At 38.6% G+C, this 72,089-nt stretch overlaps 3 protein-coding genes across 3 annotated transcripts in view; 1 reads left to right on the forward strand and 2 right to left on the reverse strand.

The window, feature by feature from the left end:
• Window positions 1-9,050: 9,050 nt before the first annotated feature.
• LOC124256918 (2,3-bisphosphoglycerate-dependent phosphoglycerate mutase-like) lies at window positions 9,051-23,575 on the reverse strand. Its single transcript, XM_046690890.1, has 6 exons — window positions 23,344-23,575; window positions 16,046-16,255; window positions 15,140-15,223; window positions 13,183-13,281; window positions 11,752-11,860; window positions 9,051-9,628 (listed from the first exon to the last, which is right to left on the reverse strand). Exons 1-6 carry the CDS (start codon window positions 23,497-23,499, stop codon window positions 9,507-9,509), a joined length of 780 nt encoding a protein of 259 aa, XP_046546846.1. The 5' UTR covers window positions 23,500-23,575; the 3' UTR covers window positions 9,051-9,506.
• Window positions 23,576-26,594: 3,019 nt separating this feature from the next.
• Window positions 26,595-52,113, forward strand: LOC124256908 (protrudin-like). Its single transcript, XM_046690878.1, is given in 13 exon segments — window positions 26,595-26,760; window positions 32,350-32,499; window positions 33,028-33,098; window positions 34,107-34,278; window positions 36,258-36,353; window positions 37,558-37,657; window positions 37,660-37,672; window positions 38,653-38,774; window positions 39,552-39,617; window positions 46,995-47,124; window positions 47,351-47,400; window positions 48,297-48,378; window positions 49,204-52,113. Coding segments are annotated over 13 exon segments (1,161 nt in total). The 5' UTR covers window positions 26,595-26,737; the 3' UTR covers window positions 49,290-52,113.
• Window positions 52,114-66,888: 14,775 nt separating this feature from the next.
• LOC124256921 overlaps window positions 66,889-72,089 on the reverse strand; it is a 7,131-nt gene continuing 1,930 nt past the window's right edge. The window contains exon 2 of the mRNA XM_046690893.1: window positions 66,889-67,080. The gene's annotated coding sequence lies outside the window, so the exon portion shown is untranslated. The remainder of the gene's footprint in view (window positions 67,081-72,089) is intronic.

A 72,089-nucleotide genomic window follows, 5' to 3' on the forward strand; every position in this document is an offset into this window, starting at 1 on the left:
TATCAATATATACCTTTTTTTCAAATCCTTGACGTTTTATTCAACCATACAGACTGACTATTTTCTTGAAAAATATCTTGTAACTATTAGGTCAAAAGATTTACGGAGATGTTTGACAAAACTTTGTTCTAATCTACATGATTTAATGTTAATTCGTATAGATACTCCCCAAACTAGTAAACTGCGTTTTGTACCTCCTGTGTGACTGACCTAGAAGATGAATTCCATATTACATCAGTATGTCCTCTTTACAATGGGTATCGTGTTAGATATTTACTTGAATGCTGTCGTAATTACCCTCATGTCCAAATGTTTATTGAATTGATGAGAACAAGTGATAAGAATAGACTCTTACGACTTTGTACCTTTCTTAAAAAAGTGTTTGTACTTGGATCAAAACAAAACTCTCTGTGAACATATAGTCATATCTATTGAAGTAATAAGATATATCTTCTCAGTGTGGCGCATATGCATGTTTTTGTCTAATTGTTGTACACATGTTGTACTGTTGGACTTATGGCCATCTATACGAGATGATGATGATGATAACGCAAATGCTTTGATACACATTGGGATTGTTTGGTAGCTTAGTGTATAAAGCGGCCGCTCGTCACACCGAAAACCGGGTCGATTCCCCACAAAGGTACAATGGATGAAGCCTATTTCTGGTGTCTTGGTCTTGATGTTGCGGGAATATTTCTAAAAGCGGCGTTTGATCAGGGTTTCAGCAGTCAAGGCCTTTGAAAAGCATTGAAATGCTTTTAAATTAGACATGTAAGTAGACATTCTCAGATTCAGTGACAAACGTGATTTCGTTAGTGACAAACATAATGTAATCAGTGACAAACGTGATATCATAAGTGACAAACATGTCATCAGTGACAAACGTGATATCATCAGTGACAAACGTGATATCATCAGTGACAAACGTGATGTCATCAGTGACAAACGTGATATCATCAGTGACAAACGTGATATCATCAGTGACAAACGTGATATCATCAGTGACAAACGTGATATCATCAGTGACAAACGTGATATCATCAGTGACAAACGTGATATCACCAGTGACAAAAATGATGCCATCAGTGACAAACATGGCACTGGCAGTTCAGACTGTTTTATACTCATTCTATGATATCGTCTAAAGGATGTAGAGGCTTAGCTAAAAGGTGTGCTAATTATATTTTTATTGTAATTACTTTCATATTTCACATGATCCATTACGACATCAGAGGCCAATAATACAAGACTAAAAAGAATAGTTTTGTAAACTTGACATTTGAAGCGTTTAATTATTGACAATCATGACAATGTGTACGCATTACATAAATTGCACTTAGTGTTCCAGTACTACGTCACTGAGTTCGAAAAGTTTAAAGTCTCGTGATTTTTTTTCCCTGCTTTTATTTCCACTATGTAATCAAGTAATTGAATTCTCGTACTTCATTGGAGTAGAGCTTTGTACAGTATGCTCATTAAAACCAATTTGTAAAGGACCGCTTGTTGATTGCAAAGTCTGTGGATCCTAATCAACCAAATTGTCAGTTATTGATTACCAGCAAAATGGTAAACGCAAAATCAATCAATCACGCAATCACCCGGATCTTCTCAAGTATTGTTAAATAACATGCCCCTGCCATTAAATTATGTTTCGTCATCAGGAAGAGCTGGTAATGAATGTTTTGTCAATATTGTTTTTGATTACCATGTCAACAACATGTTTACGTTTATGATGTCGGAAACATGCACTCATTGTCCTCAATGCTCATCCGTCTGATTCCTGTTACTGTTAATTATTGGGGCAGTAGGTAGCCTCTTTGTTAAAGTGTTAGCTCGTCACGCTGAAGATCTGGGTTCTATTCCCCACGTGGGTGAAGCCCATTTCTGGTGTCCATCGCCCTGATGTGCCATTCTGTGCTGGCATACAGGGGTAACGCTTCATGTATAGTTATATATCTTTCAGTGTTAAGGTGACACTTTTGCCTCATTGTGAGAATTATATTTAATCATGTTTCTTTGTTTTTTCATAAATTGTCCTAACCTTTTCTTTGAGTTTCAATACACTGTTGCAGGTGAATGTTGGTGATTATTTGTAAATTTGCCGGTAACAGTAACATGGCTCTGTGTATCGTTTTGATAAGGCACCATTCACAGTTCTGAGTTGTGTTCCTTGGCTTAGACAGGATCCGCAGATCGTGAGTTGGGATCCTTATTTCGTCACAAATTCTTATTTGTTAGGTAACATTGCGTTGTTGGAAGGCTTAACCAAATTGATAAACGCCTGCCTATTTAGTCCATACGCCTAAATATATCTTAAATATAAAAATATATTTCTTGCGTTATTGTTTTCGGTTGTTTGTGAAACATATTCCTTGGTTCCAGAAAATGTGGAAAATACCATTGCTTACTCGAACACGAGTACAATCTGTTTGCTGAACAAGCTCAATGACATGAACAAGTCCTTCAGCTCCATTTACAGAAACAGGTATTCTCACAGATAAATTCAGTATCAAACTAAATTCAAAGTCTTCAACAAAGTACTATATGCCCAAACTCTTGTCTTTTTCATAGCGATTTCTAAACCTTTGTTTCATATTGAAAAGCGGTATTGATTTTCCATATAGATATTACAGGTTTCTGAGCAAAGTGTCTTCATTGCCCTTGGGTAAAGTATAGAAATGTATAGAAGATTGCTCAAACAAGCTATTTTACTTAGATAATTAGTTCACACACAGAAATAATTTTACAATAATTTGACTGAAAATTCATTGTAATGCTGTTCTTGCATTTGCTGCAATTCATTTGGAAACAGTCAAGGGGTCCAAATTAAAAATTACACAAATCAACGTTCATTCAAAAAGTGCAGAAAGAGTCAAATAATGAGACAGGAATCAGGGAACAGGTCATCAATAGTGAGTGTGACCACCTGGGCGTCCATACACGCCAACATACCTCTCCTCATTGACGTTGCCAGTCGGCGGATGACGTCAGCAGGAATCAAGTCCAAGAGAGTCTGTTCAAGTTCCTCTCGGTTCGCTGGAGGTGGTATCTCATCTGACGATCAGGATGGTCCCAGAGATATTCAATGGGTTTCATGTCTGGAGAACGCGCTGACCCAGGCAATACGATGACGTTAACGCTGTGCAGGTAGCCTCGAACAATTCTGGCGGTGTGAGGCCTTGCGTTGTCGTACTGCAAAATAACCCTTGTTTGGTGTAATCAAATAAAGGGCACCACAAAAGGTCTCAGCACTTCATCCCTGCATCGATGGGCATTCAGATTTCCTCGGATCCACGTCAGCCGTCGTTTCTGACCCGACTGAACCCACTTTCATCTGAAAAGAGCACTCTCTCCCAGTCACGTCGCTGTTCCCGACGTACAGTTCGGTGTAGACGGGTCAAGGACATTCCACGGAAGGGGCGGTAGGCTCGTATACCAGACATATCAAGTCGTCGTGTCCTATTGCTGTTGCCTCCGTTGACGTCGCCGTCAAGGATCTGTTCCGGGGGTGCATCTGCCGGATGTAGCGATCTTCGGCCGGTGTCGTGAAACTTGGTCTTACCGGTATTGGGCGTTCTTGGGTCTGGCTGTTTGCAGGTAGCGGTTTATCAATTTGCTGATGGTGGCCTGGCAGCAGTTGAAGGTTCAACTAACTTTGTGAAGTCCCTATATTGGCACTATCGATCACCCTTTCTCGTTGTGCTTGTGTAAGTCTTGGCATATCCGTGGTGGTCGTTTGGTTATCGCATGCTTGCTCTCTCCAGCATCGGTAATTATGCCACAACTATGCACGTGCATTTGGACCAATGCCCCACAATTACGGTATTTGCTCGGCATTAAGGCAGAGGTGATTGCTCTCAGCCAAAACGTTGCTCGGCATTAAGGTAGAGGTGATTTCTCAGCCAAGCATCATCGGCTTGCCATTAAGATGTTGGTTATTCTGGGCATTAAGGTTTTAGATATTTCTGAGCCAGGTATTTGCATTGTCTTTGAGGTATATGTGATTTCTCAGCCAAACTGTTGCTCGATAATTAAGGTAAAAGAGAATTCTGAGTACATCTCTGATTTGCAACACATCACGGGCTGTCCTCAAGCAAAGCTGACAATGGTAGGATAAGACTGACTGACTGACTGAGTTTAGTTTTACGCCGCTTTTAGCAATACTCCAGCAATATCACGGCGGGGGACACCAGAAATGGGCTTAACACATTGTGCCCATGTGGGGAATCGAACCCGGGTCTTCTGCGTGACGAGCCAACACTTTAACCACAAGGCTACCCCACCGCCCCGGTAGGATAAGAGGTTGCATTTGTGTTATTACACACACTTCTCGCTACCATGTTGTTGTCAAATGCAACTGAAAAGGCCTCTTCTCTGACCTATAGCTTGTTAGAAAGCAGTTATTGCTATTAACAGTACATGGCGTAAAGGTATCTTTCACGAACATCATCAGCTGGAGACCCTTTACACACACAAGGACTTCTCCCAGGAAGCACTGCCATTTCGAACAAACATAAAGAACGTCTTTTGCCTTGCCCGTATTGACAGAAGGGGTACGTTCGCAGTGAGGAACCCGCGCACTCTCCTGATCTGCGCCAATATATCAGGAGGTACCAAACTGCTGTTTTGTTTAAATGCCATCGAGACTTTTAAAACATATGCGATCCTCGCTTTCAGCAGCTTAATGTTTGGAGAAGACAGGGGTAATATTGGATTCGAACCCGTAATCATAGGTTGCGTTTTGTTTCATTGTCTATAATGCTTGTAAATCCTTTTCTTTGTTTCATCCCTTGAATCTGCCCCCGACCCTCAAACGTTGTCCATTGGTTAGAAATTGACTTGTTTCTTAATTTCGCAGTGTATTTTGTACGCTAAGCTGCTTGGATCAAAAAGGTAATTTAGTACGTAAGAATTAAGTTCAATTTTATAGATGTGTAGTAAGCTAAGAGACCGGTCATTTATTGCAGGAATGTGTGCGACAAAGGTTTTCTGGTGCGCTAATGTACTGAAAATAATGACCCCACTCTAATGCCTATTGTCCTATTTTCAGATGATCCTCGGGGTAAATCATCCCGACTCCACCTGAAACGTTATAAATATTATGCAATCTGCCAATGTTGATGTGATCAAGAATGTTAGTTTATTTGTATAGCATGTACAAATTAGAATTAAGAGCAGACCATTTTTATAAATTCATGTGTACAATTGATGTGATGTGTGACCATGCATTTCTCTGTATTATGGGCCAGAGGCCTTTTCCTGAATAAAACTGTCTGTCTGTCAGTCGATAATAAACCCGACTGCCATATTGCGTGGGTACTCCGTGATCTAGTTATAAAGTGTCTCACTGGAAAGCGGGAGGTCGAGAGTTCACACACATCTCAAAACCTATTTATGTTATCCTTCAGCTTCTTTATTGACCTGCAACCATGCCCCAGTGCGTGATCAGATCTACCAAATATTTGTATCTTTATATCTGCCAGACATCACACTCGTAAAGTTCCAAGAGGAACATCGAGTCAACGATATCGAGTTACTGTATATTCTTCTGTCTAAATCGTACAATGAGACGCATTGTTATTGAACTTCAAACGTACAATGTGCATTAGTCCTCCATGTTATTGAACGTTTTATGTTGATGACATAATTGATCGCGGAATATTTTCTTACTAAGCAAATGTGTATTCTACCCAACTGCCCGGAGTGTATACACATACACGTGATCTGAACGTCAGTACATGTCGATATGTAATATTTACTTTATGAATAATACATTGTCGATCGACAATGCTGTTTGAGAGTCCATAAGTCCAATGTAACCTTTGGATAAATGTATGTACTTCCTTGTTAGTGTGAGTGAGTGAGTTTAGTCTTACGCCGCATTCAGCAATATTCCAGCTATATCGCGGCGGTCAGTAAATAATCAAGTCTGGACCAGACAATCCAGCCATCAACAGCATGAACACCGATCTAAGCACTTGGGATACGATGATATGATTCAACCAAGTCAGCGAGCCTGCCTTGTTTTTGTGACTCCTGTATGGATTGTTTGACTCCTGTATGTATTGTTTGTGTGACTCCTGTATGTATTGTTTGTGTGACACCTGTATGGATTGTTTGTGTGACTCCTGTATGGATTGTTTGTGTAACCCCTGTATGCATTGTTTGTGTCACCCCGGTTTGCATTCTTTGTGTGACTCCTGTATGGATTGTTTCACTACTGTATGTATTGTTTGTGTGACTCCTGTATGTATTGTTTGTTGTCTGTGATTGTTTGTGTGACCCTGTATGGATGCATGTTTGTTTGTGACCCCTGTATGGATTGTTTGTGTGACCCCTGTTGTTTCAGTGACTCCTGTTTGTGTCCTGTATGTATTGACTTGTTGTGTATTGTTGTGTGACTCTGCTGTATTGTATTGTTTGTGTGACCCCTGTATTGTATTGTTTGTGTGACTCCTGCAAGCATTGTTTGTGTGACTCCTGCATGTATTGTTTGTGTGACTCCTGCATGTATTGTTTGTGTGACTCCTGCATGTGTTTGTTTGTGTGACTCCTGTATGTATTGTTTGTGTGACTCCTGTATGTATTGTTTGTGTGACTCCTGTATGTATTGTTTGTGTGACTCCTGTATTTATTGTTTGTGTGACTCCTGTATGTATTGTTTGTGACTCCTGTATGTATTGTTTGTGTGACTCCTGTATGTATTGTTTGTGTGACTCCTGCATGTATTGTTTGTGTGACTCCTGTATGTATTGTTTGTGTGACTCCTGTATGTATTGTTTGTGTGACTCCTGTATGTATTGTTTGTGTGACTCCTGTATGTATTGTTTGTGTGACTCCTGTATGTATTGTTTGTGTGACTCCTGTATGTATTGTTTGTGTGACTCCTGTATGTATTGTTTGTGTGACTCCTGCATGTATTGTTTGTGTGACTCCTGTATGTATTGTTTGTGTGACTGACTCCTGCATGTATTGTTTGTGTGACTCCTGCATGTACTCCTGTGTTTGTGTGACTCCTGTATTGTTTGTTTGTGTGTGTGGTTTGTGTGACTCCTGTATGTATTGTTTGTGTGACTCCTGCATGTATTGTTTGTGTGACTCCTGTATGTATTGTTTGTGTGACTCCTGCATGTATTGTTTGTGTGACTCCTGCATGTATTGTTTGTGTGACTCCTGTATGTATTGTTTGTGTGACTCCTGCATGTATTGTTTGTGTGACTCCTGCATGTATTGTTTGTGTGACTCCTGCATGTATTGTTTGTGTGACTCCTGCATTGTTTTTTGTGTGACTCCTGCATGTATTGTTTTTTGGACTCCTGCATGTTTGTTTGTGTGACTCCTGTATGTATTGTTTGTGTGACTCCTGCATGTATTGTTTGTGTGACTCCTGTATGTATTGTTTGTGTGACTCCTGCATGTATTGTTTGTGTGACTCCTGTATGTATTGTCTGCGTGCATGGTGTGCTCTATAGCAACATTGTAAGACACAGCCAAATAGGTGGTCCCAGCCTGATTGATGCACGTTTCTAATGCACTGTTCTGTTTGTATCCTTCAGGAATTACTCATTACAATATATGTCACAGCAAAGTAAGTTGGACAGTCGAAGCGACTTTGTGGATTGGTTGGTCAGACTTGGTGACTTAGTTGCTTACATATCATCATACTCCAGTGACTCACATCCTTCAGCCTTACTCTGATAGTGTGGGTTCAAATCCCAGATCATCTCAACCACGGCAAGGTACTACAGTCTGTACTTTACAGAGAAAGTGTAATCCTACATATATAATGTTATATTTGACCACTTTCTAAATGCCATTGTGTATTCATAGTTTCAGCCATGGGAGCCATGAAAATTTTCACTCGGCACAGGGGTACACAAAGATAATGATCTAGAATACCATCAGAAGCTGTGGGGGCTGGGTTGGTTAGATTTCTTACTTTTAGTGCTGGCAATTAGGTGCCTCACTCTGAGAGTGAAATGGGACTCCCCAAAAGTACTAGGATCTGTACTTCACTCATCCTCGATAATCTCCAGAGTATATGTTACGATCAATCTCCACTATACCCTGGATGCATCCACGGCTTGGCCCGATAGTTTTATTACCTCCCTTGGCTGGCTCTGCATTCTCACAGTAGCCAATCAGCTAAGCCGTCGTTACAACCGAGCTTGCCAGTGTCAAGAAAGATAGCGGTCGCAGTCACAAAGGTTTGTTGGCAGTGCCACTCAGATTTTGGGGGAAATAATACTGACAAATTGACAGATCTGAAACTTTAAAAAAAAATACATGAAAGAACTCCTTCTACCTCTTTCAGAGTACCTCTACATCAATTGGGTTGCCAAGTTTAAACGGTTAGATAATTTAAGAAGCGAAAGTGAGTTGTGATTGGTACACTCAACTTCCCAGCGTAGACACCTGATCGGATAAAAAGCCAGCCAAGGGAGGTAATAAAATCATCGGTCCAAGCCATGGATGCATCCAGGGTATAGTGGAAATTGATTGTAATGTATACCCTGGAGATTATTGAGGATGGTACTTCACTAAGAAAGTATAATATCATACATGACATATGTTGCATGAATATTTCGGTTGACAATTTGGTTTTCCACTTATAACATCCACTTTGTAGGGTCCAAGAATCAACAGCCTATTAACAGGTGTACAATCAGTTTACAGTTTACTTTTAACAATACATTTTGAAAAAACAGAAAACAAATCATCAGTAACTCCTAAAAGTTTATTTTATGGTTATCTCAACGATGCAGGCAAGTTAATACACAACACAAATGGGATTGCTGCAGGATTATATAAACACAATATATATCAATGGTCTACAAACAACCCCATCCTGAAACATGGAAACATTAGCACTATGGTGTAGAGTTGGCTACTAAATTATACATTAGTAACAGAACAAATAAGGGACTAAAACGATTGGTATTTAAAGCAGTTGTATTAGACTCTTGCTATGCATGACTGAGTTATCTCCCTTTGTATGAAACTCATGAGACGCATACAAACTTAACGCATCTTGCCTTTTGTATGTAAGTTAAATATACGCAGAAGAATAGGCGATTTACTTAACACATTTGGTGACTTGAAGAAATCAGTATTTAAAACTAAGCATGGAAAAGGCCTTGTCATTCATGGGTTAAGTTAAGTAACTTGGGGTCATTAGAGTCAAATACTATTGGAGTAAAGCTCAAGTTTTGCTTTGAAAACTGCATATGCACAGATTCGTGACTGGAAGAATCACACATATATGTGGAGAGGCTGGGCAAACAATACAAACAGGTTTAATAATCGTCAACAAGAGACCAGGAGAACACATTTAAGTAAGCAGAGATAATGCCAACAAACTGTTTCTGTGAGAATAAATAAAAGTCAGAAACTTCACTGATGCAATGAGCATATTCTCTTCAAAGTCTTTAAGTTACACCACCTCATTAAAAGGGTTTTGTCAACAGCAAAGATGTGGCATCATGCAAGGTTCCCATCTCCCTCTACTGCTTTTTCCCTTGATTGGCAACTTTCTCCATGGCAGCCTTCACCTTTTCCTGATCAGCCAGGTATTCACTGCTTACAGGTCTGAGATCTTCATCCAGTCTGTACACTAACGGAATACCTGCAAGGACAGAATGAGTGAGATCGAGAATGGTTTTACGCCACTTTTAGCAATATTCAAGAGATATCACGGCAGGGAAGACCAGAAATGGGCTTCACACATTGTACCCATGTGGACAATCGAACCCGGGTCTTCGGCGGAACAAGTGACCGTTCTTGTTTTTGGTGAAAGTTTGGGCTTTTGATTACAGACACATCTAAATATTATCACAACAGTTTATATTCCTTAAAAGGACTCTATATCGAAAACATGTGTTGTATCACACAGTACGTGTGTTAAATATATACGAAAGAAATCGAAATTTTGATTTTGAAGGAGTGAGTGAGTTTGGTTTAGGCAGCTTTTAGCGATATTCCAGCAATATCATGGCGGGGGACACCAGAAATGGGCTTCACACATTGTACCCATGTGGGGAATCGAACGCGGGTCTTCGGCATGATGAGTGAACACTTAAACCTCCAGGCTACCCCACCGCCCCTCTTGATTTTGAAATATTGAAGCAAAAATGTCAATCTAAGGTGCTGTGTCTGGCCTTAGGGCCAATGATAAAATGAGCTGATTTGGGTTTAACAATGCGTTTAGCATTGTTGCACTTACACAGCGAGATGCATGTATATATGAAAAGTTTGAAATTACTCAAAGTCTTCAATCAGATCCCAGGGCATGCAATCCTGAAACTTGCAAACCCTGTTAAAATGTTGCCTCTCCAAAAGTCTTCATTTAACATGGAGCCAAAGTGGTACGAAGTGTTTTCCGTCATATACACATATTTCAATTTCAGAGCAAGTCATACCTCAGAAAAATTTAATTCCTGACCCCAATTTTTAAACTCATCTTAGATCATAACCATTAAAAGCATTATGTTAAACTTGAGTTCCCTAACAAAAAGCTGAAAAGCAAGGAACAAGAGATATAACTCTATAAAAATGAACTTTAGATACCAATTTTCAAACTCCTTATAGATCATGACCACTATAGTCTGTTTGCAGTGAAAACGTACCGATGAATTTCACTTTAAACAAAAAAAGTAAATCAAATAAAGTGAAATTAAGATTGCGTATCCTCATAATTTTACCTTGCCAATTAAACATTTTAATTTCAGTTTTTTATTAAACTTAGGATAAAAGTTGTCTAACAGACGATCATAGATTTAAATCGCTATTATTGGTTTGTATTACAAGGGAGTAAACGCAGTTATTGAAACAGTGATACAAATGCACGTGCAGTACGTGATGAGCGTTAACTTAGACCAACCCTACTTGTTCTCGGTGTTTCATTTAATGTGCATACCCCCTTGTAATACAAACCAATAATAGCGATTTGAAACTATGATCGAATACCAATGTTTGAATACACTCAGTGCAGGAGAGTGATCAGAACACCATCTCAAACAAATGAAATTTGAACATACTTATAATTAAATCTGATCACACTCGATCCAAGTTTAATATTTGAATTTAAATATACATGTAAAAGATTTCAGGGGTCCTTTTCCTCTGCATAGATTGTTCCAAGTAGTGTTGGGAATTGGTTATAATCTCACAATTGATGATTGGTTCATTACAACCGATCAATCATTGAAAATAATTGGTTAACGTCATTTATCAAATTCTCCTGGTTATGTTTGTTAATGCACAAAAAATATAGAAAAAAATATGTACCTCTTTCAGGGTTTTGTCTTTGCAAATTGCATAAAATGCATTACAAATTTCACATCTTAAAGGATGACTAGTCTTTAAGATAAATTCAATCATGACAAGGAACGAGCTTGTAGTGCTTATGAAATGTAACAGACAAAACCAACCTTGTGAAAAATGTTGTTAATGCAAACAAGTGTTCCAAAATTGTTTGTGTTCGATTATGAGAAAACGTGATAGATTGCTTGGTCGTTTAGTCATTGCGACCAATCTTCGATTATTTCAACTAATCGAACCACCACTAGTTCCAAGAGCATGCAAACTTCGGGAAACAGTAGCTCACAATTTATATCTCGCACTACTTACATATTATGCCAAGATGGTGCTTCTGTGTAACTTGAATCTGCTATACAGCCTTGTTTGGGATATATTTCCTGTACATTGTTACAATAATATCAGACTTGTTTCATGGATCATGTAACTTACCGGTGGGAATGTTCAGACCGACGATGTCTGAATCCGAAACATTGTCTAGGTATTTCACGAGGCCACGCAGACTGTTCCCGTGAGCTGAGATAATAAGTCTTCGTCCAGCCTGGAACAACATAACAATGTTGATATGCTAGATAAGTTTATTTTACAGCTGTTGAAATAAAATATTTTATCATACAATGGATAGCGCTCTGGGCAGGATAAAGCCAACAGATATTTTCGGTATATGTTTGGGTCGTGTACACACATGCAAATCAGAGAGGTCATATGCAAATTTTAGGGACTACTTTCACAGTGTAAACAAACATGGCGTCACGCCCATCTATTGGCGATCATGTCCGGATTGATGGCACTTTGTTTGGGGGTCCAGTGCTGGGTGGCAACAAAACTGTAAACATTATCCCAGCAAAAACTTCACCAGCACCGAAACTTAGGCATCATGTGATCACTGACTCAGACAGCAGGCACAAAAATCTCGAATAAACTGAATGTTTGACACTTTGTCAGTCGACAAGTGAGCGTGCAGAATGTCACACAAACATAAACGTGTATCTGTTGTTAAAAAGGTTAATTGAAGGTTTCTGAAGTTCCACACGATCAGTAGAAAAATCTTACCAAGCTTGTGACGTAACATATTACTACACACGTATTTTTTACGTCATAGATATCTGTGCACATTCCATGAAGTTTAGTTTTATTATTTGTGGCAATTGAAATCACACTTTTTTTAAATAAGAAATTAAGAATGCCATTGTATGATAAACACGAGTGTGATAACCTATATTTAAATAGAGCTTTATTCAAAACTTCAGTCTCGTACAAGGAAGCACCTGATATATATATATATTCCAATGAATTGAGTTTTTTGGTTGGAAGTATTGTTTACATGATGAGCGTGAAGTCCTTATGTTACATGGCATACCAACTTGCATAAGAAGTTGTGATGAAAACAGAAAAATTTGATTGTACTGATATTTTTAGAATCATGTCATTTAAATCATCCTCGAGACAAAACTAAGGTGGCGAACGGTTCCAGGACCCACTTGCACAAAGCGATCTTAGCACTATGACAGTCTTAAGAATGTTACAGGAGTTAAGATCACCTTAACGCTTAGTGCAAGTGGTCCCAGGATATTTAGCATCATAGAATGGACATACAAAACTGGACAATCAAGGAGTGAGTGAGTGAGTAGAGTTCTACGCCGCACTCAGCAATATTCAAGCTATATGCCCCGACAATCCAGTGGTCAACAGCATGAGCATCGATCTACACAATTGGGATATGATGACATGCTTCAACCAAGTCAGCAAGCCTGATCACCCAATACTGTTAGTCGCCTCTTACAACAAGCTAGGTTACTGATGACCAATTTTAACCCGGATCTTCACAGGTACAATCAAGGATGGTGCTGAGGCAAAGTTTACCTTGATGTCTGGTACGATGTCACTCTCCCAATATGGCATCACCCTGGCAACTGTATCCTTCAGACACTCACAGGCAGGGATGTCAGACTTTGGCAGATCCTGCAGCATCCAACACAACAAACCATAAACTGACATGAGGGCTTTGACATTACTTGTACTTAAATGCCAACAGTATCAATGGCACAGTTAAATTCATGACACAATTGAAAAAAAAATCTGCTTTTTGAAGGCACCCAAAACACTTTAATAATTGTAAAACATCTGTGACAAAGGTTAAAAAAAAGAACAAAAAACATAAAAGACAGGCATCAAGAATATATATCACTATGACCTATTAACCCTTTTCTAAACGTGGGTGCATCAATTCCTAAATTTCACTTTGCTTACTTTGCACAATACAGTTTGGACTCAAAAAATTTCACTCACAATTTTTTTTTTCAACTCTAGCTTAATCACCTGCAGTGATAGGACAGATTTTTTTACTGTGCACCGTGCACAAAATAACAATAGAATTCAAGTAGGCACTGTGAGTTTTTGGTTTGGTTTGTTGTTTAACGCTGCACTCAGCAATATTCCAGCTATATGGCAGCGGTCTGTAAATAATCGAGTCTGGATTAAACAATCTAGTGATCAACAGCATGAGCATCGACCTACGCAATTGGGATACAATGAGTCAACCAAGTCAGCAAGCCTGACCACCCAATCCTGTTTGTCACCTCTTACAAAAAGCAAGGGTTACTGAAGATCAATTCTAACCCAGATCTTCACGGGTCACACACTATGAGAGAAATATTACTACATTTTATATCAGGAATTACACGGGTGTCTGGATTCATGGACCCAGAGACCAGCGTTACGGAGAGGGATGCTGTACGCTCCAGGGCTGATACAATTCACTCACATATTCGGTGAATCAAACCATATCCGTAATTCAATTCAAATTGTTATGCATTACCACTAGAATCGAATATTCATGAATTTTTTCAAAAGGACTGTTTTCACCTGAATTGATCAAAACAAGATATGCAAAATGGAATGCCTGCACACCAGGCAGTACATAGAAATTGGTAAGCTGGAACTTATTTTAATGAATTTAATTTTTATCACGAATATGGGTTCTGACAAAATGAAAAACAGAGTCATCAGAAGATGACATATCCCCCTGGCCCCCACAAATTTGAAAGAACAAATCATGTGACAGTTACTTAAAGTCCAAGTTGATTTTTTTTTAGACTAAGTCCAAATCGTTTCCATGGAAATCATGAAAAATATAATTGTAAAATCTGTAAATACCAAAAGGACCCACTACAAGATCTGTTTGATATACCATTCTGCCAAGTCTTGAAGAAAGATATTGAACAGTTTTCGAGTTGTGCTCCGGAAAAGAAGCCCACCTCTCCAAGTCCAAATCGTTTCCATGGAAACCAAGAAAACTAAAAATGACAAAAATCTGTAAATAGCAAAAGGCACCACTCTAGGTTCTTTTTGATATATCTGCCAATTTTTGTTGAAAGATATTGAATGTTTTTTGAGTTATGCTCCGGAAACAAAATGATTATGGACGAACAGACTGACGGACAGAAGGACAGACGAGGCATTGACTATATAGCCCCCCGCATTACATGCCGGGAGATAATAAAACAAAAACGTACAATGCACTGACATATATAATCAATGAACGATTTCATGACTGACTGCTAGGTTGGAAGTGGACAAGAAAAGATTGTAGAGAAATTGATAAACTTGAACTACAATAGAGTGAGTGAGTGAGTTTAGTTTTACGTTGCTTTGGCAATATTCCAGCAATATCATGGCAGGGGACACCAGAAATGGGCTTCACACCTTGTACCCATGTGGGGAATCAAACCTGGGTCCTCGGCATGACAAGCGAATGCTTTAACCACTAGACTACCCCACTGCCCCAGAACTACACTAGAGCCACCACTGACATACTTACATCATACTTCCTCTCTTTTCCTGACCATCTCTCATCACTCTCCTCCAGGGCAGGGGGAGGTATGTCGTAGGATCGCCGCCAGATCTGAAACAGACACAAGTTCCTTCATCAACTCCAAATCAGCATCAGTGTAGAAGGCTTGTATGAGTGAGTGAGTGAGTGAGGCTTTACGCTGCTTTTAATAATATTTCAGCAATATCACAACAGGGGACACCATAAATGGGCACCACACATTGTGCTGATGCGGGGAATCGAACCCGGGTCTTCGGCGTGACAAGTGACCAATAACCATAAGCTACCTCACCGCCCCCAAGGCTTATATGAAATTATTCACATCAACGTGATAACACAGCTTTCATAGGTTGTGTGCACAGCTTTTTTCAAAACATTCGGCTGCACAGATAATTTTAAAAACAATATGTAGAGCAGAATCTCATACAAACCCTATTTTGATGAAATAACGTTTAAATTTACACACACAATATGCAAAGTCACATCTTTATTCATGGGCTGTTTCATAAACGATGTTCAGAATGCAGATTTTGGTAGTGAGTGAGGGAGTGAGTAGAGTTTCACGCCAATTTTAGCAATATACCAGCAATATTACGGCAGGGGACATGAGAAATGGGCTTCACACATTGTACCCATGTGGGGAATCGAACCTGGGTCTTCAGCGTGAGGGGCAAACGCTTTAACCACTAGGCTACCCCACCGCCCCTAATTTTGTTAATACTGCATGCATTAACATGCCACCTCTCACCAGTGACAGGAAATAAGTTGAATTTTGGCACTTTTGCTCAAAGTTACTTTTCTGATATTTTCCAATAATCAACTGATATATAACTAACGATAATCGATGTCTATCATCCATAATAATAGCAGCCCTACGTCCTTGACATTGTGTACCTTCACTTGATCTTCGCCGTGTTTCTCTGCAGTCTCAGATTTGTTCAGCCCCTGTAGTCCTCCATAGTGACGTTCGTTGAGACGCCAGCATCGCTTAACAGGGATCCAATGATGATCAGTTGCATCTTGGATGTAGAACAGTGTCTTGATGGCTCTCTTCAATACACTGGTGTAAGCCACATCAAACTCAAAACCCTTCTCATTCAGGATCTGTTGGAATAAAATTTAAACATCTTATCCATGTCAGTGATAACAGCATGCTATAATCATTATTAAAAAATATCACATTATATCAAAGGATATACTTTGTAGTGGTGGTCTGATTAATTGAAATAATCGAAGATTGGTCGCAATGACAAAACGACAAAGCAATCGATCATGTTTTCTCATAATCGAACACAAACAATTTTGGACCACTTGTTTGCACTAACAATATTTTTCAAAGGGTTGATTTTGCTCGTTCCAAGTCATGGTTAAGTTTATCTTAACAACTCCCGGAAGTTTAGGTTCCTAACACACTAGTCATCTTTTAAAATGTGAAATTTGCAAATGCATTTTGTGCAATTTGCGAAAAAAAACGAGAGAACTACATGTTTTTTCTCTATTTTATGTGCATTAACAAACATAACCAGGAAAATTTGATAAATGACGCTAACCAATTATTTTCGATGATTGATCGGTTGTAATGAACCAATCATCAATTATGAGATTTACACCAATACCCAACACTAATACTTTGTGGACAGAAGCAGTAATAAAGTCTTCATGATCATCATGTCTAAGATACTTCATGAACAATATTTGTTTGTTTTGTTGCTTAATGCTGCATTCTTCCAGCTACTTGGTGGTGATCTCTAAATAATTGTGTCTGGACCAGACAATCCAGTGATCAACATCATGAGCATCAATCTATGGAGCTGGGAACCGATGACATGTGTCAACCAAGTCAGCAAGCCTGACCACCCGACCCTCGTTAGTCGCCTCCGATGACAAGCATGGGTTGCTGAAGATCAATTCTAAATGGGATCTTCACATGTAGAACAGTATTCAACACTGTAGCAGACTAATCAGGGCTTGACATCCACCCAAATTCCCGAACAAGACCGCAGGACCAGTAACTTTTAACAATCACTGGTCCTTACAGATTCTTACTGGTCCTGCTAAGGGACTCTTATTGACAGACGTAAATATCTACTGGATATCAAAGTTGCACTGGTCCTGTCAACATTTTACGACTCGGGCCAGTGGGATAGCGTGAATGTCAAGCCCTGATAATCACCCATTCTCACTAATGAGGTGCAATTGATGTCGCCAACCATTTGTTCAAAATCCAACAAATATTGTGCCCAGTATTTGCATTATTTACAAAGTCATATACTCGCCCTACCCACTAAATACTGATTTCAGGCCTTCTGTCCTTATATTGGCAATGCAGGAAAAGTCAAAGTGGGCTAAACTATATGTACGTTAATGTCGCCATGTCGTAGACGATTCACTTAGTTAACATTTTTGGTTAATACTGTCATTTTGATATTGCAGTTTGAGTTTCAGATTATGCATTTAAAGAACAATATACTTATTATGCAGCATTCAAATGAGAATAAACCATCCAAATCGGAATAGTTATAGAGCGTTGAAACGTTGTCGCCAAACTTTGGATACATACGTTGTGTTTTTCTGGATGACAGTGTAGCAGCATACCTTTCTGGCTTGAGGTAGTTACAATATCAATTATTTGTAGTCAAAACATTTACCATTTTAATTACAACAGGTTTTTACTATAAGTATAGTTCAATATTGGAAAAAATACTATTCAACACCATGAACAAGATGCGTAGAAATCAAGCAATACATACGTTATCATGCCAATAAATACTTTAATATTTATACCACTTCATACGAAACATTATACCAACAACACACATTTCTAGTATTGTACAGCTCATATCACGATCAGTAGTGTGTATAGATTTACGAAAATGAAAATGACAACCATTGAAAATAAATACGTAACCGATACATACGTTATTAGAAAGTACGGAACTAAGAGATCCAAACTATATGATTAGATTACCTCCTTCTTGTGACGACAGTTTGGTTTGGAGGGAAATCATATCAGTTGAGTTTCATGAGGTAATGTTGTTTAAAATTCAGTTAATAGCATGCATAATTAAAGACATCATGTTAAACATGTTACAAAGTGTAATTCTTTCAAATTGTCATGTGTTTTAACTAGCATCATAACAAACAGGAAAGCGATGCTGATGCTGTTACCGCATCATTTGGTGGTCCAGTTTTCGATCAAGGCATGCTAAAGTAACTGATACATACGTTAGCAATGGTAACTTACCGTTGGTAAACAACATTTGTTGAAGGTTTCAAATGTGAATTTCATATCATTTGCACCCAGAAACTTTGGGTTTATAAAATATTAAGACTTAAACTGGCTATCAGTGTTATTTAATGCTGTTTTATTTTCTCATGAGCTCTGTGTCTCCTCTCTGAATGATATGAATATTGATGTGAATATTTGATAGTTTAATGGGATGAAAGGATTGATGTACAAATGAAAGGTACTTTAGTAGCTTATCAGACAGGTAATATATTTGTAATAACATTTGGATTAGTCCTGGATCTATGTTATGTGAAAGGGCATAATAATATGGTAACGTATGTATCGAAATGTATTATACATACGTTACTCATTTGTTTCTTATTCCAGATGGGAAAAAAGAGAGCAGAAATTCATAGAGAATATCGGGAAAGGCAGAACCGTCTTCCTTGAGAAACAACGATTGAGGATACAGTCCTATTATGTTCCTTTTGCCAAATTTATGACGATAAATATTGATTACCCGATATTTTCTTTATGTAATACGCTAAACAGTAAAGGAAGAAAAGACAGAATCTTGTAATCCTAAAAAAGGATGTTGATGTGTTTTAATTGATGTTTTAGGTCAGAAAAAGTATTATTCTTCATGATAAAAACCTTAATTAGTAAGGCTGTAACGATTCACTCGCATATTCGGTGAATCGAACAGTAGCCCTTCATGAATTCAATTCGTTATTCGTGGTCACCAGAACCGAATATTCATGAATATTTACAATTTTTTTAAGGGAGTGTGTTTTACTTGAACCCTTATGTCCTTTTTCAAAACGAGATATGCAAGAATGCAATATGTATTAGCCTTGTAGTAGCCCAAGTCATGTTAGTTTGCCAAGGCTGCACATGTTACTGTCAACTATAACTATTACATACTAAATTTGAGTGTCATGAGATGACTGGTGAGACAAATTAACACTGTCAACATGGGCATTCAATATTGTGCATCAATGACTAAACTACAATATTGTATTCATGAATAATTATTCATATTCGTTACCTAATATTCATGATACGTATCATATTCGCAACAGTGTATTCATTACAGCCCTATGACCAGTACATAGTATTGAAACAATTGAAAGTTGGGCATCATACGTTACTGTTACGTGTTTGTACTGCAAAAAGTGAATTTTCGTGAATTTTATGTTGTTGCAACTGCCAATCGATCAAGTATTTTGCTACTCATTTTTTGGTCTACTACGCCCACAGATTGTTGGCAAATCTAGTTATCAGGTTTGATTTGAGACTGTTTTTTTGCAATTTGTTGGTATTTTTTATATGAAAAATCTGAGTAATATTGGCTAGTGTTGGGAATTGGTTAAAATCTCATAGTTGATGATTGGTTCATTACAACCAATCAGTCATCGAAAATAATTGGTTGGCTTTATTCATCAAATTTTCCTGGTTATGTTTGTTAATGCACAAAAAATAAAGAAAAAAATTTTAGTTCTTTCGAGATTTTTGCAAATTGCACAAAATGCATTTGCAAATTTTACATCTTTAAGGGATGACTAGTATGTTAGGAACATAAATTTCCGGGAGTCTTTAAGATAAATTCAACAGGGAACGAGCTGGTAGTGCTTATGAAATTGAACAGACAAAACCAAGCTTGTGAAAAATACTGTTATAGCAAAAACGTGTTCCAAAATTGTTACTGTTCGATTATTAGAAAACATGATCGATTGCTTGGTCGTTTCGATTATCTCGATTAATTGGACCACCACTAATAATGACAAACAATGTGTGTAAGTCAAAGGACTTCTAAAGTTTTGAGCAGACATGTATGTTCCTAAATCGCCTAAACCAATGTGGTTTAATTAAAAGGTTACTCAAATAATTCATCACATTGTCACATAATTCTCTAGTCAGAAAAACTAGTCATGTACACATCACTATCAGATGATAATATTTTATAATGCAAGGTGCCCCATTTCCATACCAGCTGTATGGTTATTTGTAAAATGGTGCTGCTGAAAAAGTGATATGTAACATACCATATGCCAAACTTTCCAAATAAAATGTGTTTGCTCGTATTTTGTGTATTCGGTTTTTGACTTACAACGCTTACCCATTTGCACCTCTGTGAGAATGGACATAATACAGAAATCCCCATAGGCATTTTGGACAGGGTTAGTCCCCAGCACACGATCATGTGACTACACCTTTCATATCATGCAGTGCAGTGGGTTACCCTAGTGATTAAAGTGTTCGCTCATCACGCCGAAGACCATTGTACATGGGTACAATGTGTGAAGTCCATTTCTGGTGTCCCCCGTGATATTGCTGGAATATTGCTAAAAGCGACGTAAAACCATGCTCATTCACTCACTCACTCATATCATGCAACTAAGTAGATTGTGTTGACAGTCAGGGTATTCAAGATATACCAAATAGTACTGATGTTATTAACATACTGAATTCATTAAAGTCATTTCCATGAATTAGAATCACAAAATGTACATATTTATTCATGAGAGTTGTGTAGTTACGTATCATGAAATCAAATGCATCTCTGCATGATGTTTGTAGAATTACATATTTTTATTGAGCCATTTGCTGCTTATAACCGAGTCATTGTTTGAGAGGTTTTTGTGGGGCAGTGTGTAGTTTTGGCTTGTTTCGGGGTTTTTTTTCACATTTAGCATGTTTAGAGGGAAAGACTTCTGCCCGTATCCCCCCCTTAAATTTCCTTCTAGTTAAATTATATCACCTGAATATATATTCCTCATCTGATAGATTCTAAGGATGCGTTTTAACGTGTTTCTTTAACTGTTCTCTAACATACTGAAAGACATATCGGGAGTACTGCACTTTGCCGGGCGCACTTTTTCAGATTAATTAGCGCTGTTGGGGTTCCCTAACCCTAACCCTAACCCTAAGGATCGTAAAGGGTGCCTAACCCTAAACTCTAACCCTAAGGATCGTAAAGGGTGGCATACACTGACTAACTGTAACTTGGTTACATGTTGACTGTAACTTGGTTACATGTCGACTGTAACCTGGCTACTGACTGTAACTTGGTTACATGTCGACTGTAACCTGGCTACTGACTGTAACTTGTTACATGTTGACTGTAATATGGCTACTGACTAACTGTAACTAGGTTACATGTTCACTAACCTGGCTACTGACTGACTGTAACTTGGTTACATAGTGACTGTAACCTGGCTACCGACTAACTGTAACTTGGTTACATGTTGACTGTAATCCGGCTACTGACTGTTAATTGTTACATGTTGACTGTAACCTGGCTACTGACTGACTGTTAATTGGTTACATGTTGACTGTAACCTGGCTACTGACTAACTCTAACTTGGTTACATATTGAATGTAACCTGGCTACTGACCAACTATGCAGTACCTCATTCGCTCTGGACAGCCATTACCGTAAAATACAAAATTAAAAATAAAACTGAAAGAGGATCCAATATAATACAAGTAGGCAAGTAGAGTAATACTGCGAATACGGTACAGTGAACTACACCAGTCGGGACTGGGGAAAATGTTGTATTAGACCAGATCGTGACCATAAACAAAATTATATTATTTATTATTCTGATTAGATACCTGTTGTTGGATTAGTGAAGTGGGTTCATTTTACGCCGCTTTCAGGAAATATTCCAGCAATATCACGGCAGGGGACACCAGAAATGGGCTTCGCACATTGTACCCAGCTGGGGAATCGAACCCGGGTCTTCGGCGTGACGAGCGAACGCTTTAAAAGGTCACATAAACCCTGGGGTACAAATACATAAATCACTAACTGGCATCGTTATAAATGAAACCCCCAAGTCATTAAAACTACTCATTTCGACCTTTAATTGACTTAAATCGACCTTTTGACAACAGTGCACAATTCTCACCCGCGAACGAAATTTCAACCAATCAGAGCGGCGCGCCTCTGTGACGTCATATGAGGAATAGCTTTGAGAGCCGATGCAGAATTCATCTACATTTTAGGGGTTAAATTATCTTGTTTACAGGCTTGTATAAACCCTGAAATCGTGACAACTGTTGTGGAAAATGAAAGCTATATGTTCTCACAATCTACTGTCATTTAATTTTGTCTCCTGCTTTGCCTAGTTTCCGAGTTACAACTTGTTTTCATAAACGATTCTGTCAAAATCGATTGGTGTCGTTAGGCCCCTATTTGTATAATGACAGATCCAAATTGATCCCATTTCTGTGTTGTTTTACCTCGATATTTAATCATGTCATGTAAAAAAATCTGTTTGTATTCCTCAAAACGAGTGTCGGCCCATAAGTTTTCACATGCAATACAGCAATTAATACTCCCTCGTTGTAACCCGTGTTAGGTGGTATAAACCTACACATGCTATTTGTCATCATTCTGCTTATAACCGAGTCATTGTTTGAGAGGTTTTGTGGGGCAGTGTGTAGTTTTGGCTTGTTTCGGGGTTTTTTTCACATTTAGCATGTTTAGAGGGAAAGACTTCTGCCCGTATCCCCCCCTTAAATTTCCTTCTAGTTAAATTATATCACCTGAATATATATTCCTCATCTGATAGATTCTAAGGATGCGTTTTAACGTGTTTCTTTAACTGTATCTGAACATACTGAAAGACATATCGGGAGTACTGCACTTTGCCAGGCGCACTTTTTCAGATTAATTAGCGCTGCTGGGGTTCCCTAACCCTAACCCTAAGGATCGTAAAGGGTGCCTAAACTCTAACCCTAAGGATCGTAAAGGGTGGCATACCCTTACCCTAAACCCTAAGGATCGTAAAGGGAGCATCGAGGGCTGCGCCCGGTAAAGTGTAGCCGTCTTACTAAATAATATCTGGACAGATCATAATAAAGCGTCATATTCTGCTAGCATTGTCTAAATCATAAATGATCTTGACTTAAGTCAAGACTAATAGTACCGGTAATCAAAATCTGAAAATGTCACCTCTCCTGCGCTTTTCGCCTCTGCAATGCCTGTCTCAGATAAATCTGCATCGTGCCATCCGCAAAATTTGTTGAGTTTATTCCATTCGCTCTCACCGTGGCGGACAAGCACCAGGGTATATTTCACTGGTTTTGTGCTACCCTCCTTGGTGGCCATGGTCGAGTATGATAAGTTCGAGAGGACGACCTTGAGAGTGTGTTGTCCTTGGCCCAATGTCTTCCGCAAATAATTCGGAACGTCTCGGATATCTCCGGCAAGCAACTTGTCTGTGCGTAATGCCCCGAGTTTCAATAAAATGAAAATTGTAGCTCCTAATGCTAAGCATTCTAAGGGAGGTAATTCATTTTACAGACCAACTATTTTTCTCTGTACTATACGTTTGCAGGTTCGTACCTCCCTGCGAGAAAAACCAAATATGGTAATGTTGTTAAAGTGCTCTTTGTCAATGTTTTGGGGCCGTTGTTGGCATTCATTCAACCTAGAACGATCTACATAAATGCAGAGAGGCTGCTGAAATGATGAACAACCATTAGGCATCTGTGGAATTGCTTCATAATCAAAGACGTATTTGCTTCAATGATTCTACAAAGCATAGTAAAGTCTAAGTGCAGTCAGTGTGCGAAATAGCCACTGGCCCGCTAGCCCGTGGCTTGTGAAAGTCCAGTCGGGCCAGTAAATTTCCAAGTCACTGGCCCGACTTGCTAGTGAATTTTCATGGGGTCATGTTTGTTTTTAATATATCACTCGGCCTTATATAATGCACTTTTAAATCATGCAAGATTAGTTTCTTCTTTCAGATTTTGGGCTAGTGAATTATTTGTGGGCTAGTAACTTTCAGGCATAGCCTGCCCGACTGGCAACTATTTCGCACACTGAATGCAGTACCTCATTCGCTCTGGACAGCCATTACCGTAAAATACAAAATTAAAATAAAACTGAAAGAGGATCCAATATAATACAAGTAGGCAAGTAGAGTAATACTGCGAATACGGTACAGTGAACTACGCAGTCGGGACTGGGGAAAATGTTGTATTAGACCAGATCGTGACCATAAACAAATTATATTATTTATTATTCTGATTAGATACCTGTTGGATTAGTGAGGAAGTGGGTTCATTTACGCCGCTTTCAGAAATATTCCAGCAATATCACGGCGGGGGACACCAGAAATGGGCTTCGCACATTGTACCCATGTGGGGAATCGAACCCGGGTCTTCGGCGTGACGAGCGAACGCTTTAACGCCGCCCACCACCGAACCCGCCCAGCCCCGCCGCCTCTCCGCCCCCGTGCTGGATTAAACAGAGTTTAAAGGGTGTCTTCCCATTCTGCCTACAGTTCCATTCTGCCTACACGTTAAAACAACATGATACGGTCCAGTGACCAGGAAGTAAGATTAATGTGCTGACCTAATCTACCCTTACTAAAAAGTCTATTCCCATTCTGCCTACAGGTATTTTTGTAGGCAAACTGGGATGTAGGCAAATTGGGATTGTAGGTAGAGTGGGATGTAACCGAGTTAAGTTGCTAAATGCACTCGCAGTTCAATATCCTCTTAATCCGTAATCCAGCGTATCAATAAAGGAAACAAGGTTTAACAATTTAAGGATTAATTTAACCTGCGTGTTGCACCAAGCATGAAACGTCACATGGTTGGTGATAGATTAATCTATGTTAACCATTACTTGAGTGTTTATTGACGAAAGTGTGGTAAGTACATGCAATCTGCAAGTAGGCATCGTTGCTTATGCATAAGAATACAATACTGAGTTTACTGAAGGTCGTTGTTGTGTTAACCCAGAAGTCGGATTATGTAGTGGATTTACACGTAGGACCACAAAACATCGTCCGAATTTTTCGGGGAAAGTCCTCTCCCCAACCCCATCCTCTGGATGCCCCCCTGAGATAAAATGTCAGGTTACACAGACTCTGCAGTCTATTTGTTTTTAAAATATACAATCTTGTTGATACAAAGATTTGTAATCTATATTTTATCGTACAATACCCTCCGGAATATATAGAGGAAATAACACATGAATTCAATCAAGTAAACAAAACCACGAAAAAAGAGGATGTCAAAGTGTGAATAGTGTGAATCGTTGTTTATGATATCAACCCCTGGACTGTCTGGTGTAGCCTTTATTTTTTTCAGACCCCTGTCATATAGCTGGATTGATTGGTTGTTGTTTAACGCCGCGCTCAGCAGTATTCCAGCTATATGGCGGCGGTCGGTAAATACTCGAGTCTAGATCAGACAATCCAGTGATCAACAGCATGAGCATCGATATACGCAATTGGTATACGATGACATGTGTCAACTAAGTCAGCGAGCCTGACCCCCCGATCCCGTTAGTCCACATATAGCTTGGACAAACAAACTAATATCAAGATACCCAACACGACAGTGTAATCTAACTTGAGAGCTACAACTGCAGCAACCGGACTGGGATCTGGACCCAGCAGCACAAAGCGAACTTAGCGCTACATCTATCGTAGGCCCATGCTTAAGTATTGGAGTTACGATCACTAGGACAGATTTGTGTAACGGGGTCCTAAACAGGCAAAGAAACAAATGATTAAATTAGTGTTGAGATAAATACATTTTAATTTGGAACCGAATGAGCAATTTGTTCTCCTCCACAAAAAGTAAATGCAATCCGTAAATTTATGACGGTTCCCCGCTGTATTACGCCGGAGGTGTGCCACACTTACTATCTGTCAGTCCCGGCAAATATTTGTTTGATTCTTATACCCCGACAATGCCAATTTAGTTTTACGCCACTTTTAGCAAAATTCCAGCAATATCAGGGGGACACCACAAATGGGCTTTCCCGACAATTATCAAGTTAGATTCGAGGATCCCTCTTTCTTTGCTTGCTACTTCATATCTTACCATGTATATTAATTAAGAATTTAAGGAATATCCAAGAGATTGAACAGAAGCTATGTCTCAGTGTCCCTGGTGGCTACCTTTAGTGTTTAGAGTTACCATAAGTACATATATATGGTACCCGTGAATCGTTAATCCTGTAATTGGTAAATTGTCAGAACAAGACAGGAAATACCCATAGTAAACTATGCATATACTTGAGATAAACAGTGATAATTATTGTTCCTGCTTTATTATTTTAAAGAAAAATTGCTTGAATGAAAACAGCATGAAATTCTCACTTGAGCAACACGTGCGTCATTCCTTAGCGGCATTCCACCAGTGTTGGAATGCGGAAGAGTTATTCCCCTTGCATTCCGAGAGGCGCTGCAGTGGCCTAGCACTTGTCGGAGAAAAACAGAAACGGAAGATATTGCCAATCAATCAATCAGCCACATTCGCAATACAGAAATTCTTTGTCAGTCTGGATAGATCGCGATGACCTCGTAGTTATACAGGTGTCCTCTATGTTGCAGAACTCTGCAACAAGGTAAGCTTTTGCATCGATGGGCGTGAAGTATGTGACAACATTATTTCCGTGTAAATTATTGACAGGAGTGAAAAGCATTCAACATGTTCAAGAAACATTTATTTTTGTTATATTTCAACCTAGGTGATACTGTAACTGATGTTGTGATAATATTCAATGATGTGGTGCACTTATTTCTAGGCAGATGGTTTTTGTTTTGTGTTTTCATAATGATAATGTGTCATCAAGACAAGAGCTAGAATTTTATCATTGACAGATCTCGTCATTTCCTTTATATGGTTCTGTTTATTTACTGCATTAGACTATTTCTGATCTTTTGATCTGATCCATGGATCCACAAGATTGTGGTGTGAACGCACAAGATAATGTGGATTGTTTGATGAATTATCATGCTTAATAGGGATCAATGTGAGTAGTTCTTTCTCTGACATGAAACTGTGAACAATGCTAAATGTAGCTGAGGGCACTGAAGGTGCCATTTCTCAATGTCGAGATGCATGTACCCTAGAAAATATAGGAATACGGAACAGTACATGGAAATGGTAGACAAGTCCATATTTTTCAACTCAAAACCGATATTGGTTCATGTTGTTGTGGTGACTTGCCTAATCACCAGTCTTGCTAATTATGGGTGCATTGTGGATAATGCTGTGCTTCTTGTAATGCATAAGAGTTGCTGTATGTACTGAGGCAATGGGGTAGCCAAATGGTTAAAGCGTTTACGTGTCAAAGACCTGGGTTCTATTCCTAACATGGGTACTGATATTGGTTCCTGTTGTTGTGGTGACTTGCCTAATCACTTGTCTTGCTAATTATGGGTGCATTGTGGATAATGCTGTGCTTCTTGTAATGCATAAGAGTTGCTGTATGTACTGAGGCAATGGGGTAGCCAAATGGTTAAAGCGTTTACGTGTCCGAAGACCTGGGTTCTGTTCCTAACATGGGTACAAAGTGTAAAGCCCGCTGCTGTGATATTGTTGGAATATTGCTAAAAGCGGCATAAAACCATACTCAGTCCCTACTGTATGTATGCCACTGATTCTCATACAGCAGAAAGACGGTTCTGATCAGAGTTAAGGAACAGGATATGCACAATGTAGAATGGATTCATCCTTGGGAACCCCATCAACCTAAATATTACAGGGACATGTCAAACAGGCAGTGGCCTCATTGTTTTGAAATCATCACCAGTTTCAGCAGAGACCATATATAAATTCCTGTACGAGACTGATAATGGCAGATGTTTCAATCCTTTGCCTAAAGTAAAGTTCTGTGCATATGTGTTATTGTTCACAACTCATATATCCTAAATATGTTAAATCCACTGACTGCCATACATGGTGAAATCCATATTTTACTCTTATAAAAATCGGGGCGGTCGGGTAGCCTAGTGGATACAGCATTCGCTCTTCAAGCCAAAGACCCGGGTTCAATTCCCCATATGGGTAACACGTGTGAAGCCCATTTCTGGTGGTGCTGGAATATTGCTAAAAGCGACGTAAAACCATACTCACTCACATTTATTATGTTTATGAAAATCACATAGTCAGATATTGTTTAGGGAGTATTTTGGTCTGTGTCAGGCAAAGACAGGGTTTATGTACTTCTTATTTGTAATATGCTTGTGGTGGTAATAGTCACGGACTTGAATGTTTATGTTGATAATTAATCGGAGCTGTCAGTTTGATTAACACAATGATTAATAATCCATCATTATTGAATTTTTCCTCATGAAAATGAATAGTATGACATGATCCATTTGATTCGGTCGTCTGATAAATTTGTCTTTGCATATTGTAGCTATGGATCTGTTAGATGTGATGGCTGTCATTTATAATTTTTAATGTGAACATGGTGAAGATTGATCATGTAACTGAATATTTGATCAATCTCTCTGCCACTACAAGCTTGAGCTTATTAAGCTTGGCTATCTAAATTATAATCAGAGTAATGTTTTTCATGTTGAATGAGTCAGTAGGACATTTCTCGTCATCCTTCTCTGTAGACTTACACATGACTTCAGGTAGTCTGTCATACAGACTCTGAAGCAAATATATCCAAGAACGCCCACGCATGTCTAGAAAATGTGGCAAGTCTAGATTTCCACAACTTCTGAAAATGAAGAAAGTCTCTGGGCTCCTTTTTATTGTATTTATAATTTTAATTTAAGAACTTTTATTTTCTCTAAAATATGTTCATTTCAGAGACTAGCTGTTAGTCTAGACTTCAGGCTGTATGTTATGATTACAAGTAATCATAGTTATGTTGATCATGTTGATGGAAGGACCAATAGTGATTACTCACTTTTATGTCATTAGCTCTATTCATATGTCACCATAAAGTACATGGTGTGTGGGACCGAGGCACTCCTGATTCTTTATAACAGCAAGTTGACAGCAATAATGCCTCGAAGCAAGTGATGTCAGTATGGTTAAATATTGACTGCTTTTACGTGTTTAATAACTCTGTTTCATAGTGTGTATCATTATTGTAGCCTTGGGACTAAACCAAAGGTGGGGTGGTCATTTCATGTTTTTGAAAGATATAGACAGAGCTACAGATAATTTATGTACTCACTTGTGTTCATCTCATTTGGGTATCCTAATTTTCAATAAATAAATTGTATTCACCTCGCTCAAACTGAATTGGGTATTTTGCCATTTTCGTTTAATTTAAAAAATATAATAAAGTTTAAATGTTAGTGTTTGTTATCATGGTTATTGGAAACAATAAGAAAGACTGCAAGTTGTCAAGTTCATGTCCTGAAACAGAACCTCTCAATATACCTCAGTTATTTTATCTATCCACTGGTATGCAAGTTAAGATTCGACGTTTTTGTGTGTATGCCTGTAAGATCAAATTTATCGAGTATTTACAAAAATTCAAGCGTACTTGTATGCAATGGAGTTAGAGGGAATTGAGTTTTCATATAAATATTTGTGTAATTTACGCAGATACGCAGCTTATCTGTACCTCTGTATAGATAATGATATTTTGACTTAATGGTTTGAAGAATCAGCATTTGGTAGTCATCATGGCCATTCCCTGATATGATCACAGTGACTTACAGGAAACTGTTTATAATAAAATAACAAACTGATGGATATAACAAACTGTATTGGCTTTCTTTATTGTCCAAGCCTCTTCATGTACATTTTAGTCGAAATGCATTTAAGAACTAAGTGGTTATATCAAACAAAATAGTAGGAGTCTCTTTGAGTTCGTTATCAGTAAAGTTTGTTGTATATAGGATTCAATGCTATGCAATACTAAGTGCCCAAGCCAAGCAAGTTGGGAAAATAGTATTTCCTTAAAAATTGGGAGTTTCTCTAAGTTGTTATTTGGCTTATTTCAGGGATATTTTAACATTTTATTGTAGCATTAGCAATCAAAGTAGCAATGTAAATTAAGTGTTCAAGGCTTAGTAACATTGGTCCTGTTAAAAGTAAACATGGAAAGATGCAAGGCACCATTACTAAGCTATAGGAATTGGGAATCGCTACTAACTGTTGCTCCAGCTTAAAGTATTGATCTAGATAAAATGGGGTGGTGTGTTACTGTTACCCAAGCGGTTAAAGCAATCGTTTCTCATGCCCAGGACCTGGGTTCTGTAAGGCATATTTCTGGGATCCTTCTGTATAATATTGCTGGAGTATTGCTAAAATGTATACATATCTCTGAAAACAGGTAAATCACATTCTCAGCTGAAATTATTAATTTGATCAAAGCAAAGCAACAATATGGTTGCAATTTTGAGTAATGGTAAAGTGATGGATTTTAAAATCAAGTGATTGAAAAGATTGACCATGTAAACATTGTGCTACATTTCATTTAACTTATAATATATTTTGTAGGTGTCCAGATGTATGCTTTAGTTATAAGTCCCCTAAAAAGAAATAAAGTGTTTAAAATAATACATTAAGCCCTAAAAAATTGAAACCGGTTTACCGTGGTTTACATTGTGATATGGTCATGTTCGTGTAACAGTGTATGACGTGTATGTAAAATGAGTTTTTATTCAACAATTAGTGTTTTGAAAATTATCACAGACTGACATTTTAAGACACTGAGTTATATATCATGTTAAGCAGGAAATACTCTGTAAACATGGTGGGAGTTTATTGAAGGAGCATTTACCATGTTATCTTTAGCATGTGTAAGTAATGTTTCCTTTTAACAAGGGATTATGTTTTCTTCAAGGTTATTTAACATGTTTAACACATATCTTACTATTATTATTGATATAAATGGACAAGGTCCTCACAATTTTAAAAAGCCAATTATCTTTAACAATGTTTTGCTAATGACCTGAGAAATTGGCATGATTAGTATTCAGAAGCACATTTTAATATACATTGTATTTGTTTTAGCTTAGTTGTTTAGGTGGCAAAATTAAATGCTGTCAGTTTAGCTTTTTCAGCATGATATGTTTTACATTTTACAGTATCAATGACAACATGTACATAACTAAGCTTCAGTTCAATATATTCAGTGATTGGAATGATTGTGTTCCATGCATTTGATCAGTTGTCATGGTTACGGCTGTTACTAACTCAAACTGTATTGCTTCATGAATTCAATTTGTTATTCACGGTCACTGGAATGGAATATTCATGCATTTTGTAAAAGAATGTTTTTGCCTGAATTTGGTATTATTTAGCAAAGTGGAATATGCAAAATGACATGTATCCAAGCGTGAGATGATAGTAATCTTATGTATTAATTTGACAGTAATGCGGTCACTTGTCATTGTTGTGATGAATTATCACAGTCAACATGGTCCAAACAGGTTAAAGAATGTATTTTGTTATTGTTTCATGGAATATAATGAATAACACATCAGCTTCTGTCTTATTATTGTATTCGTTACCCAATGTGGGTGTTCATTGTGGAGTATTTGTTATATGCATAATATCCACCTCATAGTGGATTCATTGCAGCCCTAGTAACTATTACCTTTTGTTTGATTGTTCGTATTTGCCCTTTTTATCACTGTTTATATATTTCATATTCATGAACAAAACTCGGAATATAAAATGAAATTACATTCACATTGTATTTGTGAAGACCATGATAAGCATCACTAATACGGCATGTTACCTTCACCCCTTGTTTGTTTTACACCCCTTTAGCAATATTTAAGCTCTGATATTAGTCTGTAAAGAATCAAGCCTGAACCAGGCAATCCGGTGACTAACATCATGAGCATTAATCTACCTAATTTAGATACAATACAACATCAACCACGTCGGCAAGCCTGTCCTTGTCACCTTGTTAGTTGCCTCTTGCAACTAGCAAGGGCTGCTGAAGATCAATTCTAAGCCATATCTTCTTGAGTCTTGAGTCTCACCATCTGTTGACTTGATACTGATACAAGTTAGCAAGCCTGACCACCCAATCCTGTTAGTCGCCTCATATGACAAGCATGGGTTACTGAAGATCAATTCTTACCCGGATCTTCGCGGATCAAATAAATAAAGAATACATTGATAAAAACAAGTAATCAGCAAATCCTTATCAGCAAACAAAAATTCTAAGAGTCAAAAAGAAATTATTTTTATTTATTGATTGTGTCTTTTGTGTGTTCAGATCGACCACAATGGGGAAGCAGGACAACTCCTCCGAGAAAGACACAGAGAACTATGTGGACATCGCAGACTTTGTCATGGAGGTGGAGAGGTTCTCCAAGCTCATCGAACCTTTCGCCTTTGTCCTCTTCGCAGTAGATGATGTTAGAAGGTTGGTACTACGCAGAGAGGAAACTTCATAACTGGAATTGCATCATATTGTAAAAGAAAAAGAAACATCTTGAGTGGATACTTAGGCATTGCTGTCATCACATTTTTCTATGAAGTATGAGAGTTTAGTGCTGAACTTACTGCATCAGCATATGATGGATGAGTGACTGATTTTAACTTTCAGTTCAGCTCCTGTTAGGACTGTCTATCGATATAGATTATCGAGTTCGATAATCGTTAACTTTTTCCATGATATTAAACAAAGTATTCATGAATAAATGTTCGTATTTCGTTAAATGCTTGTTTTGCCTGAATATGGCCTTATGTCATTGTGATAAGTGCTTTGGATTTAAACACGTCTAAAGGATTTTTTTTTCTCCAATGTCCACATATAGGGCCAAACTAGTTTCTGGTGGACTTTTGGATTTGTAATGCATAATGTATATGGTGTAACATGCTTATCTGTATGTAGTGAAATATTGTTTTGTGTCTAATTTGTAACCCAGTTATATGTTCAATTGTTGCTCAGATGGAAGTTGCCGGGTGTGTCAGTGGCCTTATGGTTGATCTCACTGTTGTCCTGCTTGATTCTCACTCAAGGTAAGGCTCCTCATCAATTCGATGTGCATCCTCCACTGAGGTCCGACCCGTGAAGATCCGGGTTAGAATTGGTCTTCGGCAACCCATGCTTGTCGTAAGAGGCGACTAACGGGGTCGGGAGATCAGGCTCACTGACTTGGTTGACACATGTCATCGCAGAGCTACAGATAACTTTTGGGGCCATTGAGTTATGTACTCACTTGTGTTCATCTCAACTGGGTATCCTGATTTTCTTTTGAGTAACCAAATAAATTGTACTCACCTCACTCAAACTCAACTGGATATTTTGCCATTTTCCATTTATTGTAATGTAAAAATGTCATAAAATTTAAATGTTACTGTTTGTTATTTATATTTGATCTGTAATATGAGAAACGATAAGAAAGACTGCAAGTTGTCAAGTTCATGACCTGAAACAGAACCTCTTCAGTTATTTTATCTATCCACCTGTACGCAAGCTTAGATTTGACATGTTTTTGTGTACGCATGTAAGATCACATTCATTGAGTATTTACAAAAATTCAAGCGTACTTGTACGCAATAGACTTAATAGGAATTGAGTTTTCACATAAATATTTGTGTAATTTACGCAGATATGCAGCTTATCTGTACCTCTGTCATCGAATCCCAGTTGTGTAGATCGATGCTCATGCTGTTGATCACTGGATTGTCTGGTCTAGACTGGTTTTTTTACAGACCTCTGCCATATGGCTGGAATATTGCCTAGTGTGGCTATTTACAGCAAACAAACAATACACTGAGGTCCATGGCTTGTCATAAGATGTGATTAAATGGATCAGGTGGTCTTGGTGACTTAGTTGAAAGTCACATTGCCCTACTTGTGTGGATTGATTTTCATAATGTGAGTCACTGGATTGTCTGGTCAAGCTCAATCATTTGCAGACCATAATCATGTAGTATATTCCTGAATGCAAATTTACAAGTAATATTGATCATGTTGGTGTTGTAAGAAAGGTAGGTTAAACTCTGCAACTTTGATGTTTTCAGGAGCGATGTTCGTTTTGATTGCCTTCCTGGTGATGCTCATAGCCGCTGCGTGTCTTTTCCAAGTCCACACCCGCATCCTGGACAAGATCCTCCCAGACACACGGAGGGTCAACTTCTATGCTAGCGACGAGGAGAACAACACCCTACACACTGTCCGCGAGTTCCGATACAGGTGAGGCAGGCAGAATTATAGTGAGTGAGTGAGTTTTACACCGCTTTTAGCCATATCGCCAGCGGGGGACACCAGAAATGGGCTTCACACATTGTAACCATGTGGGAATCAAACCCGGGTCTTCAGTGTGACAAGCGAACGCTTTAACCACTAGGCTACCCCGTCGCCCCCAGTATCATAGTAACGTCACTTGACACTAAAGTATTCTCCCATCTTTGTTGCATTTCAGTCATGATATGATGTATATTATATTATTATTATGCTTGATTTGCACTGGGTGTTTTTGCACATTTTCTTTTAAGTGATTAATAATGTGAATTTATATATGGATCTGTTAAGAATGTCATCCAAACCAGTATATCAGCTTGTATATTGCTTATTCTATAATTATAACATGGAATAAATCAAAGACTCAAGGATTAGGAATGTGGATGAATGCGTATGCAGTATTACTGGTACACTCGCATTTGAAATGCTAATGAATTCATATCAAAAGGTGTTTTTCGAAATCATACATATTTATATTTTTTTGCAAAGTTAACAATAACATGATGAAATAATGAAATTCAAAAGTTATTAAATTGATAAAATGTATTATACACAAATTGTGCACAGAGCAATATCAAACAGAATGGAGAATGAAGTAGTATGAACTATGTTGGAGAGGTTTTGAACAGGTCCAATTTTTTTCAGGTTCATAACAAACTACAGATAAAAGAACACATATTGTGGTATCAGTTGCAAAACATGAACATTACTGTTCGTTCAGTTCTTGTTTAGACCCGTGAAGATCCAGGTTAGAATTGATCTTCAGTAACCCATGCTTGTCGTAAGAGGCAACTAACGGAATCTGGTGGTCAGGCTCACTGACTTGGTTGACACATGTCACCATATACCAATTGCATAGATCGATGCTCATGGTGTTGATCACTGGATTGTCTGGTCCAGACTCGATTATTTACAGACCATCGCCATAACTGGAATATTGCTGAGAGCAGCGTTAAACAACAAATCAATAAGTTGTTTTTTAACGTCGCAGTCATCAATTATCCAGTGAGAGAGCCTGACCACCCAATCCCGTTAGTCTTCTTATGACAAGTATGGGCTGCTTTAGATCATTTCTAACCTGGACCTTCACAGGTTGAAGCACAACTACATTATTATCCCCCGAACGCGTTTTGCGGGGGGTATTAAAATGGTGTCCGTCCGTGCGTGCGTGCGTCCGTCCGTCTGTCTGTGCACTTTTGTCTTTTCCGGAGCAGAACTCTAAAACCGTTCACTATTTCTTCACCAAACTTGGCACATAGATAGATCTGGTGGTGTACTGGTGCCTTTTGGTAGTTTTGGAATTCTGAATAAAATATATTTTTGGCGTTTCCATGGCAACAAGTTTGACTTAGACTGAAATTGGGGGTAGTGCTCTTTTCCGGAGCAGAACTCTAAAACCGTTCACTATTTCTTCACCAAACTTGGCACATGGATTGGTCTGGCGGTGTACTGGTACCTTTTGGTAGTTTTGGATTTCTGAATAATATATTTTTGGCATTTCCATGGCAACAAGCTTGACTAAAACTGAAATTAGTGGTAGTGCTCTTTTCCGGAGCAGAACTCTAAAACCGTTCAATGTTTCTTCACCAAACTTGGCACATACATATATCTGGTGGTGTACTGGTGCCTTTTGGTAGTTTTGGAATTCTGAATAAAATATTTTCGCGTTTCCATGACAACAAGTTTCACTTTGACTGAAATTGGTAATAGTGCTCTTTTCCGGAGCAGAACTTTAAAAACCTTTCAATACTCTCCTTCCACTTTTCTATATACACACCTAAATATTTGACATAATCATGACTCATAGACATAATCATGAAGAGTATTTTGCCATTGCGGGGTATATTGATGACTTTGTCTTCTTGTTTTGTACTCCAAAAGTTCATCCAATACCCATCACTGATGATTGAATGTGGTCCCTTATCTTGCAGCCTGATACAGATGCATGACTTTGTGGTGAAGTGTAATGAGTACCTGGCATACTTCTATGCTCTTCTCAAGTGGGACTACACCGTCCCAGCCATCATGTGAGTAACGTACATTTGTAATCATGATAATCATCATAATTATCATATTTGATCCAAAGAACCAATCGCAGTAAAATATTCCCTCATAGGATTAAATTCCCAGTTCATGTCAGTAGAACTGTTTGCTGGTATCTAGAAGTAGTGATTAAATATTAAAAAATAGTTGTTAATGGATAACAACTTACATTACGTCAATAACAGTGACAGAATCTGCATTGAAATGTTGCTAAATGCAGTCAACCAGAAGCTGTTATCCACAAGGTTGTATCACGGTAAATAAGATCAAGGCTTCATATAGCATTGATTTGTAAACAAGACTGACTTGACTGACACATTGTGCCAGTATCAATAACCAGAAATCTTTGGCACATTGTGCCCATGTGGGGAATCGAACCTACGAGCCAACGCTTTAACCACTAGGCTACCCCACCGCCTCTTGCCCACAAGAAGACCAAAACAGAGGATGAAGCATTCATGTTAATGCTTCTTCCTTAAGTGGCATTAAGAAGCTGGTATGCTTCACTTAACATTTTTCGATAAACATCATAACTGCACAGATTATAGAGGAGGTGCCAAGTGTTATGTTTTTGGTCTGATTGTTACCACGATTACCAAATTTCAGACCAAATATGCCAGTACAGCCAATATGATCAGGTGATAAACACACATGACCAGTACAGGGGTGGAAATAACCCATTGCCCGACGTCCGAGTCCAGTGTTTTTCTCTTTCGGGCAAGCAAATTTGTATATCACACTGTACCAGTGTCCAGTTGACTTGCCAATGTTAATTATGTTGTTTATTTAAAAAATCAGCAAGAAAACTGTCGGTATAGTGGACAAATTATCAGGGCAAGTGACTTTACATGTGCCACTGTACCGGAGTACACTGTCAGTGTTAAAGTTATTTCCAACCCTGCAGTAGCTTTGATGAGTACCGGTAATTGAGAATACTAATCCATGTCATGTTTTCATCTGCTGTCATCCTCTCTCTATATTGAAGTATTGCCTTCCCACACATTGTGAACTTATGTGAAATGTTGTTCAGTGGCATGAGAAAAGTAGTATTTCATGTGTCTTTAAGAAACCAGTTTCAGTTGATAATGCTGTGAGTTTTGTGCCATCTAGAGTTATGTCCCCTACATGTTTGTTCAGACCTGTTTAGTGGTGTATGTATATAGTTACATACTGTTCAACCCATTTCAGCTTCCATGCAGAGTTGAGTGTGCTCATCCTTTCCCTAGTGGTCTTCCCGCGGCTCGGTGGATCTGTTTCATTTTGGTCATGTGGTTCTTCTGTGGCCACAAAGACACCGTCAGTCGTGAGTATCTTCCTAGTTTCATGTTTTTTGTCCTTATTTTTGTTGTTTAGCGCTGGACTCAGCAATATTCCTGCTATATGACAGCAATATTCCAACTATATGACAGCAATATTCCAGCTATATGACAGCAATCTGTGAACAACCGAGTCTGGACCAGACTATCCAGTGATCAACAGCATGAGCACCGCTCTACGCATTTGGGATACGATGACATGTGTCAACCAAGTCAGCGAGCCTGACCACCCCGGTCCAATTAGTCACCTAGGACAAGCATGAGTTACTGAAGATCAATTCTAACCTGGATCTTCACGGGTCTATGGCTTAAGAACATGATCAACCAAGTATGTCAATGCTTTTCTTGTAAATGTGATGACATTGGTTGTCTACCAGTTATTGTAAACCAAAAGTCACTGTGTTCTTTATTCTGATTGGTTGAAAAACATGATCGAATGGTATTTCATTCCCGGAAATTGTAAGACTATTTGCTGTGTATTAATATGTTCAAATGCCGCACACAATTGTATTGTTGCGTCGTCAGCAGTGGTGACGTCATTCAAATCATATTGTGACGTAAAGTCGGAATGACGTCACAAATGAGCAGTTCCAGATGCTACCATAAGAACCAGCTGAAACGGCCGGCTAATGACACTTCACTGCTGTACCCGTACTCCGATGTCAATGAGTGCAGACAGTAAAACCCATGTGGGCCTTTTGCTTTACTTTTGTGTTTACAATGTCAATAAACTAATAAACATCATGTGTTGGCCAGTTTCAGGGTGTTATTGAGTATTTGAAGCACAGGAATATTTCATTTGAAACCTCTGGCAAACGCTGTCAGTTCCAAATGAATTCCCGTGCTTCAAATACTCAATAACACCCGGAAATTGGCCAACACATGATGTTTATCTCCTAAATATAATACTAGCAGCTCATTATTCTGGAACTAGAATTACACTATTTGTTGATGTGCTCCATTCCAGTTCTCCAGAGCCAGTGGACATTTCTGCAGAACATAGCAAACGGCAAGCCCTGCTCTGGAGTGGCATCAAACACTCATGAAGCACAGAGCACTGCCGTCAACCCATCCGAATCTCAGTCAAAGGTTGGTTTGTTTGTTTGTTTGTTTAACACCCTACTCAGCAATATTCCAGGTATATTACATCAGTCTGTAAATAATCAAGCATAGACCTGACAATCACAAGTCAGTGAGCCTGACCACCTGATCCCGTTAGTTGCCTTTTATGGCCAGCATGGGTTGCTGACTCTGGTCAAATGGAACCCGGACTCAATATACACCAGAAGACAGAATAAAGATGTTTATACCTCTGGCATAAGTAGAAGTAAGACAATGAGATTATTAAACTACAACATGTATTTTTGCTTAATTATTTTGCTGTGTCGTCGAATATCTTTGACACAATTCAACTGCCAAACTTGAAATTTGTGTTCATTTGCAGCTTGAACTATTTCCTTTTCCACATTTTGGATTTCATTGACAGTAACCTTGGTAGCTAAAATGTGTAAAAAGTATGACTGCTCAACACAAGTATTTAGTAAATATTTCCTCAGTCACTTTTCAAGGTCTCTCATTTGATCTACCAATCTGACCTTCATGACGAATATTGAGCATATGCGGGGCAGCTGGATATTGAACAGTAGTACGTAAAAGAAACTTTGCTGGAACTCATCTGAACTCTTTCGTTACATTTCATAATGGTTTTTAGAAACTTTGCTGGAAGTCATCTGAACAAATTCATTACCTTTCGTAATGATTTTTACCTAATTCCCCAAAACAGATATTTTGGTCAATATTAGTGGATTATACCTTGTGCTTTACAGATGTTTAGTTTTTAATGAATCTTGTTCTGTCTGCCTTCAGGGAAGCAGTGAGACAACCTCTAGTGGTGATGTTACAGATTCTCCTGACAAAGATGAGGTGTATGATGTGAGTAAAGAGAACTTGCTTTACTGTCTGTTCCAGCTTTGAATATATCCAGTGTAAAACAAATCTCCTTTTTCATCATGAATGTTTTAAACCAGGTTTCCATCAAGACATTGTTTTAAAAGCGAAAGTGAGTTGTGATTGGTACGCTCAACTTCCCAGCGTAGACACCTGATTGGATAAAAAGCCAACCAAGGGAGGTAATAAAATGATCGGCTTGAGCCGTAGATGCATCCAGGGTATAGTGGAGATTTATCGGGACGTATACCCTGGAGATTATCGAGGATCTGAACATCCAGTATATAACAAATCTCCTATTTTTCCTTATCCTGACTCATGCTCTTTTGCTTGTCTCCTTCCTCTTGCGAACATAGTGGAACACTTGTATCTCCCTAATTGAAGTTCCCTTCAATGTAAAATCACTAATTAGTACACCACGAGTTACCTCCCTTCCACAAGCTCGGGAACGAGGGCGCCACCCCTACCCATGTGCCTCACTCTCTCCTTCTTAAGCCCAGTGAGCTGGACGTGAGAGCGCTGCCAGTCTCCCGACACACTATATCCTTTTGATTATATTTAGTTAGTTACCTCGTATAGAGATCTATAGAGGTTTAGCTAGTATCTTTCAACAATTATATATTGATATTTAGTCGTGTTTCTACTGTTTATGCACGGGCGCCAGCGTGCTGTTGCAGTGGATTACGTTGATAAAAATTCTGTACTGTTGCACATTACGTTTTTATTCTGCTGCTGATCCGCATTTAATATGCCCTAGCTGTACTGCGCCATGTTTCATGTGATTCACGTTGCAGTTGCGATACTAATTTATCCAATTCTACCTTTAATAAATAATTGCTTGCGTTTGAGACGCGCAGCAGATAGAGTCACGTATGCAGAGTCTAGCATGACTGATACACCTGAACCCCTCGCCAGTCTACTGCTGTTGGTCGACCCCCCTCCGTCTGGGTTTCCGCTAGAATGGTGGAGAGCGTGGGGCGTAGTCCGCCCGCCTCAAGAAGCGTCCTACTTCCCCAGACATCCCTTCGTCGCACTGAGGGGTATTCAGCGAAGTCTACTAGAACTTTCTCTCGGCGAGATTGTTCTCATCATGAGATTTGGGCCTGTATGATGATCAGCAGCCGATCATCATTCCTGATGTACATCAAAGAATGACTGATGTCGGCAACAGTGATGTCAGCGCAGATCAACATTCGATGATCTTCCTGAGGGTCCCGTCGCTACCCAACACTCAACGCAGACTTCGCACCCCAGGGCAGCGTCGACCTCTGAGGGAATTCAACGAAGTCTACTAGGACTTTCTCAACCGAGATTGTTCCAGCCGCTGAACTTGGCCTCTCACGATGATCAGCCGATCATCATCTCGGCGAGTATGAGACAAGTAGCGCCGGTGACAGCAGCTACAATGACATCAGCAGAGATCGTCATGCAGCCTGATGTCTCTACACTGATGTCAGACGACTTACCTGAGGGCCCCACCACTAACAGCGCAGAGATGGCACCGACTACTCGCGTGCAGACCATCCCAGACGAAGCTACTACGGCAAATCATGGTCGTGATGGAGGTCACTACAGACTGGAGAAGCAGCCAGCCCAGAGTAATGCAGCCTTCAAGGCTCCAACTTAGACAACACTCTAGAGGCACCTCCAGTCAAACGTAGCAGCCAAGACGATGCAGCCTTCGCGAAGGAAGTCGCCGCAGACCACCTTGACGGCGGACCCAGATGTACAGCTTCTTGGCGAAGGCCCAGCGGCGGATAGATCATCACATTCCTCGGCTTCATCCTTAGATGCAGACTCAGCCACCAGACCTCACGGAAGCCTTCGCTAAGCTCAAATCGCCGTTCCCCAGCACCGAGCGCAGGGAAGCCCCATGGCGCTTCATGGCGTTACGGTGAAGGCGTTAAGGCCGAAGGCATTCGCTGCACTTTCGGGAAGGACACCCGAATATAGATCGCCATTTAACAGAGTCAAGGGACTACTCAGAGCTTCGCCCGAAGCTGTCAATAGTCTCCGATCTCCTCGTACATCACCACATCGACGCCTTCACAGGTTACCACACAAGTCTGCACACAAGTCTACATCACCTTCCTAGAGTGGCAGTACGACGCAGACATACCTGATGAAGGAAGACGACGCCAGATGCTATCACCCTACCTCCGATCGACCATTGCTGCGGTAGCACAGAATCTAGACATAGCATCCCATAAAGCCACAAAAAGTTCAGACACCATAATTGCCGAACTTTCACTATCAGAAGTTTTCCACAACATGGACCCCTTCTTCAAGGCTTAAAGACATCGATGAAAACTACAAGTTGATCATCGATATCAACAATAAGAACTACAATGTCGTAAATTGGTTCAGTTGAATCCATGACCCAGACGTGATGTTCGTTGGCCTAAATAGATCTAGAACGATCATTGAGACACTTATCACCAGATTTAAGTAACCACGACTTCTGAAAATGATAAGATGATCCACTTCGGCCCTACTTATGCAGAACCAGCAAGTCCCAGGCAGCCTCCAGCGAAGAGCTAGAGCCTCACCAGCTACAAGGGACGTCGAGGAGTAGCGCTTACCGACCCCACATCCTGTTAAACACAGAGGCCATTCGTAGCAAAGCAAAGCTCTTATATATATATATATATTCCTAATCGGACTTTGATTCGATACCTTCGCCCGAAGGTCGCGAAGGCTAAGTGGCTCCAAGTCTACTTCACCAGTAGATCTAGAAGGGATACTTCAGAGCTTCGTGAAGTCTCCGGCGCTTCACCGAGGAAGTCTCCTCCAAGGTCTCCATATACTAGCCACTTTCGTCATATATAGCTACTCCTCAGTCCGTTCAAGACATCGCGCCAAGTTGTCTATCAACTGTATGCCAGATGCCGATCTATAAGCCTCTGGCGAAGACAATTGCACAGGCTATTTACAACACAGAAACGTCGCTGTATTAATTTGTCAACGACGCTTCATAGATCTTCACAGAAATCAACTATTCCGTATAAATTGCTAGTATATGCAATCCCGGACGACGATACGATTATCTACATGCGTGACCATTACGCGATATCTGCAGACAATTCAATATCGAAATTGAACAGCAGCCTTGTTACAGCGTGAGTATAACTCATAATCGTCAACATTTCTGAGAAGAAATATGTACAACAAATTCAGCTTTAATTTCTACAATTATGACGATACATTCATGTATACAGTCTACAAGCTGACAACTTACAAGTTATTGTACCTTTATATATAAAGAAGTCGGAATTATATTCAAAACTGAAGTACTTTCCACGACAGCCAGGAAAATAACCTACCCAGCATTAATATTACAGAGCAAGGTATTTTGCGCCGGCCTTCGCTTAGCGTTTACCATTAATCCTCGAAACACGTGGTCACTTTCGGGTAACTTCGGAAGTTACGATGAAGACCGATGATTGTTCTAATATCAACGACGGCACTATATTATACAAGGTTCCTTTTCCTGCTACACCGGTGACACTCAGGCGGGTACTCTACAGAATCAAAATGCCTTATTCTGATTGGACCCCGATGAACAACGCCTACACAGAGGTCGAGCATAGTTCACAGTTCAAGACATAGGTTGCAAGTGACAACTTTATATCAATGAACGAGCAAGCCTCCTTACAGCCCAGTTAACCTGAACCTTCATGATTAGGCTGCTTTCTTCAGGTTAGAGACCTCCCCTGTCAAGTTTAGACAAGGGCACAGCAGTCAGGCGATTTTACATAAAGTTCATCGAGGACACAAACTCCCGGTTGTGCACATACATCGTCAAGGACATCGCAACCATTTACCTAGACGACGCGATACAAGTGGATCGAAATCCACAGCGTTTCAGACTACACCTGAATTTCATCATCAAGCTACTAACACAACTAGATGGTTAGTAAACCTACTAAGTTTCTGTTTGGAGAATAAACGGAAGTTTCACATACCAACTTGGGGATATGAATATAGTGCTACAACACCTCACAAGTGAGGTTTATGAACATGCCTGGATGACATACTTGGACTCCATGATACGATGATGCTATCAGCTGGCCAGCAAGAGCACTGTAAATTTATCTCCACCAAACCAAACAGGAAGAAAATATACAACAGATTTTTTCCTCTATCATCAACTTCGCGAGTGTAGTCTCACGTACTATATCTCCGTTTGGATCAGAACTGTCATACTACGTGCATACAAGACAGATGGACCTAATCCGACCTCCATGAGCTTTAATACTCTTGATTTTAGAGCCCTAACTTCTACAATTTCATCTACACAAATGTTATTTGAAATAATGGAGGGTTTATTACTGTAGATCCGATATGGTGGTTGCCAACCATTATCTGAGAGATATCACCACCGAGGACATCTCAGGTATCCACCAATTGATCCCATGGTCCTTGCACAACAGTTGACAGTTCCTCGAGAAGATAAGTCAATCTTACAGATTTTTACTTATCTTATAACAGTACTAAATAGCTTCATGCTATATATAATTTGCTTAAGCTCGTTTTTATCATCACAGTGGTTACATGATAAATGCATTAGCTAACAAACTCTACAGAGTTTTTTTTGGCTATTATATAATGAGCTTAAGTCAAGTATATTTTAAGCATAGTACTATACTCATATTGTAAAAATACATTAGCTAACAAACTCTCACGGAGTTTTATTATTATATAGGTAGCTTAAGCTCATTCATATCTTAAGCTCAGTACTATGTTTATATCATATAACTATATTAGCTAACAAACTCTAAAGAGCTTTTGCTATTTGGCTTAAGTTTCATCATATCTTAAGCAATATGGTTACATTATAACATGTATTAGCTAACAAACTCTATGGAGTTTTTGCTATTATATATGTAACTTAAGCTTATTCATATCTTAAGCGCAGTACTATGTTTATATATATAGGTATATTAGCTATCAAAACTCTAAAAGAGTTTTTGCTATTATATATTATTGGGCTTAAGTTTTCATCATATTTTAAGCTTTATGGTTACATTATATCATGTATTAGCTAACAAACTCTCACGGAGTTTTTGCTATACATATGTAGCTTAAGGTTTCTTCATATCTTAAGCTCAATACTATGTTGATACCATATAAGTATATTAGCTATTAAAACTCTAAAAGGTTTTTGCTATTATATATTTAGCTTAAGGTTTACTTCATATCTTAAGCTCAATACTAGGTCTAAATCAACATAATAAAATGTATTAGCTATCAAACTCTAATGGAGTTTTACTATTATATATATATAGCTTAAGTTTAATCATATCTTAAGCTCAGTACTATGTTTATAACATAAAAGTATATTAGTTAATAAACTCTAAGGAGTTTTTGCTATATACATTTAGCTTAAGTCTAATCATATCTTAAGCTTAGTACTATGGTTACATTATAAATCTATTAGCTAATAAGCTCTACAGAGTTTTTGGCTATTGTATATGTAGCTTAAGTTAATTATATCTTAAGCACAGTACTATACTCATATTGTAAAATATATTAGCTAACAAACTTTACTAAGTTTGGCTATTATATATGTAGCTTAAGTTAATTATATCTTAAGCACAGTACTATACTCATATTGTAAAAATATATTAGCTAACAAACTATACTAAGTTTGGCTATTATATATGTAGCTTAAGTTAATTATATCTTAAGCACAGTATTATACTCATATTGTAAAAATATATTAGCTAACAAACTCTACTAAGTTTGGCTATTATATATGTAGCTTAAGATAATTATATCTTAAGCACAATACTATACTCATATTGTAAAAATGTATTAGCTAACAAACTCTACAAAGTTTGCTGTTATATATATAGCTAAGCTTATTCATATCTTAAGCTCAGCACTGTCTATATCATATAAATATTTTAACTAACAAACCCTAAAGAGGTTTGTTATTATATAATTAGCTTAAAATTAATCATATTTTAAGCTTAGTGCTATGTTTATATCTTAAAGTATTTTAGCTAACAAACTCTAAGGAGTTTATACTAGCATATTAACAAGCTTAAGTCTATTAGTCTTAAGCATTGTATTAATATTATATATACTTATCATAATAAGTACATTGTAATAACCTCTATATGGCAGCTGATAAGCTGGCAGCAGGAATTCATCAGTTCAATGCCTTTATGAAGTTCTCATAGGGTTATTACAATCATCACAGTTCAAATCACTAATTATTAAAATCCAAAGTATTATATATTCCCACCTCCGCTCTGTTGGATTCTACAAGCAAAAGAGCATGAGTCAGGATAAGGAAAAATATGTAATTTTTTGAGTAAAATTGATATTTTATACTTATCCTGACTCATGAGTCAACCCTCCCATCCTCCCAAATAACACTTTGGATTTCCTGTAAATTCAAATGTTGGGCTCAGTATATGAGGGAGAGTGAGGCACATGGGTAGAGGTGAAGCCCTGGTTCAGCTTGTGGAAGGGAGGTAACTTCGTGGTGTACTAATTGGTGATTTTACATTGAAGGGAACTTCAATTAGGGAGATACAAGTGTTCCACTATGTTAAGCAGAGAGGAAGGAGACAAGCAAAAGAGCATGAGTCAGGATAAATAAGTATAAAATATCAATTTTACTCAAAAATTACATTTTGTTGATTTTCGCCCAGCCAGCAACAAGAAACTTTCACTGAAATATCATTAAACCAAATGTGTGCTTGTGGCATCATGTCAAGTTATCTCCCCTTAAGTTGGTAATGACCTAGTTTCTACGTTAAGGATCCAAACCGAATACGTGGTTCATACTGACAAACCATCACATTCTTCACAGTGAACCTTCGTAGCCTAGTGGATAAAACCGCCAAGCTAGTAAGCGAAGGGTTGCAGGTTTGAAACCAGGCATAGCACAAGATATTGGAAGTTTTCAATAATGTGATATTTTACAATCATATTCAGTAATATCAAGACAAAGATAGTATAAGCAAAATAAAGTCAAGGGCTATTCCTCAGAAAATCCCCAGGATTTCTGGGAGAATGCCTGCGAAACTGCCTGTTGAGGTTTACTCGGGAAAAGGAGAACCTATCGAGACAATACAGTGACGTCACTGGAAGTTTATAAACCACAGTCACTGTATAACAGATTTTCTTTTTGAGGTGACTGAGTTATAATACAATATACAAGTTACAATATATCGCAAGTACAAACCTGTTTGTGCATTTGAAATGTGGTACAAATCTGATGGTACACATATGTAGCGTATTTGATTACAAATGTTGATACAAAACTGTGTACACCTTCCAAGCCAGAAGTGTTGCACTGATGAGGTCTTACTGTCTATGTCTTCAAAGTGTCCATATCATTTACAGGAAGATCTGGATGAGAACACGGTAGAGTTGGACGGGGACCACCTCACTAGACTAGAACCGGCGCCGTCTAAACCTGGTATGGTTGCCAGGCTCCTGGAACTCAAACGGCGTCGGCAACAGCTCGCCAGTGGTGAGTTGGCACAACTCCTGATCATATTGACATATTCTTTTGTTTTAGGGACAGTAGTGGCTTTACGGAAAAAAATTCATCTGTTACATGTTTATTTCTTTTCCTATGATGATGTCAGAAAGGATTTTTTATTTTTGGCAATAGTTCTCAAAATGAATAAATAAGCCATGTTTATCATGTTTATACTGTTGTGACGGCTGATTCACAGCATGTGTTTCTTTTTCAGAAAACTGTTTCACATGCAAAGTGTCTTTCTCATCATTTTTGAAAAGAAGGGTAAGTACATTCTTTATTTCCTTTACAAAAGATAAACTTAGTCTGATCGTGTGAGCTTTTGGGTAGCCTAGTGGTTAAAGCATTCATGCTTTCATGCATTGTCATGCCAAAGACCCGGGTTCGATTCCCCACTTGGGTACAATGTGCGAACCCCAGTACTGGCCTCCAAAGCCAAGATATTGCTGGAACGTTGCCAATTAAACTCATACAGTTCCTCAATGGTCTGAGGTGCATCCTTGTTGGTTTCAGCCATGTGACCTTAACATTGCAGGACTTCCTCTCTAATTATGCTGACTTGATGTGATGTAACTGATCTGCAAAATTCACTCCTGTTTTCTGAATACGCCATCGATGTTTCTTTTAGAGCGTGAAACACTCTCATTCATATGAGATGTTAGTGATTGTGTTTTAGAGTATGAAACAATCACATTCACATCAGATCTTAGTGATTGTATTGTAGAGTGTAGAACAATCACATTTAAATCAAGGGCAGTGTGGTATCATAGTGGTTAAAGCGCCTGCTCGTCATGCGGAAGACCGGGTTCGATTCCCCACAAGGGTACAATGTGTGAAGCCCATTTGTAGTGTCCCCGGCCATGATATTGCTGGATTATTGCTAAAAGTGACGTAAAACCATAATCAATAACTCACTCACATTAAAATCAGATCTTAGTGATTGTATTTTAGAGTGTGGAACAAACTCATTCAAATCAGCCGGTTGAGCAAGGTTTATGCCAGACATGCACACCTTCTAGTTTTGTAAACTTTATTATTGGCCAAAAGGTCTTTTCTCTTGTACAACTTGAATAGACAATAGTCATGATCTGAGAGTTGGTTGTTTCCTGTGTCTTGCCTATGGACACAGTATTAATCTAAGTGAAATGCTTCCGTTGCAGTACTACTGCCGGCACTGTGGGAACCACTTCTGCAACAAGTGCTGCAACCAGAAGGTCCCTAGATCCGTGTTTGGAGCTACGTGTAAGTCCTGACTTGATGATGTCCTCGTGTACAAAATCATTGTTAAAAGAGATGGAAACTTTGTTCCCTGTGAAGATGCCAGAGCAGATTAGATTCGCTCAAGTCCCTTACTTGGTGGTTGTGCCAGGTTGTGGGTGTTGGGTGGATGAAATATGTGCAACCTGGCATATTATTATGTGTGCCTTGATGACATGGATTGATGTTCACACAGTTGACCACTAGCTTTACACAGACCGGTTCCTGGTTCATTAGGGGCAGTGGGGTAGCCTAGTGGTTAAAGCGTTCTCTCGTCCCGCCAAAGACCCGGGTTCGATTCCCCACATGAGTACAATATGTGAAGCCCATTTCTGGTGTCCCCCTCCGTGATATTGCTGGAATATTGCTAAAAGCGTCGTAAAACAAACTCACCCACTCACTCCTGGTTCATTACTGTTATGTAGCTGGAATTTGCTGTCTCATCATCTCGACCAACAAATCCAGCATGAGCATCGATCTAACCAATTGGGATGCGATGACAACCAAGTCAGCTAGCCTGACCACCCGATCCCATTAGTTGCCTCTTATATCAAGCATATCTAACCCGGATCTTCACGAGTATATCAGTATTTGAGGGTGAATCAGTCAATGTTATGGACTCTTTCAAGCTTAGTTTCTAAATTGATACACTGACAAGGCTTGTTTGTATGCTATATTCTGTTGAAAAAGGCAGGGAAATTTTTGTTTCTTTAGAGAAAAGCAGTTATTGTGATCTTGAGTGTTACACTCAGCTGGGCAGACCACTGACGGTAGATATAAGTGTTTCATGTTAGTTTTTATCTTTTTCAGCTCCTGCGGCCCAGACTGAGACTGTGATTGTCTGCAATACTTGTCATGAGCTTCTCACGAAAAAGGACAAAGACAAGGTCAGTTGATGACCTTGACATTTGTTACAAGGTCAGCAAATGACCTTGACATCAAGGATAAGGTCAATGACCCTGACCTTTGACAATCAGATGAAAAAATAAGAGACCAAGAAGGTTGGAGGAAGAATTTCAATTTGGTCTTGAGTGTTCATTTTCACTGATCATTTTCAAGCGTGAGGATTTAGTATATGTAAGGCTTGTTTAAAAAATCATTTGCTAGAAGTTTTCATTACTAAAATGAAATGAGAAACGGGTAGGTAATATGTTTTTAGAACAAGTGCATCCAGACTAAAATCATTTTGTTTTTCCCCCCCTTGTCAGTGTTACATTTTCCTTGTCTTGTTCTGAAATGTCCTGAGTGAAAACCTGTTATTCTGTCATAAAACAACCTAATGGTGTGTGCTAGTCAGCAAGCAAGTAAGATTATAAAACCTCTTCAAATCGTATCATGATGTTCATATATGACAACCAAATCCAATGTACATTTTAAACATCATTCTTTACATTTCTAAGCCTGCTTGTTAAATTGAAAACTTTGAAACTTTATGTACTTTTAATTTGTTATTATATGCCTTGTTTTTAATTTGATCTTTTAACCTATTTATAATGCTTGTTTTTAAGTTATGTAACCCGGTCAATGTATTATGTGCCATGTGGAATCTAGTGTTGCACGCAGTTTGCTTTCCTGCTCTGTGTTCATCAACATTTTATCATATCATATATGTTTCAGATAGTTGAAGCTAAACAACATTTTATCATGTAGATATTAATCTTGACAATTTTAATGCAAAGCAATGAAATTTTAGGCATGCCATTTAGCATATTCTTATAATTATACAATCATGTTGGACCAATGTTGCACAATTCTTTGACCATGTCAAAAGACCAAAGATCAGTTTGTTTGTTGGGAGTCATGAGCCCATGATATTTCCTTTGACTTATGAAAGCAGCGTTGGGGGCATGTACTTCGATGAAGAATGATGTGGAGGTGTATGAATATAACTATAACTTACAGTGGTGTACGTTCTAGCAGTATCTAGCAGTTTTAAGGTTGATAGTTGCCCTATGGTGATGCAAATGATTTGTGAGACATGATTTGCCCTACATTTAAGGAATTGTCCTGCATTATGGAATTGTCCTTGACCTACATTTAAGGAATTGTTCTTGACCTACATTCATGGAGATGTCCATGACCTACATTTAGGGAATTGTTCTTGACCTACATTCATGGAGATGTCCATGACCTACATTTAGGGAATTGTTCTTGACCTATATTCATGGAGATGGCCATGACCTACATTCATGGAGATGTCCAATTGTCCATGACCAATGTTCAAGGAGATATCCACAACCTAGGCCAAGTGGACATGTACTTCCCTCAGTACAGGTAGCAGTGTCAGGATCAGGACTTGCTTGTTAGGGAAGTTGTTTGTTGGGAAAGTGGGGTTATCTTTGTTTTTCTGCCATGTTTTCTACCTTAAATTCTTCAGTTGTTGCTTACATAGGATATTTGATTAGTATATAGATGCAGTGTTGAAATTAAGGGGGTGCTTGGAGCCCTTGATTTTTCTCCTGTGATATTATATTTTAGGGTACCTGAATGGGTACTTCCTGCTTCTGACAACTGTTTTCCCATTGAAACTATTTATTGCACTCTTATCAATGATGATCTGGCTGTCTGTGGCTGGCCTTTTAGTGGACAGTTCTGGCCCACTTGTTGACCCTTTGTATGTCTGGTTGGTCACTTGGTGTTCATGATGATGATGATGATGATAATGCTATTACCAGGCAGTATTTGAGGCTCAGTGCAATGGTAGCCAGCCTGTTCATGCATACATATAGCAAATGTTCTGTGTTGGAGATGCATGAGATTGTATTATTCTGTGAATCCAAGAGACAAGTATCAATTCAAGCAAACTGGGAATAAAATGTGAATCTGTTTTATTGTCAGAAAGGCTGGAAATCTTATGTTTCGATCAACTTTGAAGAAAACAAGTCATACATGATCTGTTTAATATCAGCAATGACATAGTTATCTCCCTTTCAATGATCGGCTGCCAAGAGCTTTGGATTTTTGAGGGTGAAATTTTAAGAAAGACCTTGACATTTGTGATTGAATCCATACAAACCCAAATATCACAGAAAGGAAGAAACAATCCTCACGACCATAATGAGGCTCTACAAAGAAATACTTGTTTCCAGTTACCAAAATGATCAACCTTTTCACATGCAGTTCAAAATATCCAAAAACAAATGTATATGTCCATTAAAGAGATTCTGCCCCTCCTGACATATCTGTTAACACCCAGGATGCAGAAAGACAGATATGTTCTCATAATAATGACTTTAGTAAATGATAGATGATTTCCAGGTCACCTTTCAGCATATTCAGGTTCTGTAGCCATAACAGTTTATTTACTGTGAAAAATAACATTGGCGATCCAAGCCAGGAATTTCAAACCATCATTTATCAATCTTGATGCATCTCTTGTACACCAGATTTCAAATCAGGAAATTAGAAACCAACTTGTGTTAATTCATGCAAACTATGTCTGTCGACCATGTTGCATTTTTTGTAATGTCAGTGTGAGGTAGTCACGTGTGATAGAATTTGTGTTCTACATCATCCAGCCATTTTGGCGTCGGTCACCAACAGATATAACTTGCTGTTACTGCCAATATTTTTATGGTGCTCTGATAGCTAGGAAACAAATGCTTAGAGAATCATCAGTGTCTTTCTGTAAGAATATAATAATCACAATGCTGTAATCACAAATGTGTCCAGGTTTGCAAACTTAAAAACAAATGAGTAATAATTGGAACATTTTTGGTGGAATGAAGACTAAAGTTCTTTTACTACTCTAACCTGATTTATTCATGGGCATTTCTCCTTAGCAATAACATTTTTCATATTTTGGTTTATTCAAATTGTTTCAAAATACTACAACAGATTTTTAAGGACTGAGGTCATTGAGAAAAGTTCCAAAATATGGAAGGTGAGGATTTCTTTATGATGAGGAACACGACATTTCCGAGTATATTCTTACTCCTTCATCAGGGGCGGTGGGGTAGCCTAGTGGTTAAAGCCGAAGACCCGGGTTCGATTCCCATCATGGGTACAATGTGTGAAGCCCATTTCTGGTGTCCCCCGCTGTGATATTGCTGGAATATTGCTAAAAAGCAGCGTAAAACCATACTCACTCACTCACTCCTTCATCACCTAATGATGATATCCAAAAATTCTCACCTGTAACATGTATCACTTCTGAATGCTATTCGGGGCGGTGGGTAGCCCAGTGGTTAAAGCGTTCACATGTCACCCCGAAGACCAAGGTTTGATTCCCAATTTCTAGTGTCCCCTGCCGTGATATTGCTGGAAATTTGCTAAAAGCAGTGTAGGACTAAACTCACTCACTCACTCTGAATATTGTTCAAAGAATTCCAAAATGTGGCCAATTCTTCTGAAACCATCTATTGTTTGCTCTGGATAAACTCGACCCAATTGACCATAAGTTTCAAATCATTCTGAAGCCATACCATGAACACTGTCAGGAGTCGTTGGCTTCATCCTGATCATCAATATTGTATATCAGTTGTGTTACATGTTTTCTTTGTTTAGCTCATGTTGATTACCTGTGATTCAACCGATTATTCTGTGGAAGGTTGTGCCGATCCGCTCAACGCCAGTGACGTTATTGAAAGTTAATGATATTGCATATGCCTATTTTCTGAGTCACAGTACTCTGTGATCTTTTGGTTACGCTCCTAGGCCAAGTTTCACAAAGCTATTGTAGCGCTACGACTGTCATACCTCCTATATTGTAACATAGACTTACGATGGTCGTACCACTATGACAGCTTTGTGAAACAGGGCCCTGCTGCTCGAGGTATGAGACTGGGACCGGAGACCATAGTTACCAGCAGCTACTATTTTTATCACCTTTGTTCTTGTCTTTGAGAAGAATGTTTGTTTTTGACCAAATCTTCATACAGAATTTAGGATTTCAATAAAACATTTTTTGCTTTTGGAACCATCTACTCATTTATATTCTCTCATATAACATGGAGGAAGTATTTTGGAAATGTTTCTGTAACTGTTTCCATGGAGATTACAACTGTTCTAAAGTGTTACATTTGCAGTTATGAATCAAAACCTTCTCTTTCCTCCTGAACTGTAATTATTGCAGTATGATACTTTAATATCCTCTATGTTATGATTGATTACTTTTTGTTTTTTCGGGGGACTCTTTTGATGGAGTTAAATATATTCAAAACTAAATATCTGTTTTGCGGCTTGTGTATATTTCGCATATTTCTGTTGAAATATGAATTTTCATCAGAGCATAGTTTTTAGCATGTTTTTTTAATACAAACTGTTCACATATATTTCAAATCTACCGAGCCTAATTTATTTTAGCTTTTCGATATTCTGGATTAGTTTTCCAACATTAAATGAAAAGAAAGAGAAGATGAAAATAGAACTGTTTAATATGATGATGCAGATCTGTGGTTCAGCAGATGTTTAACGAAGATGCAAATCTTAACTGGTATTTTCTGTTGAACATATGTACCAGTTGATAAATTCCATAAATCTGTAAATTAACAGTTTCTTTGAGAAAACAGCTAGTACAGAGGAACATTCACAATGTAACATTATCCAAATGGTAGGGTTACATATATGCAATATATGCAACAAATTGTTTGATTTTACATAAACAACTTATTGTTGGTCGACAATATTGTTTTGTTTTGTAACCATGGCAACAATGATCTGTTTCATTTGAAACAAATACAGTCATCCCTCGCCATACCACGGGTCTTGGGGTCCATGGATAACCCCCCACATTATGAGACACTCGCGTTATATATAACACGGAATAGAGGCCAAGTAAGATCATATTTTCCATGGACATAGCAGAAATGCTATTTCATGTATGGGTGCCCAGTCAAAACTAAGTTATTACGATGTTCCGTTGTTTGCGTGATTTGTTGATACGCTTTTTCCAATGACGTAAAGATGTGTGATTGTTGGGCAACTTTTTTTTATGGGAGCCACAGATTACCCGATGGTTTAACTGAAACCGCGGTATCGCGAAGAGCGTTATTGTGAGGGATGACTGAAACTTTTCCCTGTGTGTACGAAAGAGGACATGTTCATGTATTCTAAAAAACATTATCTCGAAGGTCTTGTTCTTAAGTCCTCTTGTAAAGTGTAAAAACCAGTTTTGGATGATTGAACAAATTGTAAATAACAATTTCTATTTATCTGTATCCATGTTGATGACAAATGCATGTCTACTAACTCTGTACATTTGTTCATAATATTTAGAGGCTGTTGACCTAGGTGTGTTTTGGTAGGTACCTGTGATTTCACTAAGTAGAATATGTTTTCGAATCTTATGTTTGTTTGTACCAGTCCGGCTAGATGTAAAGCATGTTGTTTGTATCTAGTCTAAGGAATGTCTTTCAGAAATCATACAAACAGTTAGTCACGTTTTACAAGAAATATGTTGAAGATGTGAACTGATATATAATCTGGAGCGAATTCTTGTGATATATGATGATAGCAATATTTGTGAAATTCCAAGATCTGAAGATGCTTTGTTCTGAAGATTGATAGTTATAGTACTGGTGATGTTCGTGTAATACAAAGTTAGCTGTGAGAACTGCAAATCAGCCCATGCCATGTCCAACCTGACATTGTCAGAGATGGCCTTGACAAACTTGATCTTGTCCATGATGGCCTTGACCTTGTCCAGGATGACCTTAACAAGCTTGACCTTCCCCAAGATGTACTTGACAAGTTTGACCGTGTCCAAGATGTACTTGTCCAGGCAGGTCTTGTTCAAAATAACCTTTTCTAGGACAACCTTGTCCAGGGTCACCTTGTCAAAGTTGACCTTGTCATAGAATATTTGTCACTTTGATGTACAAACAACACAGTTCAAATGACACCCAAGAAACCTGGGTTCATTTTCTAACATGTTTACAAGCCTCTTCCTGGTGAGTTCCTAGCATGACACTGCTGGAACATTGAAATAAATGGCTTTAAATTTAACTCACTAACACATTCTTGAGTGTACTAACTATATATTTGGTATCCCCTGCCTTGACTTTCCCTGCTCTTCCTGTAATTTTGAACTGACTTCAGAAGTCCTATGTCTGCTTGCTGTGTAACAATCTTACTCTGACATGATACCTCTCTGTTGGAAATCTGAAGACACCTTTATAGAAGATTTTACAAACCAATCCAAATGAATGGTATGTGGTGTGAATGACATCAGATGTGAGCTTTCTAAAATGTGTTTTTAGAAGAACTTGAAGAAAATTTACACAGTAGCCAAATATTCCTCTGGTGGCTCACTTGAGATCCACTCAAACAATACGCTGGTCTGACGGCATCACCAAATTGTAATGATGCATCCATGCTGGTTTGCTTCACCTGACATAACCTTCTGTGAAGGTGTGCTCAGAACCCAGAGGCGTACCATATCAGAGTGACAGATCCGCTTTTAGTGAAATTATCTGTGTAATTTCTTAATCTGCCTCAACAAGTGACATCGGATCAGATGCAATAACATATGCACTCATATTCAATATTCCATATATAGGGCAGTGTGTATATTTTCTTTTTCATTTGATGATGATATAAGGTTTATTATTAATGAATAGATTATTAAGGGTTTTTTCATACTATCAATAGTCAATTTTCTTTGTTAGAAATGTGAATTGTTTGGCATGTGCTACTACAACAGTCATGCATTGTCTGTGTCAGTTCATCTTCCTGAGAGGGGCGGTGGGGTAGCCTAGTGGTTAAAGCATTGGCTCGTCATGCCGAAGACCCGGGTTCGAATCCCCACATGGGTACAATGTGTGAAGCCCATTACTGGCGTCCCCTGCCGTGATGTTGCTGGAATATTGCTAAAAGCGCGTGAAACCAAACTCTCAGTCAGTCATTCAGTCATCTTCCTGAGAAGTCTTGGACGTTGAGTTTCCTCCCTTGCAGCCCAGGCTGTTCTCTATTGGCTATATTTGGCTGTCCAATGAATAGTCCAATCAAAATCCATGGAACAAAACCATCATTATCCAAATCTGGTTCTTAAACCACATAGCAATTGCTGTTCAGATATCAGACAGGATTTACAAAGCATGTGTAACTTCAACTGGATGTCAACAGATTTTGTTCCAAATCTTGACTTCTATTAATCCATTTTTCCAAGTCTTGTGCTACAACCCACACGAACGGAGTGTCTGTAAGGCAGGGAAGAAGGTGACACTTTTCATTGATCAGATTGTCTTGATGGGTGCAGCCATTTTGTTTGAAGCAAATGCAAGTGATATGAATCAGAATGCAAGGTGGAATCTGAATGGTCAGTTGGCGAGATATAACATGTAATAGCCACTACAACGATTCCAGCCATGTTCTGCAAGGTTGGTAACTGGACTGTTATGGTCAGTTAACTCCCATGTCTTGGAAGATATTTCAGTTATGGACGATTCATATGATTTATGCATGATTGGTTATGCATGATAAAGGGTAGGACACTGGCACAGTCTGTTTGCCTCAATCTGTTCATCTTATGTTAAAGGCATTCATAGGTTTCAGCATAGTACATTTTCAAGCAGTTTAAGGGGAATCCGAAGATGTCATTACTGTTCTGTCCAGTAAATATTTATAGTTACTTCTATCACTGTATTTAGCAGACTTCCTCAGGTGTAGTGACTTCTTGGACCCTTGCAAGATTCTAGAAGCATGAAGGTCTTGTTGGGCAGTGGTCCAAAGGAATTTGTATTGCAGAGCTTGAAAGAATATACCAAGAATATACATAAATTGATGTTTGCATGTCTGATTTTACGTTGTTTTTTCAATTTTCATGTACTATTTTGTTGGACCAAATATCATGTTTGCTTTTTTGTGGGATTTTCATCTGTATGTGCTTTTCAATTTTTATGTAGATTTCATGACTAAGTGTATATTGGTAGCTGTTTTACGTTTTAGTTAAGTTTCTGTTTATTTATTTGTAGATACTATATATGTGACATTCTGTTTTATTGGGCTTCTTGCAAAAATGTACCATTTTTTAAGTATTTTATATTCAAAGAGCATTTCTATGGAACAAATATTGATATTAATATGACAAAGAATTATGAACAATTTTTTGAGTATTTTGTCTCCATACAGATTACAATTTTAAGAACTTTTATATTTTAAGAGCTTTCTCAGATAAATAATTATCTGACCATAGGTTTCAACATCACCTTTGGTGTACATCAGGTATTCTTGGAATGGTTAGTGTTGAAGACTAAGACTGTAACGTTATTGATGTGAAGTAATATTTTTCGTTTGAGGATGCAACGTTGTGACATTAGGCTGCAGCTACAACTACGAGCTCTTTGAAAATATTCAGGTATAGGCTGTGATGGGAAAGTTGACATGGTCGTAAAGAGCTGGATCCTTTGATCATATGATCTTAGCAGTAAGATGGCTTATAACAGTTTGTGATCCATTGACAGTCAGAATGTGTGTAGTTTTCATGTCAGCAGAGAATGGTTACATGTTCTCTTGTTTTGGTTTTATTAAATCTAGAATTTGGAGAAAATCTTTTAAAAATATATGATCTACAGGTTGCATTTTGAATTTTTTTTTCAATAAAATGGGGAACTTGAGTGTAGAGTCACTAGAGACCAATGCAGAGAGACCAAAGTGGGCAGAGATAATTATGAAGGCTTTCTTCTTTTCTTTTCTTTTTTTCCAGCTAGGATATTTCTAATCTCAGGGGGTGGTGGGGTAGCCTAGTGGTTAAAGTGTTTGCTTGTTACGCTGAAGACCCAGGTTTGATTCCTCACATGGGTACAATGTGTGAAGCCCATTTCTGGTTGCCCGTGATATTGCTGGGATATTGCTAAAAGTAGAGTAAGACCAAACTCACTCACTCTAATCTCAGGACCACCAACCAGTAGTCTTATTTAATCTTGTAGGTATTATGGCAAGCCAGTTCCAAAGGCAGGGTAACGGTATGTCAGTCATACTTTTGAAGCTGATTATTAAGATAAAACAACTGTATAACAGTATTAATACAGTAAGTAGAGACATTTTAACTTAGTGTTGAATCTTGAGTATTAAGTGGAGGGTTTTATTTTCCCCAGTACAAGTGGGATTCAGACATATACCTCATCAGTTTCCTTAGGGATAATGTCTTTTGTATGTATGTTTTATCTGAGAGTTTTACAAACAGTAGGTTTCAGCATTGCTCTTTGTGTTTTGTAAGCATTCTTCACAAGCTCTACTGTTGTTTGTACAAACATATTTGCACCAAAACAATTTTGAAAAATAAAGGTATGGATAATGATGAAAATTTTGTTATTTATATGTTTGTTTGTTGTTTAACTCTGCACTCAGCATTGTTCCAGCTTTATGATTTGTGAATAATTTGTCTGGACCACACAATCCAGTGACTGGCATCATGACCATCAATGTATTGTGGTAGCTTCATAAAGATAGGATGAGGTGTCAACCAAGAATAAGCTTTCGCATCGTCTGACCACCCAATTCGTTAGTCGCATGGATTGCCCAGATCTTCACAGGTATTTTTTTAAAATGTATATTACAATTGGTGCGCTTCATATCAGTCATATCGGGAACATTCAGATGTGTTTGTTTGGTGTTGTTTGAGGCATCACTAAGCAATATTCCAGCTTCATGGTACCGGTCTGGGAATAGACATGGAGTAATGACACGTAAGCGAAAGCAGCAGAAATCATCTTGAATGTAAAACAAGGTTTTAATGGATAGGAATAAAACATAATTTGGCGGTCCGTCCACAGGGCTTGTAACTGCCATCAAGGTATGTACTTTCACTAACAAGGTCTTAGCACTATATAAAAGGATCCTTTTTATATCAGCGTTACAAGCCCCTGTGCGACCCTCCCCACCCCTTCACCCGTGAAAATCCGTTTTAGAATTGGTCTTCAGTAACCCATGCTTGTCGTAAGAGGCGACTGACGGGATCGGGTGATCAGGCTCTCTGACTTGGTTGACACAATTGCGTAGATTGATGCTCGTGCTGTTGATCACTGGATTGTCTTATCCAAACTCGATTATTTACATACCGCCGCTTTATAGCTGGAATATTGCTGAGTGCCGCGTAAAACTAAACTCACTCACTCCTTTCCCTTCTCCATCACAACTCACAATCTCCACGACCATCGTTGGAAGAAACAAGTAAGAGCTCGTGTTTGTAACGAGATACCTCGTGTTGCACGTGCGAAATCGATTAGGCGTCGGTCCAGCAGGTGCAAATCATGACTAAACCTCTAGTACTGTGGTACTCGGCATGAAGTCAGTACGATGTGTCGGTATCTCAGTAGGGAAGCACCATAAAATCGGCGTATAAGAGCTGAGCCACCATAAACACACGCGTGCATGCACGTCAGTATATACCAGCAATCTTAAACACGACGTTAAAACCCATTTCAACCTATTATTGGAGTTATTCATGATGCTGCGGTGTGTTTGTTCCGGTGGAATTTCAGCGGTATTTCCTGGTGGTATGTTAGCGTAACTATGGTCCCCATGAACTATTATGTTCGTCAGAGTCGGGCTCTTTGACGTCCTTGACTGTGTGTCATCGCGACCTAGCTGCATGGATCGGTGTTCATGCTTTCAATCACTTGTTGACCTTATTTTGTTTGTTAATTTGTTAGTAACCCTACACTAAGCAATATTCCAGCTATATGGCGGCGGTCTGTAAATAATCGAGTTTGGAACAGTCAATCCAATGACCTACGCAATTGGCTGACAGATTGAGTTTGGTTTTACGCCGCTTTTAGCAATATTCCAGCAACATCACGGCGGGGGACACCAGAAATGGGCTTCACACATTGTACCCATGTGGGGATTCGAACCCGGGTCTTCGGCATGACGAGCTAACGCTTTAACCACTAGGCTACCCCACCGCCCCCCTACGCAATTGGGATACAATGACATGTGTCAACTAAGTCAGCAAGCCTGACCACCCGACCCCGTTAGTCGCCTCTTGAGACAGGCATGGGTTAGAAGCACAGGGGCGTGTCACGCTTAGAAACAGCGTTAGAAAGACATATAGGTATACAGACCCTACCCTAGTACTATCCTTTTATATAGTACTAGGGTAGGGTCTATATACCTATACATGTATGTCTTTCTAACGCTGTTTCTAAGCGTGACACGCCCCTGTGGTTAGAATATTCTAACCCTGATTTTCACAGTTGTTGTTGGCCTTGTCCAGCCTAGATTATGTTTACACACTGTCGTAAAATAGTTGAAATATTGCAGACCGGCGTTAAACATTCAAGCTTCATCGACAATATTTATGCTAGGTCTGCAATATCTATTATAAGCGGATGTGCATCAACCTTGAAGTTTTGCAAAGAGTTTTTTTAACAAAAACATTCCCGTCAAAGAATCAGTGTCTGCAGGCATGGTATGACCTACATTCGGATACTTTGTACATTTCGTACTATTTTCGAAGTTCAAAGCGGAGTTCTCAAGAACCAAACAATCCACGTAGGTATGTATATCAACGCCTCGCTCTATGCAAGTATGGCGGTTCCTCGTCCTGCACCAAAAAACCTTCAGATGAGTCAAGAGAAAACCGGGAATAAGATAAGGAGAAGTGCAAGCTACGGAATTCCAGAATTCCAAGCGAGATTTGGCGTTAGTGTCTGTTGGTGGAATGGCTGCGTGCTGACGATTGTGTTGGAAAGCTTACTAGACAAGACAGGCGCGCAGCATACATTCATATGTACATCTTGACACTCCGGCATCTCGGAAATAAAGTAACCGAAGTTTTGTGAATGTAGTATTCGGCTGGTGTTAGAAAGGAGTTGGACAAATATTTTATATTTGGTGAATTTGTTTATTCACTCCTGCACCGCTTCCGTGGTGTAGTGGTTAGAGCGTCCGCCCGGAGAGCGGAAGTTCGAGCGGGTTCGATCCCCGGCAGCGTCATACCAAAAGACGTTAATAATGGTACTTGTTGGTCCCTGCCTGGCGCTCGGCATTAATGAGTAAAACAAGGACTGGTCGGCTCGGAGTCAGTATAATGTGTCGGAGTGAGGTATTCATGCTTCACTGCGGCATGGTAGCTCAGTGAGCTAGCACTATAAAACCAGCTTAAGTCTGGGCTAGTACAAGCAGCCACAACATACACACGCATGCACGTCGTCATATGAGCGAAATATTCTCAAGTACGACGTTAAACCCCATTTCACCTCACCTCACCTGAATTATTACCACAATATTTTATCCATGGCTTATAATAATTTATCCAGTAAAACAGCCACGATTTGGCACATGCTTGTCTTTAACGGTATTTCTTACAGTAAATCAAGACACGACCGTTATGGACTAAAATGAGTGTCTCATCCAGTAAGACTGGCCTTGACCTTTGTACAGGCTTGACTGCAAGAACATGGATTCAAGGTGTACCTTCAAGCTATCAACGTTTTTATATTTCAGATACAATAAAACATGCCATCATTCTCCTCACCACAACTGCATTTTTCTTATGGCAACAGTATGTACTTCTAACAGCAGTATCTGAACTAATATACTGAGGGAAAAAAATAAGGGATCCAAGGAAAGCACAAGTGTTCCTTTATATTTTTCCAGGTTTCTTCACAAGCGTTGTATCGCATAGCTTTGAAGAAACCTGGAAACAAATAAAGGAACACTTATGCTTTCATGTGATCCCCTCAGTATATGATGAACCATGTGTGTGTATGTAGTGAACGGAATCGGAACTCTTGACCTTTCCTGTCATTTCCCTCTGTACTGCAGCCTCAATATTCCATCTACTCTAGATCTGTTCCATGCTCAACCTACCATCTCTACACAGCAGAGTGATACTCAACAGAATAAAGAAGGCGGTAACTGGGTTAGATATGTGTTTTCTAAGGACTCCAACAATGAATTTTTGAATAATTTCACTAAATCATTCATGGATACCCTTGATACATTGAACGATCTCGTATATACAGACATCAATGAAGCAGTAAATTTATTTACCAGTGTATTCCAGGAAGCAGCAACGCATACCAGGACTGTGTATCACAACAGACATAACATGAGTTCTAGTGATAAATCTCAACCTCCATGGTGGGATGAAGAGTTGGAACAATTAAAACATGATAAATATTCTGCACTTAGAGCTCACAGAGATAATAATCAAGATCTGGATATATTTAGACAACTTCGTAATCTGTTCAAGAAGACATTCAGTATCAAGAGAGATAATTACATGTATACACAGAGACAGAAACTTGTTGAAGCCAGCAATGATCCTAAGCAGTTTTGGAAATTACTCAAACAGTATAAAATGTCTAGTAATATATCTGCCTCTATTTCTTGTCAACAGTGGCTCAATCACTTTTTATCCTTACTTTGGGTCAATGAAACAGATGTTCTAAATGATGTTGAGTCTCATTCCAATTGTGATATGCCATTACTTAATGCAGCAATCACTCAACAAGAAGTTTTGTTTCATGTTATGAATATTTCTACTAATAAGTCACCAGGACCAGATGGTGTAGCTGGAGAATTTCTTAAAGCTTCTAGTAATTATATTGTACCCTTTCTTACTTCCATTTTTAATGAAATATTTGACAGTGGCAATTTCCCTAAAAGCTGGAGTAAGAGTATAATATGTCCTTTATTTAAATCTGGCTGTAAAGATGACCCTAATAATTATAGAGGCATATCCCTCATTGACTCTGTTTGTAAAATATTTACTTCTATTTTGAATAAACGCCTTCAGAAATGGTGTGATATTAATGAAATTATTAGTGAGTCCCAAGCAGGCTTTAGAGCTAATTATTCTACAACTGATCATATATTTTCCCTCCAGGCTTTAATTCAGAAATATTCTTGTAAAAAGAAGGGTAGGTTTTACTGTCTTTTTATTGATTTTTCCAAAGCCTTTGACACCATTAAGCATGATGTTTTACTTCAGTCCCTCTCTGAAGTTGGTATATGTGGTAAAATCTTTAATGTTGTAAAAACAATGTATCAGAATTTATCAGCTTGTGTTAGAACATCAAAAGGTTTGTCGAAATATTTTTCTTGCAATATTGGTACCCGTCAGGGATGTGTTTTAAGCCCTCAACTATTTATTATCTTCATTAACAAGTTATGTACTTTAATGGAATTGGAGGGTGGTTCAGGTGTAACTGTTTCATCAGATTTTAATAATGTATGTTCACTTATGTTTGCTGATGATGTCTCGGCACTGTCTGATACATGCAACCAATTACAGAAAAAGATTAATGTTCTTGAGAAATTTTGTAAACTCACTGGTATGTCAGTAAATCTTAAAAAGACTAAGATTCTTGTTTTTAGAAATGGTGGCCCTCTAAGAGATTATGAAAAATGGTATTACAATGGTAAACAAATTGAATGTGTATCCTTTTATAAATATTTAGGACTTGTATTTACACCAAAACTTGTATGGAGTAAAGCACAGACATGTCTTGTTTCTCAGGCCAATAAGGCATTATTTTCTGTAAATAACTTCCAAAGAAAAAATGGGTGGTGTCAATTGTAAAGATTTGTTTAAAATATTTGATTGTATGATCTCACCTATATTATGTTATGGAGCTGAAGTTTGGGGCACCAGTTATTGTAAACTCATAGAGTCTGTACAAATTAAATTTTGTAAGTATTTCTTAAAAGTTGGTAAATCAACTTGTAATAATGTGGTACTTGGAGAATGTGGTAGACTCCTTTACAAATTGTATATATGACTAAGGTTATCAAATATTGGTGTCATTTATTGTACTTACCCCCAAACAGACTCCCAAAACACTGTTACAAAATGCTGAAATCATTAGATGATGTTGGACGTGTAACTTGGGTAACTAATGTTAAACATATTTTATTTACTTATGGTTTTGGCTATGCATGGGTCAGTCAGGATATTGGTAATGTCAAGTATTTTATGTTTCTTTTAAACAAAGACTGACCGATAATTTAAAGCAATCCTGGTATTCTTCCATTGAAAATTCACATAAAACTGTTTATTATTGTCAGTATAAGACTCTGTTAGATGTAGAAAAATACTTAAATTGTAATATTTATTTAAATTTGAGATCTGCCCTTTCAAAATTTAGATGCGGAAACTTTAATCTAGCAATAGAGACTGGGAGATATGAAAATATTGCTTCAAATGAAAGATTTTGTTTATTTTGTAAATCCAAAGGTATTAATGTTGTTGAAGATGAGTGGCATATTTTGTATATTTGTGAATGTTTCTCTGATATTCGAGGGAAATATATTGGGAAATATTTAAGTAAGCCGCCGACGATAAACAACTTTATCCATATTATGCAATCTGCAAATGTCGATATGATTAAGAATGTTTCTTTGTTCTTATATAATGTACAAATTAGAATGAAGAGCAGAACATTTTTATAAATCATTGTGTACCATTCATGTGATGTGTGATCACGCATTTGACTGTATTATGGGCCAGTGGCCTTTTACTGAATAAAACTGTCTGTCTGTCTGTCTGTATGTAGAGAACAGGTTGTACGTGTAACTTTGTCCATGTTTTAGGTACATTCAAACATACCAGCATTCTACTCACCACAACATTTTACTAATGACAACAGCAGTTACTTCTTACAGCAGTATTTGAGCTGATATGAGCTGAGTATGTGGAGAGCAGGTTACCGCACTAGCAGCACGTTGCTGCCAGACTCCAATGCGGGCGTGTAGAGGTGCACATATGAAGGTAATATAATCTATCTTTGTTAGGGTAGTATTACATAAGACATGAACCGTATCCGTCTTTCGCTGGTTGTCATGGTAACGATATATGATTGTTATGCTATTGTATCTCGGTGTATGCCATGTTTTTTCGGCGACCAGGCTGCAGGTGTTCCAAGATGTGTTTCTGGTAATGAGGCTAACAATTATCTTACCTCCCCAACAGCACCAGAGGATGTTCCCAAGATAACTGGAGGGTTCATACAATATACCACTCATTGGAAGTTAAGAACACGCTGCTATAGTTAACCTGTTCAGAATATTGCTCACAACGACATATACAGCATTCACTAGAGGTGTGACGATACAGAAATTTCACGATACGATACGTATCGCGATATCTTGGAACGATTCGATGCATATCACGATATGCTATCTTTAGTTATTTTCTTTCAAAAAACATATTTTGATAGCAAGTAACAGTGTAAATTTGGACATAACCGTCAATTTCTGGTGAAAATTAACAATTTTAAGGTCAACGATACATATCACGATACGAAAAATAGTATCGACATATGTATCGTCAGATAAAGTATCACGATTATCGACATTACGATATAACGTCACAGCTCTAGCATTCACTCACCTGGAAAGGGAAATTATGGCGTAGGAATGTGTATATTTTGAGATGTCATGCAAATTGTTATGGATTCCACCGTAGTGTTTTCTAATGGGCGCAGTGACGAGGGGTAGACTAGTGCTTGTTCGCTCGTCACACCGAAGACCCGGGTTCGATTCCCCACATGGGTACAATGTTTGAAGCCAATTTTTGGTGTCCCCCGCCGTGATATTGCTGTAATATTGCTAAATGCGGAGTAAAACTAAACTCACTCACTCACTCTTACATAGATGGATATTCAAACTCGTATGGTGTTGACGATGAATGTTCTAGAAGTCAATTTTACTTTCATATAACAAATTTGAGGTATACGCGTACTCATTGAAATCCTAAAACTGTCTCACAGAGACGCAGCACTCCTTTTGTTAACCATCTGGGGGTTCGAACCTGGCCACGGTCTGTAAATAATCGAGTCTAGACCAGACAATCCAGTGATGAACATCATGAGCATCGATCTAGGCAACTTGGATACGATGACGTGTCAACCAAGTCAGCAAGCTTGACCACCAGTTAGTCGCCCCTTACGACAAGCATGTGTTGCCGAAGGCCTGGGCCTAGATTTTCGAACCTCTTTTAGCGCTAAGATAGTCGTAAGTTAATGTTAATGAATGGCACTATCTTAGCGCTAAGAGAGCTTCGAAAATCTAGGCCCTGGGCCCTGATCCACAAAGCATTCGTAGCGCTACGACATTCGTAAGCTTATGGTAAACTATAGAGTTACGACAGGTCGTAACGTTACGAACGCTTTGTGGATCGGGACCCAGGGCCCCTTTCCTCAAAGCAATTGTAGCGCTACGACTGTCGTAAGTCTATGTTAAAGTATGGGAGATACGATCGTCTTAGAGTTACAATCGATTTGAGGAACAAGATTTTCGAAGCTCTCTTAGCGCTAAGATAGTCGTAAGTCAATGCTTATGAATGGCACTTACGACTATCTTGGCGCTAAGAGAGCTTCGAAAATCTAGGCCCTAGGGCCTGGATTTTCGAAGCTCTCTTAGCTCTATGATAGTCGTAAGTTAATGTTAACGTATGGCACTTACGACTATCTTAGCGCTAAGAGAGCTTCGAAAATCGAGGCCCAGGTCTCCTTTGTAATCTGCAATAAGGGAGACGAGATAGCGGTACGATTGTCTTGTGTGTCCGGACCGTTAGCTAGCCGTGTTGTAAATGTAAGACAAAATACGAACATAAAAGACGATTTATTAAACATGAAGCTTGAAGCAAACACGTTAGCAATACAAGAGAACGCAGCAAAACGTGGAGATACACGAGCCAATACAAAGAAAACACACAACACGTTGTCACATATGTCCACTGCGCATGCGTACTGACATAGTGGGCGTACCAAACTGAAGCTGATTGGACGGCTGGTGGATCTGAAACAGAGACAGTTGTTTGAGCGGGAATATTTAAAATAATATTTTCAAATTAAGTCGAATAAGTAATGTTTTAGATACAAGTTGGAATGCTTGTTTAAATGCATACCCACATGAAGGAAATCCTCATTCCTTTTCTCGTGTTATATTTCTCAAGTTATAAGAAATATATTTATTATAGGTTTGAGAAAGTGATCGAATAGGATGTGTTTGTTGATCAGTGCATTACACACCAATTACATCTAGTTTAAGGTTATCATAGAATTTGTTTTAGAGTGCAGACGTGAGGGGGTGATGTGATAATGATGTATTTCAAACAAAACAAACCTGAATTCATTTTAAATCTATGTTAAAAAAATACGCAAGGCTTTGATTCCGACGAACAAATATGATTTTTGTGGCTTGAGTGTATGTTTTAGACGTTAACCCAAGTTACAAGCTGGACAGTTTACTACAGACTAAATATGCCTCATGTGCACACCACAGAGACCGTTAACTGTAGGTAACAGGAAGCACATATGTATAGGCGACTAACGGGATCGGGTGGTCAGGCTCGCTGACTTGGTTGTCACATGCGTAGATCGATGCTCATGCTGTTGATTACTGGACTCTCTGTTCCAGACTCGATTATTTACAGACCACCGCCATATAGCTGGAATATTGCTGAGTGCGGCGTAAAACTAAACTCTCTCACTCACAAATGTATATCCCTGCCAAACATACGGCCTGGGACCATGCCTTTCACATTTAGCTGTAGCCAATAGCAGTATATAGTACTCAGTATACAGTATTCAGTACAACAACAGTGTAGAGAATTATTACTATAGGGTTTCTAGGGGGAAATCATCTCAAGTGGTGAAGGGTCAGAGGGGAATTGCAAGGTAAACACAAATACGACTATCTGTAAATTACACGTAATGGTCCCACTCAGTACTACACAGCTCCAATGATGAAAGATCACAGAGAACACCACAGGGAAGGGAGTATTCGGGTAATACAATAAGGGGAATTCTGCCTTGTGTCAGCTCTTTTGAAATGCATTCTGTTATTAGACCATCTTTCGGCGTTATGAATTGAAACGATAGAGAATATTTGGAAAATGTGTACCGATGCCTGTAAATCTACAGTTTCCGATGATGGTTCTGTATATTTAATTAGACCCACCTCCATCTACTTGTAATGGAGAGGTACTCACATACGCCATCTTGGCTTGCTTGGCTATCCATTTTATTTTTGAATAAAGGTGTCTCTCGATAAACAAAAGTGTTGTGTTATCGTTTTTTAATTTGTATTCCTGTTTGGTCTGAATACTTAATTGCCTGCCAAAAGAATGCGAAAGCTGGATTTGACCAAATAATTATCAAAAGGGCTTAAAATCAGTCAACTAAACGCTGCAAACCAACCAACCCCTCCCACACCCACACACACACAACAACAATGACTATGACGCTGGTAACTACGACACCATTGAATAACCTTTTCTTGTATATTAAATCTACGCTATCGTCAAACAGCTGTATCTGCCGCCTGCAGTCTTAACCATGAACCTTGTTTAATACTAACCGTGTTTCTAACCTGTTATGTTCAACACGAGTGAGTACTTGAAGTTTCAAGTTATATATACAACCAGTGGTTAGTACACACAGGAGCTGTACGTCGGGATCTGTTATTTATTTCAAATTACCCTTCACCTTCTTGTCTCTTGGAACATGCTAACGATTCGTACTCAGCACGTTAACCTATCGTTAGTGTAAAATAGCCAGCGTTTTACACATTCGCGAAGGTGATTAACCTAATGCGATAATAAGACTGACGCTAATTAGTTAACGAATCTGTCAGGGAGTTAATTAACATGAATACTTAACTTGAAGTAGATAAGGAATGGATGAACATTTTTAGAGTTTGAGGATTGAGATATTAACTTTGAACAGTATTTCAATTATATCAGAACGCGTCAAGTTGAAAAGATTACCTAAGGAACATAACTGGGTCGGATTTCTTATTAAACCCCCGAGCAGCGGATCCTGGCATTGTTAAGGGACACAATTGCTGCAGATCAAATACTTGGGTCATAGTGACATTCTGTTTGTGAGACACAAACCAGGGTGTACTTCACATAAATGCTAATTATGTGCTCATGAATATTAAAAAAGAAAGTAAATTCCTTTTAGATTCAAATAGTGATAATGTAGACGAAATCTGTGAAAAAAACCCAGACCATATCGCCCGACACCCTACCGTGAACGGTATGTTGAGAATGTTAAGATAGTTTGTAGGTTCTTTTCGTCTCACATCTTTATGGCTTGCCGTCCTAAATGAAGACTCACTTCTGATAGCAACTCTAACACAACATAATTATTTTCTGCTGAGTGTGCATTTTACCATGCATCGAATTCATGCCAATATTATATTTTTTATCAAACGAATATATCTGGCGCCATCGTTGGTGTGAAAATTGGTACTTGTGAACTTGTCGAAACACAGTAAGAACATATTAATCACCTGTGCAACATGTTTTCATTCAAGCAACTGCTTTGATGATAAAATACATATTAAAGGTAGCGTTTAGTTTAAATGATCTTTGCAAGAACATATATACTAAACAGTTTCAGGCTAAAGGCCTTTTAACTAAAAGGCCCCCGACTAAAGGGTTTCAAACTAAAATACTCTACACCAACAGCGGAGGTAAAACTTCAGGTAAAACTGACGGTCTACCAAACCACGAGGACGTAAAAGATTCAAGACTGAGGGGTTCCGGACCTAAGGGCTCCGTACCAGAACGATCCAGACTTAAGGATTCAAAACTAAAGGGTTTCAAACTAAAGGATTCCAGAATAAAGTGTTTCGAAGTAAAAGGCTCCAGACTAAAGAATTCCGGACTTACAGCCTCTAAACTAACGGGTTACCAAGTAACACACTCGAGACTGAAGGGTTCTGAACTGAAGGGCTCCATTCTAAAGGGCTCCAGACTAACATGGCTCCAGACTAAATGGTTCCGCACTAAAGAGCTCCGGAATAACCAGGTTTCACTTTAAGTAGTTTATGGTGTAAGGAATTAAGAGTTATAACAAAGCCAAATTGGTAACGTATAACGCCCTATAGATGTTCTAAAAATAGTAAAATTCTATGAACGGAGAAGTTGACGATTATGTTAATAAATGACCGCTTTTGCACACTTGTCCTAAAGACACCCTACTGACGTACGCATCTGATGCATGACATGACGTCATATCAAGATGGGCATTCCTAAAAAAAAATTATTGAAAAACACACATGACATACGTCTATGAAAACCGTCTTCAGACTAAGTTTAAAAGCAATATATTCAAATAATTTGAAACTGAGTCAAACATCATGTATCCCTACAGCACTGACAATTATCGAACTGTTTCCTTAGCCTTAAACAGCAATGCAACGATATACCTCCCATTTGTATTAGACGGACAATATTTTGCCATGGCACCAAGTCAAAGATCGCATGTAAAAAATCACGTACCTGACCCCATAGCAAGGTATCGCTTACACGCTACCCCTGGGAACGTTAATTACACCAGACCCAGCGCATAGCTAGACACCCACATTAGATACATCAGAAATATATCTGACATGGTAAGAAAACTAGTTTATGGCACAGCGCCAAAGCAATCTACTTGGCACCAAGAACGTCAATGACGTCATAATATTATTCTACCATCTTTCTCAGCGGCACCGTTATGCTGGCAACGAGAAAACGTGCCAATTACAGCTTGGGAAAATTGATGGCGTAAAATATATTAGATTTAGTTTTTCTAAAGATACACGTGAACGTAAGATATTGCCAGAAACATACAGCGAAAACGCATCAACCTCATCAGATGATGAGTAGATAATGTAACGCTGTTTAACGCCGTTGATGTTACCTGAATGAGAAGAGAGTTTATTCTAACCTCAGCTAAGCACTATCGTGCCTCGAATGCAAATGCTTTGACCTAAAAACTTGAAATAAGCCAGTTCTCATTTCCTAAGTCGTAGCGTATCCCGTGGCGGATTAATTCTACCGAAAACATCCCTTTCATCTACAAAACCCACTGAACACTGAGGCAAAGAATTGCCCTTAATTAATTTTATGACTTAAAATAGTCTGTAAATTTGGTAATTTACCCCGGTCAAAGACCATCACGTTTATGTCTACCTCTTCATGGGAAAGTGAGTGACTGTTAGTTTTACGCCGCTTTTGGCAATTTTACAGCAATATCACGGCGGATGACACCAGAAATGGGCTTCACACATTGTACCTATGAGGGGATTCGAACCCGGCCCTTCGGCTTGACGTGCGAACGCTTTAACCACTAGGCTTTCCGACCGCCCCTTTACAGACAAGGAAAGTGACTCGATAGGTAAACAGATTTTATACTCATGCCAATAATGGTTGTCACCCCCCTCCCCACCCCAACCCCACACACACCTCACACTCCCACCCCACACCCCCTCTCCAATCAAAAAAATTGAAGGGGGTGACAACCGTTATTGGCATGAGTATACTAGTACGTAATTGATTTAAATTCTAATTGCTTTTTTTTTCGTCGTGTTCAGCTGGTGTCAACAGAACATGTGAACTAAAATAAATGTATCACACATTCAGATCTATAAACAACATCTCTTTTTGCCATTAACTGCATGTCACAAGTAAAGAAATGTCAGAAATGTAAGAGAACGAGTTCCTTTTTTTGATTATGTTCTTACAGTGATCGTATTATCAAACATGTATTATAATAAATAATTATTATAATTATAGAGCCTAATTGCCAGAGGATAACCAGTTTCGATCATACAATGAAACAGCTTCCGTAAGGCGTAGACGGCAAAACAGTGGGGACATTATTTGAATGGATCACCGATAATGACTGTTGACATCAGGTGTTTGACTTCAAAATGATTGCAAGCGCATAAGTTCCAAGTATAGACATTTTGACCTTACCAATTATCAACTGACCACCGTTATATAGCTGAAATATTGCTTTAAAAACAAA

The sequence above is a fragment of the Haliotis rubra genome, unplaced genomic scaffold (genome assembly GCF_003918875.1).
Source record: "Haliotis rubra isolate DU_JTF1 unplaced genomic scaffold, ASM391887v1 Scf643, whole genome shotgun sequence".
NCBI lineage: Eukaryota > Metazoa > Mollusca > Gastropoda > Lepetellida > Haliotidae > Haliotis > Haliotis rubra.

What these genes read in the sequence shown, in the direction of transcription:
- LOC124256918 (XM_046690890.1), bottom strand. Translation starts at nt 23,499, where the DNA reads ATGGCCACCAAGGAGGGTAGCACAAAACCAGTGAAATATACCCTGGTG. An exon ending in GAAAAGAGAGGAAGTATGAT is followed by an intron (nt 13,282 to 15,139) that starts GTAAGTATGTCA and finishes TGGATGCTGCAG; the next exon opens with GATCTGCCAAAGTCTGACAT. An exon ending in CGGTCTGAACATTCCCACCG is followed by an intron (nt 9,629 to 11,751) that starts GTAAGTTACATG and finishes CTGTCCTTGCAG; the next exon opens with GTATTCCGTTAGTGTACAGA.